Source organism: Tachyglossus aculeatus, chromosome 21 (genome assembly GCF_015852505.1).
Source record: "Tachyglossus aculeatus isolate mTacAcu1 chromosome 21, mTacAcu1.pri, whole genome shotgun sequence".
NCBI lineage: Eukaryota > Metazoa > Chordata > Mammalia > Monotremata > Tachyglossidae > Tachyglossus > Tachyglossus aculeatus.
Genome location: NC_052086.1, coordinates 11608682 through 11680770, shown reverse-complemented (window position 1 = coordinate 11680770; position 72089 = coordinate 11608682). Strand labels below are relative to the sequence as shown.

General features: G+C 45.9%; 1 protein-coding gene across 4 annotated transcripts; it reads left to right on the top strand.

The window, feature by feature from the left end:
• Positions 1-12928: 12928 nt before the first annotated feature.
• On the top strand, positions 12929-71706 carry LOC119941889 (zinc finger protein 436-like). Of its 4 annotated transcripts, XM_038762419.1 has the most exons (6): positions 12929-13056; positions 30661-30805; positions 51814-51920; positions 66894-67214; positions 69041-69167; positions 69357-71706. In XM_038762419.1, the coding sequence occupies exons 4-6, from the start codon at positions 67020-67022 to the stop codon at positions 70772-70774; spliced, it is 1740 nt and encodes a 579-aa protein (XP_038618347.1). In that variant the 5' UTR covers positions 12929-13056; positions 30661-30805; positions 51814-51920; positions 66894-67019; the 3' UTR covers positions 70775-71706. The 4 variants fall into 4 exon arrangements, with proteins under 4 accessions (XP_038618347.1, XP_038618348.1, XP_038618351.1 ...); XM_038762420.1 differs by lacking the exon at positions 51814-51920; XM_038762423.1 differs by lacking the exon at positions 51814-51920 and having other exon boundaries at positions 30658-30805.
• The last annotated feature ends 383 nt before the right edge of the window (positions 71707-72089 follow it).

Genomic DNA, 72089 nt, shown 5'->3' with positions numbered 1-72089 from the left:
GTCCCTACCCGACAACGGGCTCACGGTCTAGAAGGGGGGGAGACAGGCAACGAAACAAAAAATGTGGATGGGGGTCAAGTCATCAGAATAAATTTGGATGTGAAGCTAGCTGCATCTACCGTGGTGCTTAGGACAGTGTACAGAGTGCATGTATATGTATATATGTTTGTACATATTTATTACTCTATTTATTTATTTATTTTACTTGTACCTATCTATTCTATTTATTTTATTTTGTTAGTATGTTTGGTTTTGTTCTCTGTCTCCCCCTTTTAGACTGTGAGCCCGCTGTTGGGTAGGGGACTGTCTCTATATGTTGCCAATTTGTACTTCCCAAGCGCTTAGTACAGTGCTCTGCACACAGTAAGCGCTCAATATGATTGATGATGAAGTACCTGTATATATACACCTGCATATATGTATATATGTTCGTACATATTTATTACTCTATTTATTTTACTTGCACATATCTACTCTATTTATTTTATTTTGTTAGTATGTTTGATTTTGTTCTCTGTCTCCCCCTTTTAGACTGTGAGCCCGCTGTTGGGTAGGGGACTGTCTCTATATGTTGCCAATTTGTACTTCCCAAGCGCTTAGTACAGTGCTCTGCACACAGTAAGCGCTCAATAAATACGATTGATGATGATGATGAAGTACCTGTATATATACACCTGCATATATGTATATATGTTCGTACATATTTATTACTCTATTTATTTTACTTGCACATATCTATTCTATTTATTTTATTTTGTATGTTTGGTTTTGTTCTCCGTCTCCCCCTTTTAGACTGTGAGCCCGCTGTTGGGTAGGGGACTGTCTCTATATGTTGCCGATTTGTACTTCCCAAGCGCTTAGTACAGTGCTCTGCACATAGTAAGTGCTCAATAAATACGATTGATGATGATGATGATGATGTTTGTACATATTTATTACTCTATTTTACTTGCACATATCTATTCTATTTATTTTATTTTGTTAGCATGTTTGGTTTTGTTCGCTGTCTCCCCCTTTTAGACTGTGAGCCCACTGTTGGGTAGGGACTGTCTCTAGATGTTGCCAACTTGGACTTCCCAAGTGCTTAGTACAGTGCTCTGCACATAGTAAGCGCTCAATAAATACGATTGATGATGATGATGATGCACTGCGTAAGTGCTTAGCAGATACCACAAAACGGCTTGGCCCATAATAAATGCTCATTAGATGCCACTGATTGACTGGAGACCTATTTTCTAATCCCAACTGGGGTGCTTGCGTGACCCTGGACAAGTCATTTCACTTCTCCCCTCCCTCGGCTCCCTTATAATAATGACGGCATTTACTAAGCGCTTACTACGTGCAAAGCGCTGTTCTAAGCGCTGGAGCACTAAACGGGAGCCCAGTGTGGGTCAGGGACCGTGTCGGATCACCACGGAAACCCCCCAAAATTCCTAAGTTTCTCCCAACTCGGGATCCCAGATCCTCCCCGCCCGCCGTGTGATTCCTACCTCTTCTCCAACGTCGTCTTCCGGAGTGGCTTCCTTGTTCTCCGGCTTGCTCCCATATCCCGCTACAAGGAAGAGAGAATGGAAAGGTCAGCTATTCCTTGTGGATATTCTGTGTTGCCAATTTGTACTTCCCAAGCGCTTAGTACAGTGCTCTGCACATAGTAAGCGCTCAATAAATACGATTGATGATGATGATGATGATGGAAGAAAGGCAGAGGGGGAAGCTCATCTAAGACAAGAAGATACGGCTGTGGCATTTCTGGAAAAACCTCGGGAAACTCGTCCGGAACAAGGAGATACGGGTCGGGCATTTTCTGGAGAACTCTTGAAACGTGGAGAGAAGCCAAAAATTAAGAAAGCGCTTAGTACAGTGCTCTGCACACAGGAAGCGCTCAATAAATACGATTGATGATGAAGGTAAGGAAGTAAGTCCCCTTTTAGACTGTGAGCCCAATGTTGGGTAGGGACCGTCTCTATATGTTGCCAATTTGTACTTGCCAAGCGCTTAGTACAGTGCTCTGCACATAGTAAGCGCTCAATAAATATGATTGATTGATTGATTGATTAAGGAAGCAGATCTCTGCGGGGGGGAATGGTATAAAGAAGAGTGGAAAAACCCTTTACGGACGGTGGGAACGGTGGGAAAGAGAGGCCGGCCAACGGGGGCCGAGCCAAAGTGGTGCCGAAACGTTTGGCGGTTGGAGGTCAATCAATGAATCGATCGTATTTATTGAGCGCTTCCTGTGTGCAGAGCACTGTACTAAGCGCTTGGGAAGTCCAAGTTGGCAACATACATTCATTCATTTGTATTCTATGATTAATAATTAATCGTATTAATATTATGTAATAATATATTATTATAATAATATATGATAATATTAATGTTAATCGTATTTATAAAATATAGAGACGGTCCCTACCCATCATCATCATCAATCGTATTTATTGAGCGCTTCCTGTGTGCAGGGCACTGGACTAAGCGCTTGGGAAGTCCAAGTTGGCAACATATAGAGACGGCCCCTACCCAACATCATCATCAATCGTATTGAGCGCTTACTGTGTGCAGAGCACTGCACTAAGCGCTTGGGAAGTCCAAGTTGGCAACATATAGAGACGGTCCCTCCCCAACATCATCATCATCATCAATCGTATTTATTGAGCGCTTACTGTGTGCAGAGCACTGCACTAAGCGCTTGAGTTGGCAACATCTAGAGACAGTCCCTACCCAACAGCGGGCTCACAGTCTACCAAGGGGGAAGGTCATGGGTTCTAATTCCGGCTCCGCCACTGACCAAAATAGGGATGAAGACTGGGAGCCCCGCGTGGGCCCACCTGATGACCTTGTATCCCCCCAACGCTTAGAGCAGTGCTTGGCACCTAGTAAGCGCTTAACCAATGCCATCATTCATTCAATCGTATTTATTGAGCGCTTACTGTGTGCAGAGCACTGTACTAAGCGCTTGGGAGCAGTGGGACCATCATGATTATTATAAAATGGGGATGAAGACTGGGAACCCCGCGTGGGCCCACCTGATGACCTTGTATCCCCCAACGCTTAGAGCAGTGCTTAGCCCCTAGTAAGCGCTTAACCAATGCCATCATTCATTCATTCAATCGCATTTATTGAGCGCTTACTGTGTGCAGAGCACTGTACTAAGTGCTTGGGAGCAGTGGGACCATCATGATTATTATAAAACGGGGATGAAGACTGGGAGCCCCATGTGGGACCATCTGAAGACCTGGTATCTACCGCAGCGCTTAGAGCAGTGCTTGGCACCTAGTAAGCGCTTAACCAACGCCATCGTGATTATTATAAAATGGGGATTAAGACTGGGAGCCCCGCGTGGGACAACCTGATCACCTTGTATCCCTCCCCGGCGCTTAGAACAGTGCTTCGCACGTAGTAAGCGCTTAAGAAACGCCAACATTATTATTATAAATACGGATGAATGAATGAATGAATCTGGAAAATGGGGAGGAAGACCGTGAGCCCCCCGTGGGACAACCGGATCACCTTAGCACCTCCCCAGCGCTTAGAACAGTGCTTTGCACCTAGTAAGCGCTTAATAAATGCCATCATTATTATTATTATAAATACGGATGAATGAATGAATGAATCTGGAAAATGGGGATGAAGACTGTGAGCCCCCCCGTGGGACAACCTCATCACCCTGTCACCTCCCCAGCGCTTAGAACAGTGTTCTGCACATAGTAAGTGCTTAATAAATGCCATTATCAACATTATTATTATTCTCTTGGCCTCAGTTCCCTCAGCTGTAAAATGGGGGTGAAGACTGTGAGCCCCCCCGTGGGACAACCTCTTCACCTTGTAACCTCCCCGGCGCTTAGAACAGTGCTTTGCACCTAGTAAGTGCTTAATAAATGGCATCATTATTATTATAATAAATACGATTGAATGGATGAATGAATCTGGAAAATGGGGATGAAGACTGTGAGCCCCCCGTGGGACAACCAGATCACCTTGTCACCTCCCCGGCGCTTAAACAGTGCTTTGCACAGAGTAGGCACTTAATAAATGCCATCATTATTATTATACTAAATACGACTGAATGAATGAACGAATCTAGAAAATGGGGATGAAGACTGTGAGCCCCCCGTGCGACAACCTCATCACCTTGTAACGTCCCCGGCGCTTAGAACAGTGCTTTGCACATAGTAAGCGCTTAATAAATGCCACCATTATTGTTATTATTCTCTGGGCCTCAGTTCCCTCAGCTGCAAAATGGGGGTGGAGACTGTGAGCCCCCCGTGGGACAACCTGATCATCTTGTAACGTCCCCAGCGCTTAGCACATAATAAGCCCTTAATAAACGCCATTATCATTATTATCATCATTCTCTGGGCCTCAGTTCCCTCAGCTGTAAAATGGGGGTGGAGACTGTGAGCCCCCCCCCCCCCCCCCATGGGACAACGTGATCACCTTGTAACCTCCCCGGTGCTTAGAACAGTGCTTTGCACAGAGTAAGCGCTTAATAAATGCCATCATTATTATTATAATAAATACAATTGAATGAATCTGGAAAATGGGGATGAAGACTGTGAGCCCCACGCAGGACAACTGGATCACCTTATAACCTCCCCGGCACTTAGAGCAGTGCTTTGCACATAGTAAGTGCTTAATAAATGCCATCATTATTATTATAATAAATACGATTAAAGGAATGAATGAATGAATCTGTAAAATGGGGATGAAGACCGTGAGCCCCCCGTGGGACAAACTCATCACCCTGTAACCTCCCCAGCGCTTAGAACAGTGCTTTGCACCTAGTAAGCGCTTAATAAATGCCGTCATTATCACTATTATCATTCTCTGGGCCTCGGTTCCCCCACCTGCAAAATGGGGGTGAAGACTGTGAGCCCTCCTTGGGACAACCTTATCACCTTGTAACCTCCCCAGCGCTTAGAACAGTGCTTTGCACATAGTAAGCGCTTAGTAAATGTCATCATTACTATTACAATAAATACGATTGAATGAATGAATGAACGAATCTGGAAAATGGGGATGAAGACTGTGAGCCCCCCGTGGGACAACCTCATCACCTGGTCACCTCCAGAGCGCTTAGAACAGTGCTTTGCACAGAGTAAGTGCTTAATAAATGCCATCATTATTATTATTATAAATATACGGATGAATTAATGAATCTGTAAAATGGTGATGAAGACTGTGAGCCCCCCGGGGGAACAACCGGATCACCCTGTCACCTCCCCAGCGCTTAGAACAGTGCTTTGCATGTAGTAAGCGCTTAATAAATGCCATTATTATTATTATTATCCTCTGGGCCTCAGTTCCCTCAGCTGTAAAATGGGGCTGAAGACTGTGAGCCCCCCGTGGGACAACCTTATCACCCTGCAACGTCCCCAGCAATTAGAACAGTGCTTTGCACCTAGTAAGCGCCTAATAAATGCCATCATTATTATTATAATAAATACGATTGAACGAATGAATGAATCCGGAAAATGGGGATGAAGACTGTGGGCCCCCCGCGGGACAACCGGATCACCTTGTCACCTCCCCAGCGCTTAGAACAGGGCTTTGCACCTAGTAAGCGCTTAATAAATGCCGTCATTATTATAAATACGGATTAATGAACGAATGAATCTGTAAAATGGGGATGAAGGCCGTGAGCCCCCCGTGGGACAACCTCATCACCTCTGGCACCTCCCCAGCGCTTAGAACAGTGCTTAGCACGTAGTAAGCGCTTAGCAAATGCCATCAATATTATTATCATTATAAATACGGATGAATGAATGAATCTGGAAAATGGGGCTGAAGACCGTGGGCCCCACGTTAACCGGATCACCCCGTATCCCCCCCAGTGCTTAAAACAGTGCTTGGCACATAATGAGCGCTTAATAAAAGCCATTATCATTATTATTATTATTCTCGGGGCCTCAGTTCCCTCAGCTGGAAAATGGGGGTGAAGACTGTGAGCCCCCGCCTTGGGACAACCTGATCACCTTGTAACCTCCCCGGCGCTTAGAACAGTGCTTTGCACATAGTAAGCGCTTCATAAATGCCATCATTATTATAAATACGGATGAATGAATGAATGAATCTGGAAAATGGGGATGAAGACCGTGGGACAACCTCATCACCTTGTAACGTCCCCTGAGCTTAGAACAGTGCTTTGCACATAGTAAGCGCTTAATAAAAGCCGTCATTATTCTTCTTCTCTGGGCCTCAGTTCCCTCAGCTGTAAAATGGGGGTGAAGACTGGGAGCCCCCCGTGGGACAACCTCATCACCTTGGCACCTCCCCGGCGCTTAGAACAGGGCTTTGCACCTAGTAAGCGCTTAATAAATACCATCATTATTATAAATACGAATGAATGAATGAATCTGTAAAATGGGGCTGAAGACTGTGAGCCCTCCGTAGGACAACCGGATCACCTTGGCACCTCCCCAGCGCTTAGAACAGTGCTTTACACATAATAAGCGCTTAATAAATGCCATCATTATTATTATAATACGGTTGAATGAATAAACGAATGCATCTGTAAAATGGGGCTGAAGACTGTGAGCCCTCCGTGGGACAGCCTCATCACCTTGTAACCTCCTCGGCGCTTAGAACAGTGCTTTGCACATAGTAAGCGCTTAATAAATGCCATCATTATTATTATAAATACGGATGAATGAATTAATCTGGAAAATGGGGATGAAGGCCGTGAGCCCCCCGTGGGGCAACCGGATCACCCTGTCACCTCCCCAGCGCTTAGATCAGTGCTTTGCACATTGTAAGCGCTTAATACCGTCATTATTAAAAATACGAATGAATGAATGAATGAATCTGTAAAATGGGGCTGAAGACCGTGAGCCCGCCGTAGGACAACCTCATCACCTTGCAACCTCCCCAGCGCTTAGAACAGGGCTTGGCACCGAGTAAGCGCTTGATAAATGCCGCCATTATCATTCTTCTTCTTCTCTGGGCCTCAGTTCCCTCAGCTGTAAAATGGGGGTGAAGACTGGGAGCCCCCCGTGGGGCCTCCTCATCACCTTGAAACTTCCCCAGCGCTTAGAAAAGTGCTTTGCACAACGTAAGCGCTTAATAAACGCCATTATTATTATTATTATAAATGCCGATGAATGAATGAATCTGGAAAATGGTATTACAAATACGGACGAATGAATGAATCTGGAAAATGGGGCTGAAGACCGGGAGCCCCCCGTGGGACCACCTCATCACCTTGCAACCTCCCCAGCGCTTTGAACAGTGCTTTGCACATAGTAAGCGCTTAATAAACGCCATCATTATTATTCTCTGGGCCTCGGTTCCCTCGGCTGTAAAATGGGGATGAAGGCCGTGAGCCCCCCGTGGGACCACCTCATCACCCTGTAACCTCCCCGGCGCTTACAACAGTGTTTTGCACCTAGTAAGCGCTTAATAAATGCCATCATCATTATCATTATAAATACCCATAAATGAATAAATCTGGAAAATGATATTATAAACGCGGATGAATGAATGAATCTGGAAAACGGGGGTGAAGGCCGGGAGCCCCCCGTGGGACCAACGGATCACCTTGGCACCTCCCCAGCGCTTAGAACAGTGCTCGGCACATAGTAAGCGCTTAATAAATACCATTATCGTTATTATTCTCTGGGCCTCAGTTCCCTCACCCCAGCGCTTACAGCAGGGCTTTGCACACAGAAAGCGCTTAATAAACGCCATCATTATTCTGCTCTGGGCCTCAGTTCCCTCAGCTGTAAAATGGGGGTGAAGACTGTGAGGCCCCCCGTGGGACAACAGGATCACCTTGTCGCCTCCCCAGCGCTTAGAGCAGTGCTTTGCACCTAGTAAGCGCTTAATAAATGCCGTCATTATTATTATTATAAATGCCGATGAATGAATGAATCGGGAAAATGGGATTATGAATACGGATGAATGAATGAATCTGGAAAATGGGGCTGAAGGCCGGGAGCCCCCCGTGGGACCAACGGATCACCTTGTCACCTCCCCAGCGCTTAGAGCAGGGCTTTGCACATAGAAAGCGCTTAATAAACGCCATCATTATTATTTTCTGGGCCTCAGTTCCCTCAGCTGTAAAATGGGGGTCAAGACCGGGAGCCCCCCGTGGGACAACAGGATCACCTTGTCACCTCCCCAGCGCTTAGAGCAGGGCTTTGCACATAGAAAGCGCTTAATAAACGCCATCATTATTATTTTCTGGGCCTCAGTTCCCTCAGCTGTAAAATGGGGCTGAAGACTGGGAGCCCCCCGTGGGACAACCGGATCACCTAGGCACCTCCCCAGCGCTTAGAACAGTGCTTTGCACATAGAAAGCGCTTAATAAACGCCATCATTATTATTTTCTGGGCCTCAGTTCCCTCAGCTGTAAAATGGGGGTGAACACTGTGAGCCCCCCGTGGGACAACAGATCACCCTATAACCTCCCCAGCGCTTAGAACAATGCTTTGCACCTAGTAAGCGGTTAATAAATGCCATCATTATTATTATTATAAATACCGATGAATAAATGAATCTGGAAAATGGGGCTGAAGACCGTGAGCCCCCCGTGGGACAACCTCATCACCTTGTAACCTCCCCAGCGCTTAGAACAGTGCTTTGCACCTAGTAAACGCTTAATAAATGCCATCATTATTATTATTATCATTATAACAACAAATACGGGTGAACGAACCTGGAAAATGGTATTATAAATACGGATGAATGAATGAATCTGGAAAATGGGGATGAAGGCCGTGAGCCCCCCGTGCGACCACCTGATCACCTCGTCACCTCCCCAGCACTTACAACGGGGCTTTGCACATAATAAGCGCTTAATAAAAACCATTATCATCATTATTATTATTCTCTGGGCCTCAGTTCCCTCAGCTGTAAAATGGGGGTGAAGACTGGGAGCCCCCCGTGGGACAACCGGATCACCCTGGCACCTCCCCAGCGCTTAGAACAGGGCTTTGCACATAGAAAGCGCCTAATAAACGCCATCATTATTCTTCTCTGGGCCTCAGTTCCCTCAGCTGTAAAATGGGGGTGAACACTGGGAGCCCCCCGTGGGACAACCTCATCACCTTGGCACCTCCCCGGCGCTTAGAACAGTGCTTTGCACCTAGTAAGCGCTTAATAAATGCCATCATTATTATTATTATAAATACCGATGACTGAATGAGTCTGGAAAATGATATTATAAATGCGGATGAATGAATGAATCTGGAAAATGGGGATGAAGGCCGTGAGCCCCCCGTGGGGCCTCATCACCCTGTAACCTCCCCAGCGCTTAGAACAGGGCTTTGCACCTAGAAAGCGCTTAATAAATACCTTATCAGTATTATTTTCTGGGCCTCAGTAACCTCATCTGTAAAATGGGGGTGAAGACTGTGAGCCCCCCGTGGGAAAACCTGATCACCTTGAAACCTCCCCGGCGCTTAGAACAGTGCTTTGCCCCTAGTAGGCGCTTAATAAATGCCATCATTATTATTACTACTCTAAATACCGACGAATGACTGAGTGAATCTGGAAAATGGTATTATAAATACGGATGAATGAATGAATCTGGAAAATGGGGGTGAAGACTGTGAGCCCCCCGTGAGGCAACCTCATCACCTTGTAACCTCCCCAGCGCTTAGAACAGGGCTTGGCACCTAGAAAGCGCTTAATAAATACCACTATCGTTATTATTTTCTGGGCCTCAGTGACCTCATCTGTAAAATGGGGGTGAAGACTGTGAGCCCGCCTTGGGCCAACGTGATCACCTTGTAACCTCCCCGGCTCTTAGAACAGTGCTTGGCACCTAGTAAGCGCTTAAAAAATGCCATCATTATTATTATTATCATTATAACAACAAATACGGGTGAACGAAAATGGTATTACAAATACGGATGAGTGAATGAATCTGGAAAATGGGGCTGAAGGCCGTGAGCCCCCCGTGCGACCACCTGATCACCTCGTCACCTCCCCAGCGCTTAGAACGGGGCTTTGCACATAATAAGCGCTTAATAAAAACCATTATCATTATTATTCTTCTTCTCTGGGCCTCAGTTCCCTCAGCTGTAAAATGGGGGTGAAGACTGGGAGCCCCCCGTGGGACAACCAGATCACCATGGCACCTCCCCAGCGCTTAGAACAGGGCTTTTCACATAGAAAGCGCCTAATAAACGCCATCATTATTCTTCTCTGGGCCTCAGTTCCCTCAGCTGTAAAATGGGGGTGAAGACTGGGAGCCCCCCGTGGGACAACCGGATCACCTTGGCACCTCCCCAGCGCTTAGAACAGGGCTTTGCACATAGAAAGCGCCTAATAAACGCTATCATTATTATTTTCTGGGCCTCAGTTCCCTCAGCTGTAAAATGGGGGTGAAGACTGGGAGCCCCCCGTGGGACAACCTCATCACCTTGGCACCTCCCCGGCGCTTAGAACAGGGCTTTGCACCTAGTAAGCGCTTAATAAATGCCATCATTATTATTATTATAAATACCGATGACTGAATGAGTCTGGAAAATGATATTATAAATGCGGATGAATGAATGAATCTGGAAAATGGGGATGAAGGCCGTGAGCCCCCCGTGGGACAACCTCATCACCTTGTAACCTCCCCGGCGCTTAGAACAGTGCTTTGCACATAGTAAGCGCTTAAGAAAAACCATTGTCATTATTATTATTATTCTCTGGGCCTCAGTTCCCTCGCCTGGGAAATGGGGGTGAACACTGTGAGCCCCCCGTGGGCCAACCGGATTACCTTGGCGCCTCCCCAGCGCTTAGAACAGTGCTTGGCACCTAGTAAGCGCTTAATAAATGCCATCATTACTATTACTACTCTAAATACCGACGAGTGGATGAGTGAATCTGGAAAATGGTATTACAAATACGGATTAATGAACGAATGAATCTGGAAAATGGGGGTGAAGACCGTGAGCCCCCCGTGGGACAACAGATCACCCTATAACCTCCAAAGCGCTTAGAACAGTGCTTGGCACCTAGTAAGCGCTTAATAAATGCCATCATTATTATTACTACTCTAAATACCGACGAATGGATGAGTGAATCTGGAAAATGGTATTATAAATACGGATTAATGAACGAATGAATCTGGAAAATGGGGGTGAAGACCGTGAGCCCCCCGTGGGACAACAGATCACCCTATAACCTCCAAAGCGCTTAGAACAGTGCTTGGCACCTAGTAAGCGCTTAATAAATGCCATCATTATTATTACTACTCTAAATACCGACGAATGGATGAGTGAATCCGGAAAATGGTATTATAAATACGGATTAATGAACGAATGAATCTGGAAAATGGGGGTGAAGACCGTGAGCCCCCCGTGGGACAACAGATCACCCTATAACCTCCAAAGCGCTTAGAACAGGGCTTTGCACCTAATAAGCGCTTAATAAATGCCGTCATTATCATTATTATAAATGCCGATGAGTGAATGAATCTGGAAAATGGGATTACGAATCCGGATGAATGAATGAATCTGGAAAATGGGGCTGAAGGCCGGGAGCCCCCCGTGCGACCACCTGATCACCTCGTCACCTCCCCAGCGCTTACAACGGGGCTTTGCACGTAGTAAGCGCTTAATAAATGCCATCATCATCATCATCATCATTATTAATGATACTAATAATCAATAGAATTGAGAACGAAGGCCCTTCCCCTGAGGCTCGGGGGGGGGTGTTCGTGGGACAACTGATCACCTTGTAACCTCCCCGGCGCTTAGAACAGGGCCGGGCACATAGTAAGCGTTTAATAAATGCCCCCATCATCATCATTGTTATTATTAGTATTATTATTAATAATAATCAATAGGATTGAGCCCGAAGGGCCGTTCCCGACTCACCACTCCAGGGGGCGCCCCCCGGGCAGAGCCCGGCCCCCGCGGGCCCGGCCTTCCTCCGCGCCAGGGCGGCCACGCGGCCACACAAAAGGCAGGGACGCGGACCCCCGGCCCGCCGCACTTCCGGCGCCCCTCTAGGCCGCCGTCTCGGTGGTCGGCGGGCCCCGCGCGGCGGCGCCGCTGATGGCGGCGGCGGCGGCGGACGACGACGACGAGCCCGGCCGCGGCCCCTCCTGCGGGGGCGAGCGGGGCCGGCGACCCGTCGAAGGGGACTAATGGCTCCCCGCGTCCCTCTTCCTCCCTTTGTGACGTCACGGCGCGGGCCCGCCCTCGCGCCCCGCGGCCAATCGGAGGGCGCGCCGGGCCCGCCCTCGCGCCCCGCGGCCAATCGGAGGGCGCGCCGGGCCCGCCCTCGCGCCGCGCGGCCAATCGGAGGGCGCGGCGGGCCCGCCCTCGCGTCGCGCGGCCAATTGGAGGGCGTGCCCGTCCCGTCCTCACCCCTCGCGGCCAATCGGAGGGCGCGTCGGGCCCTCCCTCGCGCCCCGCGGCCAATCGGAAGGCGCGCTGGTCCCGCCCTCGCGCCCCGCGGCCAATCGGAGGGCGTGCCCGTCCCGTCCTCACGCCTCGCGGCCAATCGGAGGGCGCGTCGGGCCCGCCCTCACGCCCCGCGGCCAATCGAAAAGCGCGCTGGTCCCGCCCTCACGCCCCGCGGCCAATCGAAAAGCGCGCTGGTCCCGCCCTCACGCCGCGCGGCCAATCGAAAAGCGCGCTGGTCCCGCCCTCACGCCCCGCGGCCAATCGGAAGGCGCGCCGGGCCCGCCCTCACGCCCCGCGGCCAATCGGAAGGCGCGCCGGGCCCGCCCTCGCGCCCCGCGGCCAATCGGAGGGCGCGGCCAATCGGCAGACGCGCCCGTCCCGCGGCCAATCGGAGGGCGCGCCGGCGGGGCGCGCGCTCTCAGCGCGCGCGGTGATTGGCTGGATTCCTCCCCTCACCCGGCGTCGGCCCGCTCGCCCCTCCCCCCTCGAGCGTCCGAGCGGGAGGGGCCAAGATGTCGTTGTCCTCCGCCCGCCCGCCCCCTCCCCCCCCCCCCGTTGGGCCTCCGAGCGGGAGGGGCCAAGATGTCGTTCTCCTGACTAAAAAGGGACGGGAAACGGAGCCCGGGAGCCCCGGGGGGCTTCGCCCGGAGCTTCCCAGCGGGCCGACCCCCGGCGATCACCCGTTGGAGCCCCGTCAGCATGCCCGCGAGGACAGGTAATGGCGGGAAGGGAAGGGGGCTCGGGCCCCCCCCAACCCCGGGGACGGAAAAAGGTCACTTCATGGCTCCCTGGCCCGGCCCGTCCCGTCCCGCTGTCTTTCCTGACCAATGAGGCCGCGCTGCGGCGGGGCGGGGCGGGGCGGGGGAGGAGGAGGAGGAGGAGAAGAAGAATCGCAAACTCTCGCGATAACGGCCCGAGCTCGCGGAGGCTGAGATGTGCGCGCTCGCGCACGCGCTCTCACTCCCCCCTCTCCCTCCCCCCTCCCCTCCCCCCTCCCCTCTCCCCTCCCCTCCCCTCCCCTCCCCTCCCCTCCCCTCCCTCTCCCCCCTCCTCCCTCTCCCCCCTCCTCCCCTCCCCTCCCCTCCCCCCTCTTCCCCCCTCCTCCCCCCTCTTCCCCCCTCCTCCCCCCTCTTCCCCCTCCCTCCCTCCTCCCTCCCCCCTCCTCCCTCCCTCCTCTTCCCCCCTCCTCCCTACCTCCCTCCCTCCCCCCTCACCCCTCCTTCCCCCTCCTCCTCCCTCCCCCCTCCTCCCTCTCCCTCTCCTCCCTCCCCTCCCCTCCCCTCCCCTCCCTCCTCCCTCCCCTCCCTCTCCCCCCTCTCCCTCTCCTCCCTCCCCCCTCCCCCCTCCCTCCCCCCCCTCCCCCCTCCCTCCCCCCTCCCTCCCCCCTCCTCCCTCTCCCTCTCCTCCCTCCCCCCTCCTCCCCCCTCCCCACTCCTCCCTCCCCCCTCCTTCCCCCTTCCTCCCTCTCCCTCCTCCTTCCTCCCTCCCCCTCCTCCTCCCTCCCCCCTGCTCCCCTCCCTCCCTCCCTCCCCCTCCTCCTCCCTTCCCCCCTGCTCCCCCTCCTCCCTCCCTCCCCTCCTCCTCCCCCTCCCTCCCCTCCTCTTCCCCTGCTCCCCCTCCTCCCTCCCTCCCTCCCCTCCTCCTCCCCCCTCCCCCTCCCTCCCCCCTCCTCCTCTCTCTCCCCCCTCCTCCCTCCCCCTCCTCCTCCCTCCCCCCTGCTCCTCCTCCTCCCCCTCCCCCTCCCTCCCCCCTGCTCCTCCTCCTCCCCCCTCCTCCTCTCTCTCCCCCCTCCTCCCTCCCCCTCCTCCTCCCTCCCCCCCGCTCCTCCTCCTCCCCCCTCCCTCCCCCCTCCTCCTCCCTCCCCCCTGCTCCTCCTCCTCCCCTCCCCTCCTCCTCCCTCCCCCCTGCTCCTCCTCCCCCTCGTCCTCCCTCCCCCTCCTCCTCCCTGAGCATGGGGGTAGATGCAAGGGGATCAGGTTGTCCCACGTGGGGCTCACAGTCTTCATCCCCATTTTACAGATGAGGGAATAATAATAATAATGATGGCATTTATTAAGCCATTATCCCGGCTCCGCCATTTGTCAGCTGGGTGACTTGGGGCAAGTCACTTCGCTTCTCTGGGCCTCAGTTCCCCCATCTGGAAAACGGGGATGAAGACTGGGAGCCCCCCGTGGGACAACCCGATCACCTTGTAACCTCCCCAGCGCTTTGTACAGTGCTTTGCACAGAGTAAGCGCTTAACAGATACCATCATTACTATTATTATGGGTTCAAATCCCGGCTCCGCCAGCTTGTACTTCCCAAGCGCTTAGTGCAGTGCTCTGCACACAGTAAGCGCTCAATGAATAGGAATGAATGAATGAATGAATCCCCATTTTCCAGATGAGGGAGCTGAGGTCCAGAGAAGTGACTCACAACTTCTCTGGGCCTCAGTTTCCTCATCTGTCAAATGGGGATGAAGACTGGGAGCCCCCCCGTGGGACAACCTGATCACCTTGTCACCTCCCCAGCGCTTAGAACAGTACTTGGCACATAGTAAGCGCTTAACAAATACAATCATTATTTCTGTTACCTTGCGTCTGTTACCTTTTACCTATTGCATCTATTACTACTACCTTAGAAAAGCAGCATGGCTCAATGGAAAGAGCCCGGGCTTTGGAGTCAGAGGTCGTGGGTTCAAATCCCGGCTCCGCCACTTGTCAGCTGTGGGACTTTGGGCAAGTCACGTCACTTCTCTGGGCCTCAGTTCCCTCATCTGGAAAATGGGGGTGGAGACTGTGAGCCCCACGGGGGACAACCTGATCACCTTGTAACCTCCCCAGCGCTTAGCACAGTACTTGGCACATAGTAAGCGCTTAACAAATGCCATCATTGTCACTATTACCTTGCATAGAGAAGCAGCGTGGCTCAATGGAAAGAGCCCGGGCTTTGGAGTCGGAGGTCATGGGTTCAAATCCTGCTCCACCACTTGTCAGCTGGGTGACTTTGGGCAAGGCACTTCCCTTCTCTGGGCCTCAGTTACCTCATCTGGAAAATGGGGATTTTTAAGACTGGTAGCCCCCGCCATGGGACAGCCTGATCACCTTGTAACCTCCCCAGCGCTTAGAACAGTGCTTGGCACATAGTAAGCGCTTAATAAATGCCATCATTATTATCAATTACCTTTTACCTATTGCATCTATTCCTACTACCTTAGAAAAGCAGTGTGGCTCAGTGGGAAAAGCCCGGGCTTTGGAGTCAGAGGTCATGGGTTCAAATCCCGGCTCCGCCAATTTGTCAGCTGTGTGACTTTGGGCAAGGCACTTCCCTTCTCTGGGCCTCAGTTCCCTCATCTGGAAAATGGGGATTAAGACTGTGAGCCCCCGGAGGGACAACCTGATCACCTTGTAACCTCCCCAGCGCTTAGGACAGTGCTTTGCACATAGCGCTTAATAAATGCCATCATTATTACTATTATTATTATTCTCTGGGCCTCAGTTCCCTCATCTGGAAAGTGGGGATTAAGACTGGGAGCCCCCCGAGGGACAACCTGATCACCTTGTAACCTCCCCAGCGCTTAGAACAGTGCTTGGCACATAGTAAGCGCTTAATAAATGCCATCGTTATTGCTATTATTATTCTTCTCTGGGCCTCAGTTCCCTCATCTGGAAAGTGGGGATTAAGACTGGGAGCCCCCCGAGGGACAACCTGATCACCTTGTAAGCTCCCCAGCGCTTAGAACAGTGCTTGGCACATAGTAAGTGCTTAATAAATGCCATCGTTATTGCTATTATTATTCTTCTCTGGGCCTCAGTTCCCTCATCTGGAAAGTGGGGATTAAGACTGGGAGCCCCCCAAGGGACAACCTGATCACCTTGTAACCTCCCCAGCGCTTAGGACAGTGCTTGGCACATAGTAAGTGCTTAATAAATGCCATTATATAAAAAAAAAACACTTCCCACACTAAGCCCCTCCTTTCCTCTTCCCCCATTCCCTTCTCCATCTCCTTGACTTGCTCCCTTTGTTCTTTTCCCCCTCCCAGCCCCGCAGCACTTACGCACATCACTGTACTTTATTTATATAGATAAATAAACTTTATTTATCAATAAAGTATTATATACTTTATTGATAAATAAACTTTATTTATCAATAAAGTATTATATACTTTATTTATATACACCCTCTAGACTGTAAATTCATTGTGGGCATTGAATGGGTCTGTTTATTGTTGTACTCTACTCTCATCATCATCATCATCATCATCAGTCGTATTTATTGAGCACTTACTGTGCTTCGTACAGCGTTCTGCCCACAGTGAATGCTAATAGAGAAGCAGCGTGGCTCAGCGGAAAGAGCCCGGGCTTTGGAGTCCGAGGGCATGGGTTCAAATCCCCGTCTCTGCCACTTGTCAATCAATCGTATTTATTGAGCGCTTACTGTGTGCAGAGCACTGTACTAAGCGCCTGGGAAGTCCAAGTTGGCAACGTATAGAGACGGTCCTTACCCAACAGCGGGCTCACAGTCTAGAAGGGGGAGACAGACAACAAAACAAAACATATTAACAAAATAAAATAAACAGAAAAAATACGGAATGCATCACGGATTTGCTGTGTGACTTTGGGCAAGGCAATTCACTTCTCTGGGCCTAAATTATTTATCTATCTATTTTTATTTATTTATTTATTTATTTATTATTTTGTTTATTTGTTGTTTTATTTATTTATTATTTTATTTAAATTCATTTAGATAAATTTATTTATTTTTACCTAAATTTATTTATTTGTTTATTTTGCTTGTGCATATCTATTCTGTTTATTTTATTTTGTTAGTGTGCTTGGTTTTGTTCTCTGTCTCCCCCTTTTAGACTGTGAACCCACTGTTGGGTTGGGACCGTCCCTATATGTTGCCAACTTGGACTTCCCAAGCGCTTAGTCCAGTGCCCTGCACACAGTAAGCGCTCAATAAATACGATTGATTGGTTGATCGATTGGGCCTCAGTTCCCTCGTCTGGAAAATGGGGATCAATCAATCAATCAATCGTATTTATTGAGCGCTTACTATGTGCAGAGCACTGGACTGAGCGCTTGGGAAGTACAAATTGGCATCACATAGAGACAGTCCCCACCCAACAGTGGGCTCACAGTCTAAAAGGGGGAGACAGAGAACAGAACCAAACATACCAACAAAATAAAATAAGTAGGATAGAAATGTACAAGTAAAATAAATAAATAAATAAGATTTATTTTGGGGGTGAAAATTTGGGGATGAAGACTGGGAGCCCCCCGAGGGACAACCTGATCACCTTGTAACCTCCCCAGCACTTAGACCAGTGCTTTGCACAGAGTAAGCGCTTAATAACTGCTATTATTATTATTATTATTGTTCAGTACGATTGAATGACTGCATAGGACCGGAGAATAATAATAATAATGGCATTTATTAGGCGCTTACTATGTGCAAAGCGCTGTTCTGAGCGCTGAGGAGAATGTTCAGGGCAAGGAGTGTGAAACAACAACCCCTGATCCCTCAACAAAACCGTGATTCCTCAAGAATGAAACATTCCCTTTGGAAACTTCTCATCCTAGTTTGCCCGTCTGTTTCCGGGAGAACAGTTTAACCCGCCGAGGAAAATAGATGCGGCTCCTCTTCGGGATGCAACGGTTGGTGTTAGCGGGAATTATGCATACGTTGGATTACTATAATTGTCCTGGAAGCGGCAAAAAAAGAAAAAGTTGGCCGTGTAAACATAAATTCTTTATTAAAAAAAAAGCCCGGAGGAAGGACCGGATTTTAAAAAAGCGAGATTTTGGCAATTTTGGGCCCAATTGCTATTTCCTATAAATGGCTAAATTGTTAAAGGATTTAAGCGCTCCATAAATACGATTGATGATGATTGACGATGATCAAATTAACCGCTCGACACCAACCTCTCTGCCGAACTCACTTCTCTCGCTCCGCTGTCCCTGTGGATCACGTCCACGGTCTTCTTAGGGAAGCAGCGTGGTTCAGGGGGAAGAGCCCGGGCTCTGGAGTCAGAGGTCATGGGTTCGAATCCCGGCTCCGCCACATGTCCGCTGCGTGACCTCGGGCAAGCCACTTCACTTCTCTGAGCCTCAAACTCATCTGTAAAATGGGGATGAAGACTGTGAGCCCCACATAGGACAACCTGATCACCTTGTATCCCCCCCCATAGCGCTTAGAACAGTGCTCCGCACATAGTAAGCGCTTAACAATGTCATTATTATTATTATTATTATTATTATTATTATTATTATTATTATTTCGATTTTCTGCAATAAGGTTTTGGCCGGTCCGGGAGCGTAGCAGTGAGACGATCCTGAGACTAGCTGTGTGAAGACTGAATTATTTTCTCCAAATAGTGTGTGATCTTAAGCAGTTCACTTAATCTCTGTTCTTATTTGGCTATCCGTGAGAGCCTACTCCCGGGCTTTGGAGTCAGAGGTCCTGGGTTCAAATCCCGGCTCCGCCCCTTATCAGCTGTGTGACCTTGGGCAAGTCACTTCACTTCTCTGAGCCTCAGTTCCCTCATCTGTAAAATGAGGATTAAGACTGTGAGCCCCACATGGGACAACTTGATCCCATTGTATCCCCCCAGCGCTTAGAACAGTGCTTTGCACATAGTAAGCGCTTAACAAATGCCATTATTATTATTATTATTATTATTATTTATTAAGCGCTTACTATGTGCAAAGCACTGTTCTAAGGGCTGAAATAATGATGGCATTTATTAAGCGTTTACTATGTGCAAAGCACTGCTCTAAGCGCTGGAATAATGAGGGCATTTATTAAGCGCTTACTATGTGCAAAGCACTGTTCGAAGCGCTGAAATAATGATGGCATTAGAGAAGCAGCGTGGCTCAGTGGAAAGAGCCCGGGCTTTGGAGTCAAAGGTCACGGGTTCGAATCCCAGCTCCGCCACATGTCTGCTGTGTGACCTCGGGCAAGTCACTTCACTTCTCTGAGCCTCAGTTCCCTCATCTGTAAAATGAGGATGAAGACTGTGAGCCCCACGTGGGACAACTTGATCCCACTGTATCCCCCCAGCGCTCAGAACAGTGCTTGGCACATAGTAAGCGCTTAACAAATGCCATCATTATTATTATTATTATTATTTATTAAACGCTTAAAGCACTGTTCGAAGCGCTGAAATGATGAGGGCATTTGTTAAACGCTTACTATGTGCAAACACTGTTCTAAGTGCTGGGGAGGTTTCAAGGTGATCAGGTTGTCCCACGGGGGGCTCCCGGTCTTAACCCCCATTTCCCAGATGAGGGAACTGAGGCCTGGAGGAGTGAAGTGACTTTCCCAGAGTCACCCAGCTGACAAGTGGCCGAGCCGGGATTCGAACCCATGACCTCTGACCTCCGACTCCAAAGCCCGGGCTCTTTTCCGCTGAGCCCCGCCGCCTCTCTAAGCACTTACTACGTGGCAGCCAGTGTCGTAAGCGCCGGGGTGGATCCAAGCAAAGCAGGTTGGGCAGAGTCCCTGACCCACTTGGGCCTCACCGTCTTAATCCCCATTTTGCGGATGAGGTCACTGAGGCTCAGGGAAGTGAAGTGACTGGCCCAAGGTCACCCAGCAGACGACTGGCAGAGCTGGGATTAGAACCCAGGGCCTTCAACTCTGCTTCCCACGACCACTGCTTGCTCAGAAACACTTGAACAACAAGATTAATAATTGTTGTTAAATTGTTAAGTGCTCATTATGCCCCAAGCACTGTTCTAAGTGAACCCACATGGGGTTCACACTCTTAATCTCCAGTTGACCGATTAGGTAAAGGAGGCCCAGAGCAGTTGAGCGACTTGCACGAGGTCACATAGCAGACATATGGTGGAGTCAGAATTAGAACCCAGGTCCTCCTCACTCTCAGGTCCGTGCTGTATCCCCTAAGCCACTATTCTTCTCAAGTCCACAAGCCTAGTACGCATCCTTAATATCACATCGGAAGCACAGTTCATAGGGACCGGCTCTGTATGTTGCCAGCTTGGACTTCCCAAGCGCTTAGTGCAGTGCTCTGCACACAGTAAGCGTTCAAGAAAAACGATCGATTGATTGATTGGTCCCCCTGCCTGACCTCCTTCCCTTCCCCACAGCACCCGTACATACGTATACGTGTTTGTACGGATTTATTACTCTATTTCACTTGTACATATCTATTCTATTTATTTGATTTTGTTGATAGGTTTGGTTTTGTTCTCTGTCTCCCCCTTCTAGACTGTGAGCCCACTGTTGGGTAGGGACTGTCTCTATATGTTACCAACTTGTTCTTCCCAAGCGCTTAGTACAGTGCTCTGCATACAAGCGCTCAATAAATACAATTGATTGATTGATTGATTCTGACTCCCAAGCCCGGCCTCTCTCCTCTAGGCCTCGCTGCCCGGAGGTCCTGATGACGCCTCAAACTCAACATGATGAAAAGGAAATGAAAATAATCTTTTCTCCTCCGCGCATTCCTCTCCTTAATGATGGCATTTAATGATGGCATTTATTAATAAATTCTTAGCGCTTAGAACAATGCCTTGCACATAGTAAGCGCTTAATAAATGCCATCATTATTAAGCGCCGGGGAGGTTACAAGGTGATGAGGTTGTCCCCCGGGGGGGCTCCCAGTCTTCATCCCCATTTTCCAGATGAGGGAACTGAGACCCAGAGAAGTGAAGCGACTTGCCCCGAGTCCCACAGCTGACAAGTGGCGGAGCCGGGATTGGAACCCATGACCTCGGACTCCAAAGCCCGGGCTCTTTCCATTGAGCCACGCTGCTTCTCCTTAACTTTCAATCAATCAGTCGTATTTATTGTTCCAAGTTGGCAACACATAGAGGTGGTCATTCATTCATTCATTCAATCGTATGTAGTGAGCGCTTACTGTGTGCAGAGCACTGTACTAAGCGCTTGGGAAGTCCAAGTCGGCAACACATAGAGACGGCCCCTACCCAACAGTCTAAAAAGGGGAGACAGAGAACAAAACCAAACATACTAACAAAATTAAATAAATAGATATGGACAAGGAAGATAAATATAGAGAAGCAGCGTGGCTCAGTGGAAAGAGCCCGGGCTTGGGAGTCAGAGGTCACGGGTTCGAATCCCGACTCTGCCACATGTCTGCTGTGTGACCTTGGGCAAGTCACTTCACTTCTCGGAGCCTCAGTTGCCTCATCTGTAAAATGGGGATGATGACTGTGAGCCCCCCGGGGGACAACTTGATCACCTTGTAACCTCCCCAGTGCTTAGAACAGTGCTTTGCACATAGTAAGGGCTTAATAAATGCCATCATTATTATTACTATTATAAATAAATGGAGTAATAAATATGTACAAACATATATACATATATACAGGTGCCGTGGGGAAGGGAAGGGTTCATGTCTCAGTCAACAACACCGTCATTCTCCCTGTCCCAGAAGCTCCAAACCTCGGCATCACCCTCAAATCTTCCCTACCGTTCAACTCTCACGTTCAGCGGAAAAGAGCCCGGGCTTTGGAGTCCGAGGTCCTGGGTTCAAATCCCGGCACCGCCCGTTGTCAGCTGGGTGACTTTGGGCGAGTCACTTCAATCAATCAATCAATCAATCGTATTTATTGAGCGCTTACTGTGTGCCGAGCACTGGACTAAGCGCTTGGGAAGTCCAAGTTGGCAACATCTAGAGACGGTCCCTACCCAACAGCGGGCTCCCGGTCTAGAAGGGGGAGACGGACAACAAAACCAAACATATTAACAAAATAAAATAAATAGAATAGATGTGTACAAGTAAAATAAATAGAGTAATAAATATGTACAAACATATATACAGGTGCTGTGGGGAAGGGAAGGGTTCATGTCTCAGTCAACAACACCGTCATTCCCCCTATCCCAGAAGCCCCAAACCTTGGCATCACCCTCAAACCTTCCCTACCATTCAACTCTCACGTTCAGCGGAAAAGAGCCCGGGCTTTGGAGTCCGAGGTCCTGGGTTCAAATCCCGGCTCCGCCCGTTGTCAGCTGGGTGACTTTGGGCAAGCCACAGAGTCCGAGGCCATGGGTTCAGATCCCGGCTCCGCCCGTTGTCAGCTGGGTGACTTTGGGCAAGCCACAGAGTCCGAGGTCATGGGTTCAGATCCCGGTTCCGCCCGTTGTCAGCTGGGTGACTTTGGGCGAGTCACTTCAATCAATCAATCAATCAATCATATTTATTGAGCACTTACTGTGTGCAGAGCACTGGACTAAGCGCTTGGGAAGTCCAAGTTGGCAACATCTAGAGACGGTCCCTACCCAACAGCGGGCTCCCGGTCTAGAAGGGGGACACGGACAACAAAACCAAACATATTAACAAAATAAAATAAATAGAATAGATGTGTACAAGTAAAATAAATAAATAGAGTAATAAATATGTGCAAACATATATACATATATACAGGTGCTGTGGGGAAGGGAAGGGTTCATGTTTCAGTCAACAACACCGTCTCCCGTTCAGTGGACCGAGCCCGGGCTTTGGAGTCCGAGGTCCTGGGTTCAAATCCCGGCTCCGCCCGTTGTCAGCTGGGTGACTTTGGGCAAGCCACGGAGTCCGAGGCCATGGGTTCAGATCCCGTCTCCGCCCGTTGTCAGCTGGGTGACTTTGGGCAAGTCCAATCCATCCATCAATCAGTCGTATTTATTGAGCGCTTGCTGTGTGCAGAGCACTGTACTAAGCGCTTGGGAAGGACAAGTGGGCAACATTATAGAGACGGTCCCGACCCAACAGTGGGCTCACAGTCGAGAAGGGGGAGACGGACAACAAAACCAAACATATTAACAAAATAAAATAAATAGAATAGATATGTACAAGTAAGATAAATAAATAAATAGAGTAATAAATATGTACAAACATATATACAGGTGCTGTGGGGAAGGGAAGTGTTCATGTTTCAGTCAACAACACCGTCTCACGTTCAGTGGACCGAGCCCGGGCTTTGGAGTCCGAGGTCCTGGGTTCAAATCCTGGCTCCGCCCGTTGTCAGCTGGGTGACTTTGGGCAAGCCACGGAGTCCGAGGCCATGGGTTCAGATCCCGTCTCCGCCCGTTGTCAGCTGGGTGACTTTGGGCAAGTCCAATCCATCCATCAATCAGTCGTATTTATTGAGCGCTTGCTGTGTGCAGAGCACTGTACTAAGCGCTTGGGAAGGACAAGTGGGCAACATTATAGAGACGGTCCCGACCCAACAGTGGGCTCACAGTCGAGAAGGGGGAGACGGACAACAAAACCAAACATATTAACAAAATAAAATAAATAGAATAGATATGTACAAGTAAGATAAATAAATAAATAGAGTAATAAATATGTACAAACATATATACAGGTGCTGTGGGGAAGGGAAGTGTTCATGTTTCAGTCAACAACACCGTCTCACGTTCAGTGGACCGAGCCCGGGCTTTGGAGTCCGAGGTCCTGGGTTCAAATCCCGGCTCCGCCCGTTGTCAGCTGGGTGACTTTGGGCAAGCCACGGAGTCCGAGGCCATGGGTTCAGATCCCGGCTCCGCCCGTTGTCAGCTGGGTGACTTTGGGCAAGTCCAATCCATCAATCAATCAGTCGTATTTATTGAGCGCTTGCTGTGTGCAGAGCACTGTACTAAGCGCTTGGGAAGGACAAGTGGGCAACATTATAGAGACGGTCCCGACCCAACAGCGGGCTCCCAGTCGAGAAGGGGGAGACGGAGAACAAAACCAAACAGATTCACAAAACAATTTCACTTCTCTGGGCCTCATCTGTGAAATGGGGATGAAGACCGTGAGCCCCCCGCCGTGGGACAACCTGATCACCTTGTAACTCCCCGGCGCTTAGAACAGCGCGTTGCACATAGTAAGCGCTTAACAAATGCCATCGTCATCATTATTATTATTATTCAGTTGACTGCCAAATCCTGCCGGTTTTTCCTGCACAAAATCTCCCGGATCCGCCTCTTCCTGGTACGGGCTGTGGCCTTGCCCTGGCTAGATTATTGCATCGGTCTCCACGCTGTTCTCCCAGCCATCCCGCGCCCTCTCCGCTCTAAAATCCGCGCCGCCGCGCAGATCGTCTTCCCGAAGCGTCGTCTGATCCGCATTTCCCCCCTCTTCCAATCTCTCCGCTGGCTCTTTCCCTTTGTCCCTTCCCAACAGTCAAAACCTCCTTAAAGTGGACAGCAAGTTCCCACGTTTGATCAATCAATCAATCAATCGTATTTATTGAGCACTTACTGTGTGCAGAGCACTCACAGATCGTCTTCCCGAAGCGTCGTCTGATCCGCATTTCCCCCCTCTTCCAATCTCTCCGCTGGCTCCCTCCCTCTGTCCCTTCCCAGCAGTCGAAACCTCCTTAAAATGGACAGCAAGGTCCCCCGTTCGATCAGTCAATCAATCAATCGTATTTATTGAGCACTTACTGTGTGCAGAGCACTCACAGATCGTCTTCCCGAAGCGTCGTCTGATCCGCATTTCTCCCCTCTTCCAATCTCTCCGCTGGCTCCCTCCCTCTGTCCCTTCCCAGCAGTCGAAACCTCCTGAAAATGGACAGCAAGGTCCCCCGTTTGATCTATCAATCAATCAATCAATCAATCAATCGTATTTATTGAGCACTTACTGTGTGCAGAGCACTCACAGATTGTCTTCCCAAAGCGTTGTCTGATCCGCATTTCTCCCCTCTTCCAATCTCTCCGCTGGCTCTCTCCCTCTGTCCCTTCCCGGCAGTTAAAACCTCCTTAAAATGGACAGCAAGGTCCCCTGTTTGATCAATCAATCAATCAATCGTACTTATTGAGCACTTACTGTGTGCAGAGCACTCACAGATCGTCTTCCCGAAGCGTCGTCTCATCCGCATTTCTCCCCTCTTCCAATCTCTCAGCTGGCTCCCTCCCTCTGTCCCTTCCCAGCAGTCAAAACCTCCTGAAAATGGACAGCAAGGTCCCCCGTTTGATCAATCAATCAATCAATCAATCGTATTTATTGAGCACTTACTGTGTGCAGAGCACTCACAGATCGTCTTCCCGAAGCGTCGTCTGATCCGCATTTCCCCCCTCTTCCAATCTCTCCGCTGGCTCCCTCCCTCTGTCCCTTCCCAGCAGTCGAAACCTCCTGAAAATGGACAGCAAGGTCCCCTGTTTGATCAATCAATCAATCAATCGTATTTATTGAGCACTTACTGTGTGCAGAGCACTCACAGATCGTCTTCCCGAAGCGTCGTCTGATACGCATTTCTCCCCTCTTCCAATCTCTCCGCTGGCTCTCTCCCTCTGTCCCTTCCCAGCAGTCAAAACCTCCTTAAAACGGACAGCAAGTTCCCACGTTTGATCTATCAATCAATCAATCGTATTTATTGAGCACTTACTGTGTGCAGAGCACTCACAGATCGTCTTCCCGAAGCGTCGTCTGATCCGCATTTCTCCCCTCTTCCAGTCTCTCCGCTGGCTCCCTCCCTCTGTCCCTTCCCGGCAGTTAAAACCTCCTTAAAATGGACAGCAAGGTCCCCTGTTTGATCAATCAATCAATCAATCGTACTTATTGAGCACTTACTGTGTGCAGAGCACTCACAGATCGTCTTCCGGAAGTGTCGCCTGATCCGCATTTCTCCCCTTTTCCAATCTCCCCGCTGGCTCCCTCCCTCTGTCCCTTCCCAGCAGTCGAAACCTCCTGAAAATGGACAGCAAGGTCCCCTATTTGATCTATCAATCAGTCAATCAATCAATCAATCGTATTTATTGAGCACTTACTGTGTGCAGAGCACTCACAGATCGTCTTCCCGAAGCGTCGTCTGATCCGCATTTCTCCCCTCTTCCAATCTCTCCGCTGGCTCCCTCCCTCTGTCCCTTCCCGGCAGTTAAAACCTCCTTAAAATGGACAGCAAGGTCCCCTGTTTGATCAATCAATCAATCAATCGTACTTATTGAGCACTTACTGTGTGCAGAGCACTCACAGATGGTCTTCCCGAAGCGTCGTCTCATCCGCATTTCTCCCCTCTTCCAATCGCTCCGCTGGCTCCCTCCCTCTGTCCCTTCCCAGCAGTCAAAACCTCCTGAAAATGGACAGCAAGGTCCCCCGTTTGATCAATCAATCAATCAATCAATCGTATTTATTGAGCACTTACTGTGTGCAGAGCACTCACAGATCGTCTTCCCGAAGCGTCGTCTGATCCACGTTTCTCCCCTTTTCCAATCTCTCCGCTGGCTCCCTCCCTCTGTCCCTTCCCAGCAGTTAAAACTTCCTTAAAATTGACAGGAAGGTCCCCCGTTTGATCTATCAATCAGTCAATCAATCAATCAATCATGTTTATTGAGCGCTTACTGTGTGCAGAGCACTGGACTAAGCGCTTGGGAAGTCCAAGTTGGCAACATATATAGTCCCTATCAATCAATCAGTCGTATTTATTGAGCGCTTACTGTGTGCAGAGCACTGGACTAAGCGCTTGGGAAGTACAAGCTGGCAACATATAGAGACGGTCCCTACCCAACAGTGGGCTTACAGTCTAGAAGGGGAAGACAGACAACAAAACAAAACATACTAACAAAATAAAATAAATAGAATAGATAGGTACAAGTAAAATAAATCAATAAATATGTACAAACATATATACATATATGCAGGTGCTGTGGGGAAGGGAAGAAGGTAAGATGCGGGGGATCTATCTGCTGTATATATGTATATATGTTTGTACATATTTATTACTCTACTATCTATTATAGATAGTATTATTTATCTATTTTATTTATTTTATTTTGTTAGTATGTTTGGTTTTGTATTTATCTATCTATTTACTATCTATTTATTATAGATAGCATTATTTATCTATTCTATTTATTTTATTTTGTTAGTATGTTTGGTTTTGTATTTATCTATCTATCTATTTACTGTCTATTATAGATAGTATTATTTAGCTATTCTATTTATTTTATTTTGTTAGTAAGTTTGGTTTTGTATCTATATCTATTTACTATCTATTTATTATAGACAGTATTATTTAGCTATTCTATTTATTTTATTTTGTTAGTCTGTTTGGTTTTGTATTTATCTATCTATTTACTATCTATTTATTATAGATAGTATTTATCTATTCTGTTTATTTTATTTTGTTAGTATGTTTGGTTTTGTATTTATCTATCTTTTTATTTACTATCTATTTATTATAGATAGTATTATTTATCTATTCTATTTTATTTTGTTAGTTTGTTTGGTTTTGTATTTCTCTATCTATCTTTCTATTTACTATCTATTTATTATAGATAGTATTATTTATCTATTCTATTTATTTTATTTTGTTGGTGTGTTTGGTTTTGTCCTCTGTCTCCCCCTTCTAGACTGTGAGCCCGCTGTTGGGTAGGGACCGTCTCTAGATGTTGCCAACTTGGACTTCCCAGGCGCTTAGTACAGCGCTCTGCACACAGTAAGCGCTCAATAAATACGATTGATTGATTGATTGATTCTCCCACCATTCCCCCACCTCTTGAGCCATCTTTCTAGTTATACCTCAGGGGTGATTCTCCCAGTTCCGTCCCTCTGCTCAAACTGTTTCCCCATCTTGGAGCTCCCTATCTCAGTGAGATACTTCCCAAGCGCTTAGTCCAGTGCTCTGCCCACAGTAAGCGCTCAATAAATACGATTGAATGAATGAATCAATCAATCAATCGTATTTATTGAGCGCTTACTGTGGGCAGAGCACTGGACTAAGCGCTTGGGAAGTCCAAGTTGGGGACATCTAGAGACGGTCCCTACCCAACAGTGGGCTCACAGTCTAGAAGGGGGAGACAGAGAACAAAACCAAACATACTAACAAAATCAAATAAATAGAATAGATATGTACAAGTAAAATAAATAATGAATGAATGAATGAATGAATGAGATCTTTACTGTCAAATCACCCTTTCCAACAAGCTTTTCTGGATGAATTTCCCGGCACCCTGCACCAAATTATCCCTTCAGCCAACTCGAGCACTTACAAAGTTATTTGCACCCTCCTTCAGCGTATTTTATTTTTCGACAGCATCGTAAAGACTTTTTTAACGATAGCCTTCCCTATTAGAGTGTCGGCTCTCTGCGGCTCAAGGAACAGATTCCCGTCTGATTCTGTATTTCCCAAACACCCTGCGCCAAATTATCCCTTCAGCCAACTCGAGCACTTACAAAGTTATTTGCACCCTCCTTCAGCGTATTTTATTTTTCAACAGCATCGTTAAGACCTTTTTAATGATAGCCTTCCCTATTAGAGTGTCGGCTCTCTGCGGCTCAAGGAACAGATTCCCGTCTGATTCCATATTTCCCAAACACCCTACGCCAAATTAACCCTTCAGCCAACTCGAGCACTTACAAAGTTATTTGCACCCTCCTTCAGCGTATTTTATTTTTCGACAGCATCGTTGAGACCTTTTTAATGATAGCCTTCCCTATTAGAGTGTCGGCTCTCTGCGGCTCAAGGAACAGATTCCCGTCTGATTCCATATTTCCCAAGCACCCTGTGTCAAATTATCCCGTCAGCCAACTCGAGCACTTACAAAGTTATTTGCACCCTCCTTCAGCGTATTTTATTTTTCGACAGCATCATAAATATCTTTTTAACGATAGCCTTTCCTATTAGAGTGTCAGCTCTCTGCGGCTCAAGGAACAGATTCCTGTCTGATTCCGTATTTCCCAAACACCCTGTGCCAAATTATCCCTTCAGCCAACTCGAGCACTTACGAAGTTATTTGCACCCTCCTTCAGCGTATTTTATTTTTCGACAGCATCGTAAAGACCTTTTTAATGATAGCCTTCCCTATTAGAATGTCAGCTCTCTGCGGCTCAAGGAACAGATTCCCGTCTGATTCCATATTTCCCAAACACCCTGCGCCAAATTATCCCTTTAGCCAACTCGAGCACTTACAAGGTTATTTGCACCCTCCTTGGCACTCCTGTTCTCTCAGCATATTTTATTTTTCGTATTTTTATTTTTAACGATAGCCTTCCCTATCAGAGTGTCGGCTCTCTGCGGCTCAAGGAACAGATTCCCGTCTGATTCCGTATTTCCCAAACACCCTGCGCCAAATTATCCCTTTAGCCAACTCGAGCACTTACAAGGTTATTAGCACCCTCCTTGGCACTCCTGTTCTCTCAGCATATTTTATTTTTCGTATTTTTATTTTTAATGATAGCCTTCCCTATCAGAGTGTCGGCTCTCTGCGGCTCAAGGAACAGATTCCCGTCTGATTCCGTATTTCGCAAGCACCCTGCGCCAAATCATCCCTTCAGCCAACTCGAGCACTTACAAGGTTATTTGCACCCTCCTTGGCACTCCTGTTCTCTCAGCATATTTATTTTTCGTATTTTTATTTTTAACGATAGCCTTCCCTATCAGAGTGACAGCTCTCTGCGGCTCAAGGAACAGATTCCCGTCCGATTCCGTATTTCCCAAGCACCCTGCGCCAAATCATCCCTTCAGCCAACTTGAGCACTTACAAGGTTACTTGCACCCTCCTTGGCACTCCTGTTCTCTCAGCATATTTTATTTTTCGTATTTTTTATTTTATTTTTCGTATTTTTATTTTTAACGATAGCCTTCCTATTAGAGTGTCAGCTCTCTGTGGCTCAAGGAACAGATTCCCGTCTGATTCCGTATTTCCCAAGCACCCTGCGCCAAATTATCCCTTCAGCCAACTCGAGCACTTACAAAGTTTTTTGCACCCTCCTTGGCACTCCTGTTCTCTTAGCATATTGTATTTTTCGTATTTTTTATTTTATTTTTCATATTTTTAATGATAGCCTTCCCTATCAAGTGTCAGCTCTCTGCGGCTCAAGGAACAGATTCCCGTCTGATTCCATATTTCCCAAGCACCCTGCGCCAAATCATCCCTTCAGCCAACTCGAGCACTTACAAGGTTATTTGCACCCTCCTTGGCACTGCTGTCCTCTCAGCATATTTTATTTTTCATATTTTTTATTGTATTTTTTGTATTTTTATTTTTAACGATAGCCTTCCCTATCAGAGTGTCAGCTGTCTGCGGCTCAAGGAAAAGATTCCCGTCCGATTCCGTATTTCCCAAGCACCCTTCGCCAAATTATCCCTTCAACCAACTCAAGCACTTACAAAGTTATTTGCACCCTCCTCGGCACTCCTGTTCTCTCAGCATATTTATTTTTCATATTTTTATTTTTAACGATAGCCTTCCCTATTAGAGTGTCAGCTCTCTGCGGCTCAAGGAACAGATTCCTGCCTGATTCCGTATTTCCCAAGCACCCTGCGCCAAATCATCCCTTCAGCCAACTCAAGCACTTACAAGGTTATTTACACCCTCCTTGTCTCTCAGCATATTTTATTTTTCGTATTTTTGATTGTATTTTTCGTATTTTTATTTTTAACGCTAGCCTTCCCTATCGGAGCGTCGGCTCTCTGCGGCCCAAAGAACAGATTCCCGTCCGATCCCGTATTTCCCAGGGCCCCAGCACAGGGCACCGCCCCGGATGGGAATTTCGTAGAGGCTGCTGCGTCTACTACAGTTCCACTTGGAAGGTAGGAAAATCTAGTGGGAAAAGCCGGGGGCTGGGTGTCAGGACATCTGGGTTTTCATACCGCTGGCCTGCTGTGTGATTTGGGGCAAGTTACGTCAACTCTCTGGGGCTCAGTTTCCACCTCGGTAAAATTCATTCATTCATTCATTCGTATTTACTGAGCGCTTACTGTGTGCGGAGCACTGTACTAAGCGCTTGGGAAGGCCAAGCTGGCAGCATAGAGAGACGGTCCCTACCCCACAACGGGCTCACGGTGTAGAAGGGGGAGATGGCGGTGAGGTAGATCGTGGGGGACGGGGGCCGTGTCCGATCCGATAACCTTGCCCCGGCGCTTAACGCTCCGTAAGTACTTAATAAATCAATCAATCGTATTTATTGAGCGCTTACTGTGTGCAGAGCACTGTACTAAGCGCTTAATAATAAATAAATAATAATAAATGCTTAAGTATTATTTCCAGTTAGCTAATATCATCATCATCAATCGTATTTATTGAGCGCTTACTGTGTGACTAAGCGCTTGGGAAGTACAAATTGGCAACATCTAGAGACGGTCCCTACCCAACAGTGGGCTCACAGTCTAAAAGGGGGAGACAAAGCCAAACATACTACCAAATAAAATCATCATCATCAATCATATTTATTGAGCGCTTACTGTGTGCAGAGCACTGTACTAAGCGCTTGGGAACTACAAATTGGCAACCTATAGAGACGGTCCCTACCCAACAGTGGGCTCCCAGTCTAAAAGGGGGAGACAAAACCAAACATACTACCAAATAAAATCATCATCATCAATCGTATTTATTGAGCGCTTACTGTGTGCAGAGCACTGGACTAAGCGCTTGGGAAGTACAAATTGGCAACATCTAGAGACGGGCCCTACCCAACAGTGGGCTCACAGGCTAAAAGGGGGAGACAAAACCAAACATACTACAAAAGAAAATAGAATAGATATGTACAAGTAAAATAAATATGAGACATTAAGGTCGGGCACAGGGGACTGAATTCCCGAAACCGCTTCCTATGCCAGTTCGAAAAACTTCCCAGTCCCCGGGGTGATTTTCTGCCGGCGCTGCGCTGATTCACGATCTTTTCTTTATAAATATTTCTGCACAGAAGTCGAGTGAAATAAACCGTCCTGAGAACACAGCACATCCTGTACTAAATGTTTTCATTCCTGAAATGCCCCGTCTGCTGCTCTCCTCAAAGTCAGGCCCGTCGTTCATTCATTCATTCATTCATTCAATCAATCGGATTTATTGAGCGCTTACCGTGTGCAGAGCACTGGACTAAGCACTTGGGAAGTACGACATTCCCACCGGCCACCTTCCCCTGGTCCATCATCTACCTGATTCCCTTCGAACATACGTACCGCCCCTCTTTGAATTTCCAAAAGCGACCGTTCTCCGGCACGGTGATTCTGAGATCATCTGGTTTTTGGGGGAGGTTTAAAAACCCTATTTATTAAAGCGTTTACTAAACATGCCATTCATTCATTCATTCAGTCGTATTTATTGAGCGCTTACTGTGAGAAGAGCGTAAGTACCCCTTCTCCTCTTTGAATTTCCAAAAGCGACCGTTCTCCGGCACGGTGATTCTGAAATCATTTGGTTTTGGGGGGTGGTTTAAAAATCCTATTTATTAAAGCGTTTACTAAACATGCCATTTATTCATTCATTCAGTCAGTCATATTTATTGAGCGCTTACTGTGTGCAGAGCATACGTCCCGCCTCTCCTCTTTGAATTCCCAAAAGCGACCGTTCTCCGGCACGGTGATTCTGAAATCATCTGGTTTGGGGGGTGGTTTAAAAATCCTATTTATTAAAGCATTTACTAAACATGCCATTCATTCATTCATTCATTCAGTCGTATTTATTGAGTGCTTACTGTGTGTAGAGCATACGCACCGCCTCTCCTCTTTGAATTTCCGAAAGCGACCGTTCTCCGGCACGGTGATTCTGAAATTATCTGGTTTTGGAGGGCGGTTTAAAAATCCTATTTATTAAAGCATTTACTAAACATGCCATTCATTCATTCATTCAGTCGTATTTATTGAGCACTTACTGTGTGCAGAGCATACGTCCCGCCTCTCCTCTTTGAATTTCCAAAAGCGACCGTTCTTCGGCACGGTGATTCTGAAATCATCTGGTTTTGGGGGGCGGTTTAAAAATCCTATTTATTAAAGTGTTTACTAAACGTGCCATTCATTCATTCATTCAATCGTATTTATTAAGCGCTTACTGTGTGCAGAGCATACGTCCCGCCTCTCCTCTTTGAATTTCCAAAAGCGACCGTTCTCCGGCACGGTGATTCTGAAATCATCTGGTTTCGTGGGGTGGTTTAAAAATCCTATTTATTAAAGCGTTTACTAAACATGCCATTTATTCATTCATTCAGTCAGTCATATTTATTGAGCGCTTACTGTGTGCAGAGCATACGTCCCGCCTCTCCTCTTTGAATTCCCAAAAGCGACCGTTCTTCGGCACGGTGATTCTGAAATCATCTGGTTTGGGGGGTGGTTTAAAAATCCTATTTATTAAAGCATTTACTAAACATGCCATTCATTCATTCATTCATTCAGTCGTATTTATTGAGTGCTTACTGTGTGTAGAGCATACGCACCGCCTCTCCTCTTTGAATTTCCAAAAGCGACCGTTCTCCGGCATGGTGATTCTGAAATTATCTGGTTTTGGAGGGCGGTTTAAAAATCCTATTTATTAAAGCGTTTACTAAACGTGCCATTCATTCATTCAATCATATTTATTGAGCGCTTACTGTGTGCAGAGCACTGTACTAAGCGCTTGGGAAGTACAAGACATTTCCCCCTTCCACCGACCACCTTCCCCTGATCCATCATCTACCCGATTCCCTTCGAACATACGTACCGCCCCTCTTTGAATTTCCAAAAGCGACCGTTCTCCGGCACGGTGATTCTGAAATCATCTGGTTTTGGGGGGCAGTTTAAAAATCCTATTTATTAAAGCGTTTAGTAAACGTGTCATTCATTCATTCATTCAATCGTATTTATTGAGCGCTCACTGTGTGCAGAGCATACATACCACCTCTCCTCTTTGAATTTCCAAAAGCAACCGTTCTCCAGCACAGTGACTCTGAAATCATCTGGTTTTGGGGGGCGGTTTAAAAATCCTATTTATTAAAGCGTTTACTAAACGTGCCATTCATTCATTCATTCAATCGTATTTATTGAGCGCTTACTGTGTGCAGAGCATACGTCCCGCCTCTCCTCTTTGAATTTCCAAAAGCGACGTTCTCCAACACGGTTATTCTGAGATCATCTGGTTTTGGGGGGCGGTTTAAAAATCCTATTTATTAAAGCGTTTAGTAAACGTGTCATTCATTCATTCATTCAATCGTATTTATTGAGCGCTTACTGTGTGCAGAGCATACATACCACCTCTCCTCTTTGACTTTCCAAAAGCGACCGTTTTCCGGCACGGTGATTTTGAAATCATCAGGTTTTGGGGCGCGGTTTAAAAATCCTATTTATTAAAGCGTTTACTAAACGTGCCATTCATTCATTCATTCAGTCGTATTTATTGAGCGCTTACTGTGTGCAGAGCATACGTACCGCCTCCCCTCTTTGAATTTCCAAAAGTGACAGTTCTCCGGCACGGTGATTCTGAAATCATCTGGTTTTGGGGGGCGGTTTAAAAATCCTATTTATTAAAGCGTTTAGTAAACGTGCCATTCATTCATTCATTCAATCGTATTTATTAAGCGCTTACTGTGTGCAGAGCATACGCACCGCCTCTCCTCTTTGAATTTCCAAAAGCGACCGTTCTCCGGCACGGTGACTCTGAAATCATCTGGTTTTGGGGGATGGTTTAAAAATCCTATTTATTAAAGCGTTTAGTAAATGTGCCATTCATTCATTCAATCGTATTTATTGAGCGCTTACTGTGTGCAGAGCATACGTACCGCCTCTCCTCTTTGAATTTCCAAAAGCGACCGTTCTTCGGCACGGAGAAAAGAATAAATAGAATAAATAAATAGAATAGAATAAATAAATAGAATAAATATGTACAAGTAAAATAGAGTAATAATAAATATGTACAAACATATATACAGGTTTAGTACGGTGGTGCCCGCCACTGTACTAAGCGCCAAGGTAGCTGCAAGGTAACAGGTTGAACACAATCCCCGTCCCACGCGAGACTCACAGGAGGGAGGAGGATTTAATCCTCATTTTACAGAGGAGGTAACTGAGGCACCAAGAAGGGAAGTGACTGGCCCAAGGTCACCCGGCAGGCAGGCGGAGGAGCTGGGATTGGAACCCAGATCCTCCGGCTCCCGGGATCGAGCTCTTTCCACTAGGCCACCCTGCTTGGCTGTGGGAAAACAGCTGATGTTTATTACTCTATTTTATTTCAATCAATCAATCCATCGTATTTATTGAGCGCTTACTGTGTGCAGAGCGCTGTACTAAGCGCTTGGGAAGTCCAAGTTGGCAACATATAGAGACAGTCCCTACCCAACAGCGGGCTCACAGTCGAGAAGGGGGAGACCGAGAATAAAAGAAAACATGTTAACAAAATTCATTCATTCAATCGTATTTATTGAGCGCTTGCCGTGTGCAGAGCGCTGTACTAAGCGCTTGGGAAGTCCAAGTCGGCAACATCTAGAGACGGGCCGTACCCACCAGCGGGCTCACAGTCTAGAAGGGGGAGACAGACAACAAAACCAAACATACTAACAAAATAAAATAAATAGAATAGATAAATAATACTATCTATAATAAATAGATAGTAAATAAATAGATAGATAGATAGATACAAAACCAAACATGCTAACAAAATAAAATAAATAGAATAGATAAATAATACTATCTATAATAAATAGATAGTAAATAAATAGGGTAATAAATATGTACAAACATATATACATATTTGTACATATTTATTCTATTTATTTTAGAGTCTTCTAGACTGTGAGCCCACTGTAGGGTAGAGACCGTCTCTAGATGTTGCCCACTTGGACTTCCCAAGCGCTTAGTACAGTGTTCTTCACACAGTAAGCACTCAATAAATATGATTGAATGAATGAATTTTGTTAACATGTTTTCTTTTTTTCTTGGTCTCCCCCTTCTAGACTGTGAGCCCGCTGTTGGGTAGGGACCGACTCGAGATGTTGCCAACTTGGACTTCCCAAGCGCTTAGTCCAGTGCTCTGCACGCAGTAAGCGCTCAATAAATACGATTGAATGAATGAATGAATGAATTTTGTTAATATGTTTTGTTTTGTTCTCGGTCTCCCCCTTCTAGACTGTGAGCCTGCTTCTGGGGAGGGACCGTCTCTCTATGTTGCCAACTTGGACTTCCCAAATGCTTAGTCCAGTGCTAGGCACACAGTAAGCGCCCAATAAATACGATTGAAAGGAATGAATGAATGAATAAATACGATTGAATGAATGAATGAATGAATTTTGTTAATATGTTTTGTTGCCTGTCTCCCCCTTCTAGACTGTGAGCCCACTGTTGGGTAGGGACCGTCTCTAGATGTTGCCAACTTGGACTTCCCAAGCGCTTAGTACAGTGCTCTGCACAGAGTAAGCGCCCAATAAGGACGGTTGATTGATTGATTGATTGTTGGGCTGCCTTTAAAAGCATAATGGGATGAGATGCTCAAGCGGTGTATCTGTCTCAGACAACAAACGACTCCCATTTGTTGCCAACTTGTCCTTCCCAAGCGCTTAGTCCAGTGCTGTGCACACAGTAAGCGCTCAATAAATACGATCGATTTGGAATATGACACCCGGGTTGGCCGTCTCCCCCATCTAGACTGTGAGCCCGCTGTTGGGGAGGGACCGTCTCGAGATGTTGCCGACTTGGACTTGCCAAGCGCTTAGTCCAGTGCTCTGCACACAGGAAGCGCTCAATAAATGCGATTGATTGATTTTAGTAAGCGCTCAATAAATACGATTGAACGAACGAATCTTCTGCCGGAGAAGGGTAGGGTGTTTGAGCGCCCTTGCAGTCTCACTTCGGAATCTCGATGATGAAATCTCTTAAGGAGCTGGGCGTGCCCGCCCCGATTCGAAGCCCGGCCTTTTAATTACTTTTTTTAAGCCCAAATTACTAGTTAAGCTCATGTTATAATCACCCTGAGCATGAAAGGACAAAACAGTTTAACTGCCAAGCTATAATTTGACACATAGAGATATAAAGCCAGTGAGACAACTGCCTCGGGGCGCCCCATCACGGGGGCAGCGGCAGTTAAAATTTTGAAAGCGCCCGCCCACCCGTATGAGCCGAGACCTGGGGGGGAAACTGAGGAATCTGGAGTCGGGGCTCCGACAGCCTTCTGACTGACAGCATTGCGATACTCCGTCGCGTAATGGCGCCACGATGAATGACGTCATTAGGATACTCGGTCGCGTAATGGCGCCACGATGAATAACGTCATTATGATCCTCCATCGCGTAATGGCGCCACGATGGGTGGCGTCATTACGATACTCCATCGCGTAATGACGCCACGATGAGTGACATCATTATGATACTCCATCGCATAATGGCGCCACGATGAATGGCGTCATTACGACACTCGATCGTGTAATGGCGCCACGATGAATGACGTCATTACAGTACTTCATCACGTAATGGCGCCACGATGAATGACGTCATTGGGATACTCCATCGTGTAATGGTGCCACGATGGGTGGTGTCATTACGATACTCCATCGCGTAATGGCGCCACAGTGAATGACATCGTTATGATACTCCGTCGCGTAATGGCACCATGATGAATGACGTCATTACGATACTCCATCGTGTAATGGCGCCACGGTGAATGACATCATTACGATACTCCATCGCTTAATGGCGCCACGATGAATGACGTCCTTACGATACTCCGTCGTGTAATGGCGCCACGATGAATGACATCGTTATGATACTCCATAGTGTAATGGCGCCATGGTAAATGACATCATTTTGATACTCCATCGCGTAATGGTGCCACGATAAATGACGTCATTACGATACTCCGTCGCGTAATGGCGCCATGATGAATGATGCCATTATGATACTCCATCGTGTAATGGCACCACGATGAATGACGTCATTACGATACGCCATTGCATAATGGCGCCATGATGAATGACGTCACTATGGTACTCCGTCACGTAATGGCGCCACGATGAATGACATCATCACGATACTCCGTCGCGTAATGGCGCCACGGTGAATGACGTCATTACGATACTCCGTTGCGTAATGGCGCCACGATGCATGACATTATTATGATACGCCATCGCGTAATCGCACCAAGATGAGTGACATCATTATGATACGCCATCGCGTAATGGCGCCAAGATGAGTGACGTCATTATGATACTCCATCGCGTAATGGCGCCACGATGAATGACGTCAGTATGATACTCCATCGCATAATGGTGCCACGATGAATGACATCATTACGATACTCCATTGCGTAATGGCGCCATGATGAGTGACGTCATTACGATACTCCATCGCGTAATGGTGCCACAATGAGTGACATCATTATGATACTCCATCGCGTAATGGCGCCACGATGAATGACCTCAATATGACACTCCATCGCTTAATGGCACCATGATGAATGGCGCACAGTCTAGAAGGGGGAGACAGACAACAAAACAAAACATATTAACGAAATAAAATAAATAGAATAAACATGTACAAATAAAATAGAGTAATAAATACGTACAAACATATATACAGGTGCTGTGAGGAGGGGAAGGAGATAAGCGGGGGGGATGGACTTGGACTCCCCAAGCGCTTGGTGCAGTACTCTGCACACAGTAAGCGCTCAATAAATACGATTGAATGAATGAATGAATGAATTTTGTTAATACGTTTTGTTCTCGGTCTCCCCCTTCTAGACGGTGAGCCCGCTGTTGGGTTAGGCGTTTCATAATGACGTATCATAATGACGTCATTCATCGTCATTCATCGTCTCCGTATGTTGCCAACTTGGACTTCCCAAGCGCTTAGTCCAGTGCTCTGCACCCAGTAAGCGCTCAATAAATACGATTGAATGAATGAATGAATGAATGAATGGGGAGGGAGAGAGGAAGGAGGGAGCTCAGTGTGGGAAGGCCTGCCATTAAAATCCGGACCCTGCGTTTGCTCCCAGGCTAACTCCTGTAATGATAATAATAATAATGATGGTAATAAGCGCTTACTCTGTGCCAAGCACTCGTGCTAAATACTGGGGTAGGTAGAAAATAATCAGATTGGACCCTGTCCCGGCCCCGCACGGAACTCGGCTGGACCATAATTGTTTGCCCACTGACGCTTCGCAGGCCGAGAAAATGGCTATTTTATTAAAGGCTCCGGTGACTACAGCAAGCTACAGTGCTCAGTAATAATAATAATGGCATTTATTAAGCACTGACGATGTGCAGAGCACTGTACTAAGCGCTGGGGAGGTTACAAGGTGATCAGGTGGTTTCATGGGGGGCTCACAGCCTTCACTGAGAAGCAGCGTGGCTCAGTGGGAAAGAGCCCGGGCTTTGGAGTCGGAGGGCATGGGTTCAAATCCCGGCTCCGCCAATTGCCAGCTGGGTGACTTTGGGCAAGTCACTTCACTTCTCTGGGCCTCAGTTACCTCATCTGGAAAATGGGGATTAAGACTGTGAGCCCCCCGTGGGACAACCTGATCACCTTGGAACCTCCCCAGTGCTTAGAACGGTGCTTTGCACATAGTAAGCGCTTAATAAATGCCATTATTATTATTATTATTATTATTATTATTATCCCCAATCCCCATTAGTGCTAGCTCCTTCTCTGCCAACTTGGACTTCCCAAGTGCTTAGTCCAGTGCTCTGCACACAGTAAGCGCTCAATAAATGCGATTGACTGAATGAATGAATGAATTAATGAACATATAGAGACGTTCCCTACCCAAAAGCCTGTGTATATATGTATTTACTACTCTATTTATTTTACTTGTACATATCTATTCTATTTATTTTATTTTGTTAATATGTTTGGTTTTGTTCTCTGTCTCCCCCTTGGTAGACTGTGAGCCCACTGTTGGGTAGGGACCGTCTAGATGTTGCCAACTTGCCCTTCCCAAGCGCTTAGTCCAGTGCTCTGCACACAGTAAGCGCTCAATAAATACGATTGAATGAATGAATGAATGAATGAATGAACATATAGAGACAGTCCCTACCCAACAGTCTGTATATATGTATATACCTGTATATATGTATATATGTTTGAACGTATTTACTACTCTATTAATTTGTTTTACTTGTACATATTTATCCTGTTCATTTTATTTTGTTAATATGTTTGGTTTTGTCCTCTGTCTCCCCCTTCTAGACTGTGAGCCCGCTGTTGGGTAGGGGCCGTCTCTAGATGTTGCCAACTTGTACTTCCCAAGCGCTTAGTACAGTGCTCTGCACACAGTAAGCGCTCAATAAATACGATTGAATGAATGAATGAATATATAGAGACGGTCCCTACCCAACAGCCTGTATATATGTATATATGTTTGTACGTATTTGCTCATCTATTTATTTTACTTGTACATATTTATTCTATTCATTTTATTTTGTTAATATGTTTTGTTTTGTTCTCTGTCTCCCCCTTCTAGACTGTGAGCCCGCTGTTGGGTAGGGACCGCCTCTGTATGCTGCCAACTCGGACTTCCCAAGCGCTTAGTACAGTGCTCTGCACACAGTAAGCGCTCAATAAACCCGATTGAATGAATGAATTTTGTTAATATGTTTTGTTTTGTTGTCTGTCTCCCCCTTCTAGACTGTGAGCCCGCTGTTGGGTAGGGACCGTCTCTAAATGTTGCCAACTTGTCCTTCCGAAGCGCTTAGCCCAGTGCTCTGCACACAGTAAGCGCTCAATAAATACGATTGAATGAACGAATGACTACCCTCCCCTGAAACTGGAAGGCGTTTCACCAATTTACCCAGCGATATCTCCAGTCGGGAGTCGTCTAAGGGTCTGCCAAAGGGCTGGGAGAGGGATGGAAAACCCTAGTTGATATTGATTCAAGGGGAAACCGCAGCTCGGTGTTGAATTTTCCCAGGCGTGGCGAACCTGGAATGTATTTTGCTATCAAACTGAGCAGTCTGGAGGAACAGGTTCCCTTCTGTGTCACTCCCAAGTTGGGGTGGAGTTCCCGGCAGTCGGAATGCATCTCCGGCTGGAGGCCGAGACGTAGTATTCATTCATTCATTCATTCAATTGTATTTATTGAGCGCTTACTGTGTGCAGAGCACTGTTCTAAGCTCTTGGGAAGTCCAAGTTGGCAACATATACAGTCCCTACCCAACAGCGGGCTCACAGTCTAGAAGGGGGAGACAGACAACAAAACACATTAACAAAATAAAATAAATAGAATAAATATTTACAGGTAAAATAAATAAATAAATGGAGTAATAAATACATACAAACTTATGTACATATATACAGGTGCTGTGGGGAGGGGAATCAATCAATCAATCGTAGTATGTATTTGTGTTGTGCCTTTTGGGGGAACAGAAATCAAAGAGGGGGGACGGCGAAGGCCCGGCGATGTGTCTTTTGGGGGAACAGAACCCGAAGAAGAAGAAGGCCCGGTGGTGTGTCTTTTTGGGGAACAGAAACCAAAGAGGGGGGATGAAGAATCAATCAATCGTATTTATTGAGCGCTTACTGTGTGCAGAGCACTGTACTAAGCGCTTGGGAAGTCCAAGTCGGCAACATGTAGAGACGGTCCCTACCCAACAGTGGGCTCACAGTCTAGAAGGGGGAGACAGAGAACAAAACCAAACATATTAACAGAATAAAATAAATAGAATAGATAGGTACAAGTAAAATAAATAAATAAATAGAGTAATAAATATGTACAAACATATCTACATATATACAGGTGCTGTGGGGAAGGGAAGGAGGTAAGACGGGGGATGGAGAGGGGGATGAGGGAGAGAGGAAGGAGGGGGCTCAGTCTGGGAAGGCCTCCTGGAGGAGGTGAGCTCTCAGTAGGGCAAGAAGAAGAAGGCCCAGTGATGTGTCTTTTTGGGGAACAGAACCCGAAGAAGAAGAAGGCCCGGTGATGTGTCTTTTTGGGGAATAGAAACCAAAGAGGGGGGACGAAGAAGGCCCGGTGATGTGTCTTTTGGGGGAACAGAACCCAGAGAAGAAGAAGGCCCGGTGATGTGTCTTTTTGGGGAACAGAACCCGAAGAAGAAGAAGAAGGCCCGGTGATGTGTCTTTTTGGGGAACAGAACCCGAAGAAGAAGAAGAAGGCCCGGTGATGTGTCTTTTTGGGGAACAGAACCCGAAGAAGAAGAAAAAGGCCCGGTGATGTGTCTTTTGGGGGAACAGAACCCGAAGAAGAAGAAGGCCCGGTGATGTATCTTTTTGGGGAACAGAACCCGAAGAAGAAGAAGGCCCGGTGATGTGTCTTTTTGGGGAACAGAACCCGAAGAAGAAGAAGGCCCGGTGATGTGTCCTTTTGGGGAACAGAACCCAAAGAAGAAGAAGGCCCGGTGATGTGTCTTTTTGGGGAACAGAACCCGAAGAAGAAGAAGGCCCGGTGATGTGTCCTTTTGCGGAACAGAACCTGAAGAAGAAGAAGGCCTGGTGATGTGTCTTTTTGGGGAACAGAACCCGAAGAAGAAGAAGAAGGCCCGGTGATATGTCTTTTTGGGGAACAGAACCCGAAGAAGAAGAAGGCCCGGTGATGTGTCTTTTTGGAGAACAGAACCCGAAGAAGAAGAAGGCCCGGTGATGTGTCTTTTTGGGGACCAGAACCCGAAGAAGAAGAAGGCCCGGTGATGTGTCCTTTTGGGGAACAGAACCCGAAGAAGAAGAAGGCCCGGTGATGTGTCCTTTTGGGGAACAGAACCCGAAGAAGAAGAAGGCCCGGTGATGTGTCTTTTTGGGGAACAGAACCTGAAGAAGAAGAAGGCCCAGTGATGTGTCTTTTTGGGGAACAGAACCCGAAGAAGAAGAAGAAGGCCTGGTGATGTGTCTTTTTGGGGACCAGAACCCGAAGAAGAAGAAGGCCCAGTGATGTGTCCTTTTGGGGAACAGAACCCGAAGAAGAAGAAGGCCCGGTGATGTGTCTTTTGGGGGAACAGAACCCGAAGAAGAAGAAGAAGGCCCGGTGATGTGTCATTTTGGGGAACAGAACCCGAAGAAGAAGAAGGCCTGGTGATGTATCTTTTTGGGGAACAGAACCTGAAGAAGAAGAAGGCCTGGTGATGTGTCTTTTTGGGGACCAGAACCCGAAGAAGAAGGCCCGGTGATGTGTCTTTTTGGGGAACAGAACCCGAAGAAGAAGAAGGCCCGGTGATGTGTCTTTTTGGGGAACAGAACCCAGAGAAGAAGAGGAAGGCCTGGTGATGTGTCTTTTTGGGGACCAGAACCCGAAGAAGAAGAAGGCCCAGTGATGTGTCCTTTTGGGGAACAGAACCCAAAGAAGAAGAAGGCCCGGTGATGTGTCCTTTTGGGGAACAGAACCCGAAGAAGAAGAAGGCCCGGTGATGTGTCTTTTTGGGGAACAGAACCCGAAGAAGAAGAAGGCCCGGTGATGTGTCTTTTTGGGGACCAGAACCCAAAGAAGAAGAAGAAGGCCCGGTGATGTGTCTTTTTGGGGAACAGAACCCGAAGAAGAAGAAGGCCCGGTGATGGTCGCTGTCTCCCCGCCTGTTGTCAGGCCTTCTGGAGCAGTCTAACGACTGTGATGATCTTGAGAAAACACCACCAACTGAACGTGTACCTTGGTTCTTCTTTCTCCATATTGATGCAACTCCATCCCGTCGACGTGCACATACCTGAGCTCTGAGCTCTGAAGCGATAGCTCGAGATTGACCTCCTGGGGTGGAGAATTGGGTTTATTCGTTCAATCGTATTTATTGAGCGCTCACTGTGTGCAGAGCACTGGACTAAGGGCCTGGGAAGTCCAAGTTGGCAACATCTAGAGACGGTCCCTACCCGACAGCGGGGTCACAGTCTAGAAGGGGGAGACAGGCAACAAAACAAAACGTATTAACAAAATAAAATAAATAGAATAGATATGTACAAATAAAATAAAGAAATAAATTGAGTAATAAATCTGTACAAACATATATACAGGTGCTGTGGGGAGGGGGAGGAGGTAAGGCGGGGGGGATGGGGAGAGCACTGTACTAAGCACTTGGGAAGTCCAAGTCCCTACACAACAGCGGGCTCACAGTCTAGAAGGGGGAGACAGACAACAAAACAAAACATATCAACAAAATAAAATAAACAGGATAAATATGTACAAATAAAATAAAGAAATAGAGTAATAAATCCGTACAAACATATATACAGGTGCTGTGGGGAGGGGAAGGAGGTAAGGCCAGGGGGGATGGGGAGGGGGAGAGGAAGGGAGAGGAAATACGCCACATGTCTGCTGTGTGACCTTGGGCAAGTCACTTCACTTCTCTGGGCCTCAGTTCCCTCATCTGTAAAATGGGGATGAAGACTGTGAGCCGCCCCGTGGGACAACCTGATCACCTTATAACCTCCCCAGCGCTTAGAACAGTGCTTTGCACATAGTAAGCGCTAAATAAATGCCATTATTATTATTACAATTGATTGATCGATCGATTGATTGTTTTACCTTAATTCACTGCTCCTAACAAGGGCCTGCGCGTAAAGCGGCTGTAATTGCTCTGCTGAGAAGCAGCGTGGATTAATGGAAAGAGCACAGGCCCTGGGTTCCGTTCCTGCCTCTGCCAACTGCTTGCTGTGTGACCTTGGTCAGGTCATTTCTAATTGTGTCTCAGCTACCTCCCTGTGGGGTCAAATCCTCCTCCCTGCAATTTGGACTGTGACCCCCCCGCTTCAAGGCAACCTGAGAAACCCCAGCGCTTAGAACAGCGTTTAACCGCCAGTCAATTGACTTCATTTCTAATTGTGTCTCAAATCCTCCTCCCTGCAATTTAGACTGTGACCTTCAAGGCAACCTGCTAAACTTGATAATAATAATAATAATAATAATAATAATGAGGGCATTTGTTAAGCGCTTACTATGTGCACAGCACTGTTCTAAGCGCTGGGGGGAATACAAGGTGATCAAGTGTGCCAGCGCTTAGAACAGCGTTTAACCCCCCGTCAATTGACTTCATTTCTAATTGTGTCTCAAATCCTCCTCCCTGCAATTTAGACTGTGACCTTCAAGGCAACCTGCTAAACTTGATAATAATAATAATAATAATAATAATAATAATAATAATGATGGCATTTGTTAAGCGCTTACTATGTGCACAGCACTGTTCTAAGCGCTGGGGGGAATACAAGGTGATCAAGTGTGCCAGCGCTTAGAACAGCGTTTAACCCCCAGTCAATTCACTTCATTTCTAATTGTGTCTCAAATCCTCCTCCCTGCAATTTAGACTGTGACCACCCCCTTCAAGGCAACCTGCTAAACTTGATAATAATAATAATAATAATAATAATAATAATAATGGCATTTGTTAAGCGCTTACTATGTGCACAGCACTGTTCTAAGCGCTGGGGGGAATACAAGGTGATCAAGTGTGCCAGTGCTTAGAACAGCGTTTAACCCCCCCGTCAATTCACTTCATTTCTAATTGTGTCTCAAATCCTCCCTGCAATTTAGACTGTGACCGCCCCCCCTTCAAGGCAACCTGCTAAACTTGATAAACCCCAGCGCTTAGAATAATCAATCAATCAATCAATCGTATTTATTGAGCGCTTACTGTGTGCAGAGCACTGGACTAAGTGCTTGGGAAGTACAAGTCGGCAACATAGAGACAGTCCCTACCCAACTGTGGGCCCACAGTCTAAAAGTCTCACAGTCTCCATTTTTCCCCAGAAGAAATGATAATAATAATAATAATAATGGCATTTATTAAGCGCTTACTATGTGCAAAGCACTGTTCTAAGCGCTGGGGGTGATACAAGAACAGTGTTTAACCCCCAGTCAATTCACTTCATTTCTAATCGTGTCTCAAATCCCCCTCCCTGCAATTTAGACAGTGACCCCCCCTTCAAGGCAACCTGCTAAACTTGATAAACCCCAGCGCTTAGAATAATCAATCAATCAATCAATCGTATTTATTGAGCGCTTACTGTGTGCAGAGCACTGGACTAAGCGCTTGGGAAGTACAAGTCGGCAATGTATAGAGACAGTCCCTACCCAACAGTGGGCTCACAGTCTAAAAGGCTCACAGTCTCCATTTTTCCCCAGAAGAAATAATAATAATAATAATAATAATAATAATAATAATGGCATTTATTAAGCGCTTACTATGTGCAAAGCACTGTTCTAAGCGCTGGGGGGGATACAAGAACAGTGTTTAACCCCCAGTCAATTCACTTCATTTCTAATCGTGTCTCAAATCCCCCTCCCTGCAATTTAGACAGTGACCCCCCCTTCAAGGCAACCTGCTAAACTTGATAAACCCCAGCGCTTAGAACAATCAATCAATCAATCAATCGTATTTATTGAGCACTTACTGTGTGCAGAGCACTGGACTAAGCGCTTGGGAAGTACAAGTCGGCAATGTATAGAGACAGTCCCTACCCAACAGTGGGCTCACAGTCTAAAAGGCTCACAGTCTCCATTTTTCCCCAGAAGAAATAATAATAATAATAATAATAATAATAATAATAATGGCATTTATTAAGCGCTTACTATGTGCAAAGCACTGTTCTAAGCGCTGGGGGGATACAAGAACAGTGTTTAACCCACAGTCAATTGACTTCATTTCTAATTGTGTCTCAAATCCTCCTCCCTGCAATTTAGACTGTGACCTTCAAGGCAACCTGCTAAACTTGATAAACCCCAGCGCTTAGAACAATCAATCAATCAATCAATCAATCAATCGTATTTATTGAGCGCTTACTGTGTGCAGAGCACTGGACTAAGCGCTTGGGAAGTACAAGTCGGCAACATAGAGACAGTCCCTACCCAACAGTGGGCTCACAGTCTCCATTTTTCCCCAGAAGAAGTAATAATAAAATAATAATAATAATGATGGCATTTATTAAGCGCTTACTATGTGCAAAGCACTGTTCTAAGCGCTGGGGGGGATACAAGAACAGTGTTTAACCCCCAGTCAATTGACTTCATTTCTAATTGTGTCTCAAATCCCCCTCCCTGCAATTTAGACTGTGACCTCCCCCCTTCAAGGCAACCTTCTAAACTTGATAAACCCCAGCGCTTAGAACAATCAATCAATCCATCAATCAATCGTATTTATTGAGCGCTTACTGCGTGCAGAGCACTGTACTAAGCGCTTGGGAAGTACAAGTCGGCAACATATAGAGACAGTCCCTACCCAACAGTGGGCTCACAGTCTAAAAGTCTCACAGTCTCTATTTTTCCCCAGAAGAAATAATAATAATAATAATAATAATGATGGCATTTGTTAAGTGCTTACTATGTGCAAAGCACTGTTCTAAGCGCTGGGGAGGTTACAAGACCAGGGTTTAACCCCCAGTCAATTCACTTCATTTCTAATTGGGTCTCAAATCCCCCTCCCTGCAATTTAGACTGTGACCCCCGCCACTTCAAGGCAACCTGCTAAACTTGATAAACCCCAGCGCTTAGAACAGTGTTTAACCCCCAGTCAATCCATCAGTCGTATTTATTGAGTGCTTACTGTGTGCAGAGCACTGTACTAAGCGCTTGGGAAGTACACATTGGCAACATATAGAGACAGTCCCTACCTAACAGTGGGCTCACAGTCTAAGAGGGGGAGACAGGGAACAAAACCAAGCTTACTAACAAAATAAAATAAATAGAATAGATATGTACAAGCAAAATAAATAAATAAATAGAGTAATAAATATGTACAAACATATATACAGGTGCTGTGGGGAAGGGAAGGAGGTAAGATGGGGGGATGGAGAGGGGGACGAGTCCCTAGCCAACAGTGGGCTCACAGTCTAAAAGGGGGAGACAGAGAACAAAACCAAGCATACTAACAAAATAAAATAAATAGACTAGATATGTACAAGTAAAACAAATAAATAAATAGAGTAATAAATAAATAAATAGAATAATAATAAATAGAGTAATAACAAATAGAGTAATAATAAATAAAAGGGGGAGACAGAGAACAAAACCAAGCATACTAACAAAATAAAATAAATAGAATAGATGTGTACAAGCAAAATAAATAAATAAATAGAGTAATAAATCTGTACAAACATATATCCATATATACAGGTGCTATGGGGAAGGGAAGGAGGTAAGACGGGGGGGATGGAGAGGGGGACGAGTCCCCTACCCAACAGTGGGCTCCCAGTCTAAAAGGGGGAGACAGAGAACAAAACCAAGCATACTAACAAAATAAAATAAATAGAATAGATATGTACAAGTAAAATAAATAAATAGAGTAGTAAATATGTACAAACATATATACAGGTGCTGTGGGTGAAGGGAAGGAGGGGGGTGGAGAGGGGGACGAGTCCCCTACACAACAGCGGGCTCCCAGTCTAAAAGGGGGAGACAGAGAACAAAACCAAGCATACTAACAAAATAAAATAAATAGAATAGATATGTACAAGGAAAATAAATAAATAAATGGAGTAATAAATATGTACAAACATATATACATATATACAGGTGCTGTGGGGAAGGGAAGGAGCGGGGATGGAGAGGTGGATGAGTCCCTAGCCAACAGTGGGCTCACAGTCTAAAAGGGGGAGACAGAGAACAAAACCAAGCATACTAACAAAATAAAATAAATAGAATAGATATGTACAAGCAAAATAAATAAATAAATGAATAGAGTAATAAATATGTACAAACATATATACAGGTGCTGTGGGGAAGGGAAGGAGGCAAGATGGGGGGCATGGAGAGGGGGACGAGTCCCTAGCCAACAGCGGGCTCCCAGTCTAAAAGGGGGAGACAGAGAACAAAACCAAGCATACTAACAAAGTAAAATAAATAGAATAGATATGCACAAATAAAACAAATAAATACAGTAATAATAAAATAAATAAATAGAGTGATAAATAAATAAATAGAATAATAATAAATAAATACAGTAATAATAAATAAAAGGGGGAGACAGAGAACAAAACCAAGCATACTAACAAAATAAAATAAATAGAATAGATATGTACAAGTAAAATAAATAAATAGAGTAATCAATCTGTACAAACATATATCCACATATTCAGGTGCTGTGGGGAAGGGAAGGAGGTAAGACGGGGGGGGATGGAGAGGGAGACGAGTCCCCTACCCAACAGCGGGCTCACAGTGTAAAAGGGGGAGACAGACAACAAAACCAAGCATACTAACAAAATAAAATAAATAGAATAGATATGTACAAGCAAAGTAAATAAATAAATAAATGGAGTAATAAATATGTACAAACATATATACAGGTGCTGTGGGGAAGGGAAGGAGGTAAGATGGGGGGCATGGAGAGGGGGACGAGTCCCTACCCAACAATGGGCTCACAGTCTAACAGGGGGAGACAGAGAACAAAACCAAGCATACTAACAAAATAAAATAAATAGAATAGATATGTACAAGCAAAATAAATAAATAAATAGAGTAATAAATATGTACAAACATATATACAGGTGCTGTGGGGAAGGGAAGGAGGTAAGATGGGGGGATGGAGAGGGGGACGAGTCCCTAGCCAACAGTGGGCTCACAGTCTAAAAGGGGGAGACAGAGAACAAAACCAAGCATACTAACAAAATAAAATAAATAGACTAGATATGTACAAGTAAAACAAATAAATAAATAGAGTAATAAATAAATAAATAGAATAATAATAAATAGAGTAATAACAAATAGAGTAATAATAAATAAAAGGGGGAGACAGAGAACAAAACCAAGCATACTAACAAAATAAAATAAATAGAATAGATGTGTACAAGCAAAATAAATAAATAAATAGAGTAATAAATCTGTACAAACATATATCCATATATACAGGTGCTGTGGGGAAGGGAAGGAGGTAAGACGGGGGGGATGGAGAGGGGGACGAGTCCCCTACCCAACAGTGGGCTCCCAGTCTAAAAGGGGGAGACAGAGAACAAAACCAAGCATACTAACAAAATAAAATAAATAGAATAGATATGTACAAGGAAAATAAATAAATAGAGTAGTAAATATGTACAAACATATATACAGGTGCTGTGGGTGAAGGGAAGGAGGGGGGTGGAGAGGGGGACGAGTCCCCTACACAACAGCGGGCTCCCAGTCTAAAAGGGGGAGACAGAGAACAAAACCAAGCATACTAACAAAATAAAATAAATAGAATAGATATGTACAAGGAAAATAAATAAATAAATGGAGTAATAAATATGTACAAACATATATACATATATACAGGTGCTGTGGGGAAGGGAAGGAGCGGGGATGGAGAGGTGGATGAGTCCCTAGCCAACAGTGGGCTCACAGTCTAAAAGGGGGAGACAGAGAACAAAACCAAGCATACTAACAAAATAAAATAAATAGAATAGATATGTACAAGCAAAATAAATAAATAAATGAATAGAGTAATAAATATGTACAAACATATATACAGGTGCTGTGGGGAAGGGAAGGAGGCAAGATGGGGGGCGTGGAGAGGGGGACGAGTCCCTAGCCAACAGCGGGCTCCCAGTCTAAAAGGGGGAGACAGAGAACAAAACCAAGCATACTAACAAAGTAAAATAAATAGAATAGATATGCACAAATAAAACAAATAAATACAGTAATAATAAAATAAATAAATAGAGTGATAAATAAATAAATAGAATAATAATAAATAAATACAGTAATAATAAATAAAAGGGGGAGACAGAGAACAAAACCAAGCATACTAACAAAATAAAATAAATAGAATAGATATGTACAAGTAAAATAAATAAATAGAGTAATCAATCTGTACAAACATATATCCACATATTCAGGTGCTGTGGGGAAGGGAAGGAGGTAAGACGGGGGGGATGGAGAGGGAGACGAGTCCCCTACCCAACAGCGGGCTCACAGTGTAAAAGGGGGAGACAGACAACAAAACCAAGCATACTAACAAAATAAAATAAATAGAATAGATATGTACAAGCAAAGTAAATAAATAAATAAATGGAGTAATAAATATGTACAAACATATATACAGGTGCTGTGGGGAAGGGAAGGAGGTAAGATGGGGGGCATGGAGAGGGGGACGAGTCCCTACCCAACAATGGGCTCACAGTCTAACAGGGGGAGACAGAGAACAAAACCAAGCATACTAACAAAATAAAATAAATAGAATAGATATGCACAAACAAAATAGAGTAATAATAAAATAAACAAATAAATAGAGTAATAATAAAATAGAGTAATAATAAAATAAATAAATAAATAAATAGAGTAATAAATAAATAAATAGATTAATAATGAATAGAGTAATAATAAATAGAGTAATAAATAAATAAATAGAGTAATAATAAATAAATAGAGTAGTAAATAAATAAATAGAGTAATAGTCAATTCACTTCATTTCTAATTGTGTCTAAGCTACCTCCCTGTGGGGTCAAATCCTCCTCCCTGCAATAATAAATAGAGTAATAGTCAATTCACTTCATTTCTAATTGTGTCTCAGCTACCTCCCTGTGGGGTCAAATCCTCCTCCCTGCAATTTGAACTGTGACCTCCCCACTTCAAGGCAACCCCAGCGCTTAGAACAGCGTTTAACCCACATTAAACACTTAAAATCCACCTCCAAACGCCGTTTTAAAAAAGAGAATTCCTTCCTGGCACCATCTCTAGCAACAGTCTAGCTTTTCTAGTGACAGAATCACCATTCGGAGTGGGCTTGTGAGGCAGCGTGACACCATCATCCATCGTATTTATTGAGCGCTTACTGGGTGCAGAGCACTGTACTAAGCGCTTGGGAAGTCCAAGTTGGCAACCTATAGAGACTGTCCCTACCCAACAGTGGGCTCACAGTCTAAAAGGGAGGAGACAGGGAACAAAACCCAACATACTAACAAAATAAAAGAAATAGAAAATAGACACCAAACGTCGTCCTGCCGGAATGTGAATTTTTCACTGGATGTTTCTGGGTTTAGCTTGGTGGCGGATTAAAGGAGCATTCGGCCTGCGAAAAATCCGGATAAAAACGTGATGCCGCGTTGGAAGGAATGGGCGAGAACACACGCGGCGCATTGGGCGTGAGGTAAATAATTGCCAGTTTGCAAATCTTCCTTAATTGCAAGCCCACGAGCGTCCTATTATGATAATACTTGGGGGTGCGTAGATGTATCTATTCTATTTATTTTATTTTGTTAGTACGTTTGGTTTTGTTCTCTGTCTCCCCCTTTTAGACTGGGAGCCCACTGTTGGGTAGGGACTGTCTCTATAGGTTGCCAATTTGGACTTCCCAAGCGCTTAGTACAGTGCTCTGCACATAGTAAGCGCTCAATAAATACGATTGATGATGATGATGATGTAGTCATTCATTCCTCACCGTGTATCTGCGTCGCTTTTAATTCTGCACTTATTCCTACCGAGCTTCATTTTTTCTTTAACGGTATTAAGTGTTTCCTGCGCGCCAGGCACTGTAATAATAATAATAATAATAATAATGATGATGGCATTTGTTAAGCGCTTGCTACGTGCAAAGCACTGTTCTAAGCGCTGGGGGGGATACAAGGTGATCAGGTTGTCCCACGTGGGGCTCCCAGTCATCATCCCCATTTTACAGATGAGGCCACTGAGGCTCAGAGAAGTGAGGTGACTTGCCCAAGGTCACACAGCAACGGCGGTGGATACAGACTAACCGGGTTGGACTCAGTTCCTGCGTAGGCCTCAGAGTCTTCATCCCCGTTTTAGAGATGAGAGGAGCAGCGGGGCTCTGTGGAGTCAGAGTCAGAGGTCATGGGTTCGAATCCCGGCTCCTGACAGGGGGTTCCCGGGGGCAGAGAATCCGCCAACTGCCAGCTGTGTCACTTAATAATAATAATAATAATGGCATTTATTAAGCGCTTACTATGTGCAAAGCACTGTTCTAAGCGCTGCGGAAGTTACAAGGTGATCAGGTTGTCCCACGGGGGGGCTCACAGTCTTCATCCCCATTTTACAGATGAGGGAACTGAGGCCCAGAGAAGTGAAGTGACTTGCCCAAAGTCACACAGCTGGCAATTGGCAGAGCCGGGATTCGAACCCATGAATTCTGACTCCAAAGCCCGGGCTCTTCCCACTGGGCCACGCTGCTTCAACTCCACTTCACTTCTCCGGGCCTCAGTTGCCTCATCTGTCAAATGGGGCTGGAGACTGGGAGCGCCCCATGGGACAACCTGATCACCTTGTCACCTCCCCAGCGCTTAGAACAGGGCTTTGCACCTAGTAAGCGCTTAATAAATACCATTATTATTATTATTATTATTGACCGTTCTACTTATAAATGTGTTCAGGTTTATCTCCTCCATCAATCAATCAATCAGTCGTATTTATTGAGCGCTTACTGTGTGCAGAGCACTGTACTAAGCGCTGGGGAAGTCCAAGCTGGCAACATCTAGAGACGGTCCCTACCCGACAGCGGGCTCACAGTCTAGAAGGGGGAGACAGAGGACAAAACCAAACATATTAACAAAATAAAATAGAATAGATATGTCCCATCTCTGCCAACAATCAATCAATCAATCGTGTTTATTGGGCGCTTACTGTGTGCAGAGCACTGTACTAAGCGCTGGGGAAGTCCAAGTCGGCAACATCTAGAGACGGGCCCTACCCACCAGCGGGCTCACAGTCTAGAAGGGGGAGACAGACAACAAAACCAAACATATTAACAAAATAAAATAGAATAGATAAGTCCCATCTCTGCCAACAATCAATCAATCAATCAATCGTGTTTATTGGGCGCTTACTGTGTGCAGAGCACTGTACTAAGCGCTGGGGAAGTCCAAGTCGGCAACATCTAGAGACGGTCCCTACCCACCAGCAGGCTCACAGTCTAGAAGGGGGAGACAGAGGACAAAACCAAACATACTAGCAAAATAAAATAAATAGAATCGATATGTACATCGTAAGCGCTTAATAAATGCCATCGTTATTATTATCGTGTACTTTTTCTTCGAAATTAAAGTCGCCGACGTCCGGCCCCGCAGCCACGACGCAAGATGGAGGCACCTTGGCCATTTTGTCACCTTCCTTCGCTGCTGTTGGGAGGTGGGAGGCTTTTTCACACTAATTAAGATCCCGGGTGCCTCTCCCTAGTGGATCGGCCGGTTTTCCCGGAACGAAGACCGGAGCCAACACCGAATCATCCCAAGTGTTTAGCCGACTTTTCCGTGTGTATATAAAGAGCTTGGAGACGTTCCCGGCCTATTTCAGTCCCCTCTGCCCCCACCCCGAGGCCTCGCAGAAATGGGCCTTCGAAGCGTCAGCGTCCCAGCTGCCGCGTCAGCAGGTCAGCCTGTTGGCTGCTAACGTAATAATAATAATGATAATAATAATAATAATAATAAAGATGGCATTTATGAAGCGCTTACTATGTGCAAAGCCCTGTTCTAAGCGCTGGGGAGGTGACAAGGCACTCGGGGTGTCCCACGGGGGGCTCACAGTCTTCATCCCCATTTTCCAGATGAGGCCCAGAGAATAATAATAATAATAATGATGATGGCATTTATTAAGCGCTTACTATGTGCAAAGCACTGTAACTTAATACTGGTAATAATAATAATAATAACGAGGGCATTTGTTAAGCGCTTACTATGTGCAAAGCACTGTTCTAAGCGCTGGGGAGGTGACAAGGCCATCAGGTTGGCCCACGGGGGGCTCACAGTCTTAATCCCCATTTTCCAGATGAGGCCTAGAGAAGTGAAGTGACTTAATAATAATAATAATAATAATGATGGCATTTGTTAAGCGCTTACTATGTGCATAATAATAATAATAATGGCATTTATTAAGCGCTTACTATGTGCAAAGCACTGTTCTAAGCGCTGGGGAGGTGACAAGGCCATCAGGTTGGCCCACGGGGGATTTACAGTCTTAATCCCCATTTTCCAGGTGAGGCCCAGAGAAGTGAAGTGACTTAATAATGATAATAATAATAATAATAATAATGACATTTATGAAGAGCTTACTATGTGCAAAGCCCTGTTGGAAGCGCTGGGGAGGTGACAAGGCCATCAGGTTGTCCCACGGGGGGCTCACAGTCTTCATCCCCATTTTCCAGGTGAGGCCCAGAGAAGTGAAGTGACTTAATAATAATAATAATAATAATAATAATAATAATAATAGCATTTGTTAAGCGCTTACTATGTGCATAATAATAATAATAATGGCATTTATTAAGCACTTACTATGTGCAAAGCCCTGTTCGAAGCGCTGGGGAGGTGACAAGGGGCTCAGGTTGGCCCACGGGGGATTTACAGTCTTAATCCCCATTTTCCAGGTGAGGCCCAGAGAAGTGAAGTGACTTAATAATGATAATGATAATAATAATAATAATAGTAATAATAATGGCATTTATGAAGCGCTTACTATGTGCAAAGCACTGTTCTAAGCGCTGGGGAGGTGACAAGGCCATCAGGTTGTCCCACGGGGGGCTCACAGTCTTCATCCCCATTTTCCAGGTGAGGCCCAGAGAAGTGAAGTGACTTAATAATGATAATAATAATAATAATAATAATAATAATAATAATGAGGGCATTTGTTAAGCGCTTACTATGTGCAAAGCCCTGTTCTAAGCGCTGGGGAGGCGACAAGGCGCTCAGGTTGTCCCACGGGGGGCTCACAGTCTTCATCCCCATTTTCCAGATGAGGCCCAGAGAAGTGAAGTGACTTGCCCAAAGTCACCCAGCTGACAAGTGGCGCAGCCAGGATTTGAACCCAGGACCTCTGACTCCAAAGCCCGGGCTCTTTCCACTGAGCCACGCTGCTTCTAAACCAACATGGTTGGTTTTGTTCTCCGTCTCCCCCGTCTAGACTGTGAGCCCACTGTCGGGTGGGGACCGTCTCTAGATGTTGCCAACTTGGACTTCCCAAGCGCTCAGTCCAGTGCTCTGCACACAGTAAGCGCTCAATAAATACGATTGAATGAATGAATGAATGAATAAATACAATTGATTGAATGAATGGATAACTAAATACGATTGAATGAATGAACGAATTTTGTTACTATATTTTGTTTTGTTCCCTGTCTCCCCCTTCTAGACCGTGAGCCCGCTGTTGGGTAGGGACCGTCTCTAGATGTTGCCAACTTGGACTTCCCAAGCGCTTAGTACAGTGCTCTGCACACAGGAAGCGCTCAATAAATACGAATGAATGAATGAATGAATAAATGCAACTGATTGAATGAATGGATAACTAAATATGATTGAATGAGTGAATGAATTTTGTGACTATGTTTTGTTTTGTTGTCCGTCTCCCCCTTCTAGACCGTGAGCCCGCCGTTGGGTAGGGACCGTCTCTCTATGTTGCCAACTTGGACTTCCCAAGCGCTTAGTCCGGTGCTCTGCACACAGGAAGCGCTCAATAAATACGAATGAATGAATGAATGAATAAATGCAACTGATTGAATGAATGGATAACTAAATACGATTGAATGAGTGAATGAATTTTGTGACTATGTTTTGTTTTGTTGTCCGTCTCCCCCTTCTAGACCGTGAGCCCGCCGTCGGGTAGGGACTGTCTCTATATGTTGCCAACTTGGACTTCCCAAGCGCTCAGTCCAGTGCTCTGCACACAGTAAGCGCTCAATAAATACGATTGAATGAATGAATGAATGAATAAATACAACTGATTGAATGAATGGATAACTAAATACGATTGAATGAGTGAATGAATTTTGTGACTATATTTTGTTTTGTTGTCTGTCTCCCCCTTCTAGACTGTAAGCCCGCTGTTGGGTAGGGACCGTCTCTAGATGTTGCCAACTTGGACTTCCCAAGCGCTTAGTCCAGTGCTCTGCACACAGTAAGCGCTCAATAAATATGATTGATTGAATGAATGAATGAATAAATACAATTGAATGAATGGATAACTAAATACGATTGAATGAATGAATGAATTTTGTTACTATGTTTTGTTTAATTCTCTGTCTCCCCCTTCTAGACTGTGAGCCCGCAGTTGGGTAGGGACCGTCTCTAGATGTTGCCAACTTGGACTTCCCAAGCGCTTAGTCCAGTGCTCTGCACACAGTAAGCGCTCAATAAAGACGATTGGAGGAATGAATATTATTCTATTTTGGGTTTTGCTCTTGTTGGCCTTGGCTTTATTCATCTCTTGTTCTTGGCCCTTGGATTTGTGCGCTTTACCCGCCCCTCCCTCAGCCCTGCAGCGTCCCAAATGCCATCATTATGATCATTTTTATTGTTATTATTATAGTTAGCGCTCAGTAAATACAACCGACAGATGTTAGGGCCCCGGCTGCGATTACTACACCCTGATGAAGGAGATAGGGCCTTTACTCATAGGGGAGGGGGCCGACGCGCAGTGGTTTCACCTTCGGGTGCTTACTGGTTGAGATCAGGCCTTCTGAGATAATAATAATAATAATAATAGTAATAATAATAATAATAATAATGATAACGTTGGCATTTATTAAGCACTTACTATGTGCAAAATAGTAATAATAATAATAATAATGATGGCATTTATTAAGCACTTACTTTGTGCAAAATAGTAATAATAATAATAACAACGTTGGCATTTATTAAGCGCTTACTATGTGCAAAATAGTAATAATAATAATAATAATGATGGCATTTATTAAGCGCTTACTATGTGCAAAATAGTAATAATAATAATAATAATAATAACGTTGGCATTTATTAAGCGCTTACTATGTGCAAAATAGTAATAATAATAATAATTATTATTATGGCATTTATTAAGCACTTACTATGTGCAAAATAGTAATAATAATAATAATAATAATAACGTTGGCATTTATTAAGCGCTTACTATGTGCAAAATAGTAATAATAATAATAATAGTAATGATGGCATTTATTAAGCACTTACTATGTGCAAAATAGTAATAATAATAATAATAATGATGGCATTTATTAAGCGCTTACTATGTGCAAAATAGTAATAATAATAATAATAACGTTGGCATTTATTAAGCGCTTACTATGTGCAAAATAGTAATAATAATAATAATAATAGTAATGATGGCATTTATTAAGCACTTACTATGTGCAAAATAGTAATAATAATAATTATTATTATGGCATTTATTAAGCACTTACTATGTGCAAAATAGTAATAATAATAATAATAATAATAACGTTGGCATTTATTAAGCGCTTACTATGTGCAAAATAGTAATAATAATAATAATAGTAATGATGGCATTTATTAAGCACTTACTATGTGCAAAATAGTAATAATAATAATAATAATGATGGCATTTATTAAGCGCTTACTATGTGCAAAATAGTAATAATAATAATAATAACGTTGGCATTTATTAAGCGCTTACTATGTGCAAAATAGCAATAATAATAATAATAGTAATGATGGCATTTATTAAGCACTTACTATGTGCAAAATAGTAATAATAATAATAATAATAATAACGGCATTTATTAAGCACTTACTATGTGCAAAATAATAATAATAATAATGATGGCATTTATTAAGCGCTTACTATGTGCAAAATAGTAATAATAATAATAATAATAACAACGTTGGCATTTATTAAGCGCTTACTATGTGCAAAATAGTAATAATAATAATAATAATAATAATGATGGCATTTATTAAGCACTTACTATGTGCAAAATAGTAATAATAATTATAATAACGGCATTTATTAAGCACTTACTATGTGCAAAATAGTAATAATAATAATAATAATGATGGCATTTATTAAGCGCTTACTATGTGCAAAATAGTAATAATAATAATAATAATGATGGCATTTAATAAGCGCTTACTATGTGCAAAATAGTAATAATAATAATAATAGTAATGATGGCATTTATTATGCACTTACTATGTGCAAAATAGTAATAGTAAGAATAATAAGAATAATAATAACGTTGGCATTTATTAAGCGCTTACTATGTGCAAAATAGTAATAATAATAATAATAATGATGGCATTTATTAAGCGCTTACTATGTGCAAAATAGCAATAATAATAATAATAATGATGGCATTTGTTAAGCGCTTACTCTGTGCAAAGCCCTGTTCTAAGCGCTGGGGAGGATACAGGGTGATGAGGTTGTCCCACGTGGGGCTCCCAGTCTTCATCCCCATTTTCCAGATGAGGTCACTGAGGCTCCGAGAAGGGAAGTGACTTGCCCGAGGTCACGCAGCAGACACGGGGCAGAGCCGGGATTCGAACCCATGACCTCTGACTCCAAAGCCCGGGCTCTTTCCACTGAGCCAGGCCCCGGGGTAGAAGGGGCCACTGCTGTGCCCCCCTGAAACAACCGCCTGCATAAAGCCAGGCTGCGACAAGCGTTGTGTTTCATTCAGTCGTATTTATTGAGCGCTTACTGTGTGCAGAGCGCTGTACTAAGCGCTTGGGAGTCCAAGTTGGCAACATCTAGACACGGTCCCCACCCACCAGCGGGCTCACAGTCTAGAAGGGGGAGACGGACAGCAAAACCAACCATAGTAACAAAATAAAATAAATAGAATAGTACGTGTGCACAAGTAAAATAAATAGAGTAATAAATCTGTATAAACATATGTACAGGTTTGTTGTTGTAGTGTTCTTTCCCAAGCGCTTAGTACAGTGCTCTGCATTCATTCAGTCAGTCAGTCATGTTTATTGAGCGCTTACTGTGTGCAGAGCGCTGTACTAAGCGCTTGGGAAGTCCAAGTCGGCCACATCTAGAGACGGGCCCTACCCGACAGCGGGCTCACAGTGTAGAAGGGGGAGACAGGCGACAAAACCAAACATATTAACAAAATAAAATAAATAGGATAAATATGTACCAATAAATACAACCTGATCACCTTGTAACCTCCCCAGCGCTCAGAACAGTGCTTTGCACGTAGTAAGCGCTTAATAAATGCCATCATTATTATTATTATTGTCACTGTTTGTTCATTCATTCATTCAGTTGTATTTATTGAGCGCTTACTGTGTGCAGAGCACTGGACTAAGCGCTTGGGAAGTCCAAGTCGGCAACATCTAGAGACAGGCCCTACCCGACAGCGGGCTCACAGTCGAGAAGGGGGGAGACAGACAACAAAACCAAACATATTAACAAAATAAAATAAATAGGATCAATATGTACCAATAAATACAACCTGATCACCTTGTAACCTCCCCAGCGCTCAGAACAGTGCTTTGCACGTTGTAAGCGCTTAATAAATACCATCATTATTATTATTATTGTCACTGTTTGTTCATTCATTCATTCAGTCGTATTTATTGAGCGCTTACTGTGTGCAGAGCACTGGACTAAGCGCTTGGGAAGTACAAGTTGGCAACATATGGAGACGGTCCCTACCCAACAGCGGGCTCACGGTCTAGAAGGGGGAGACAGACAACAAAACCAAACATATTAACAAAATAAAATAAATAGGATAAATATGTACCAATAAATACAACCTGATCACCTTGTAACCTCCCCAGCGCTTAGAACAGTGCTTTGCACGTTGTAAGCGCTTAATAAATACCATCATTATTATTATTGTCACTGTTTGTTCATTCATTCAGTCAGTCAGTCGTATTTATTGAGCGCTTACTGTGTGCAGGGCACTGTACTAAGCGCTTGGGAAGTCCAAGTCGGCAACACATAGAGACGGGCCCTACCCGACAGCGGGCTTACAGTCTAGAAGGGGGAGACAGGCGACAAAACCAAACATATTAACAGAATAAAATAAATAGGATAAATATGTACCAATAAATACAACCTGATCACCTTGTAACCTCCCCAGCGCTCAGAACAGTGCTTTGCACGTTGTAAGCGCTTAATAAATACCATCATTATTATTATTATTGTCACTGTTTGTTCATTCATTCATTCAGTCGTATTTATTGAGCGCTTACTGTGTGCAGAGCACTGGACTAAGCGCTTGGGAAGTACAAGTTGGCAACATATAGAGGCGGCCCCTACCCGACAGCGGGCTCACAGTCTAGAAGGGGGAGACAGGCGACAAAACCAAACATATTAACAAAATAAAATAAATAGGATAAATATGTACAAATAAATACAACCTACTCACCTTGTAACCTCCCCAGCGCTTAGAACAGTGCTTTGCATGTAGTGAGCGCTTAATAAATACCATCACTATTATTATTATTGTCACTGTTTGTTCATTCATTCATTCAATCGTATTTATTGAGCGCTTACTGTGTGCAGAGCACTGGACTAAGCGCTTGGGAAGTACAAGTTGGCAACATATAGAGGCGGCCCCTACCCGACAGCGGGCTCACAGTTGAGAAGGGGGAGACAGACAACAAAACCAAACATATTAACAAAATAAAATAAATAGGATCAATATGTACAAATAAATACAACCTACTCACCTTGTAACCTCCCCAGCGCTTAGAACAGTGCTTTGCACGTAGTGAGCGCTTAATAAATACCATCACTATTATTATTATTGTCACTGTTTGTTCATTCATTCATTCATTCATTCAGTCGTCTTTATTGAGCGCTTACTGTGTGCAGAGCACTGTACTAAGCGCTTGGGAAGTCCAAGTTGGCAACATATAGAGACGGTCCCTTCCCAAAAGCAGGCTCACAGTCTAGAAGGGGGAGACAGAGAACAAAACAAAACATATTCACAAAATAAAATAAATAGGATAAATCTGTACCAATAAATACAACCTGATCACCTTGTAACCTCCCCAGCGCTCAGAACAGTGCTTTGCACGTTGTAAGCGCTTAATAAATACCATCATTATTATTATTATTGTCACTGTTCATTCATTCAGTCAGTCGTATTTATCATCATCATCATCATCAATCGTATTTATTGAGCGCTTACTGTGTGCAGAGCACTGTACTAAGCGCTTGGGAAGTACAAATTGGCAACATATACAGTCCCTACCCTTATTGAGCGCTTACTGTGTGCAGAGCACTGTCCTAAGCGCTTGGGAAGTCCAAGACGGCAACATCTAGAGACGGTCCCTACCCGACAGTGGGCTCCCAGTGAAAATAAAATAAAATAAAAATAAAAATACAAGATTGGAGTGCCACTTGGCTGCACCCTGAAGCCCGGGGGGTGGTTGATGTGGAGATCAAAAGCAAGCGATCCCTTGGGCACAATGCTTGGCACAAAGAAAGCATTTAATAGACGCCTTCATTATTAGGTGCGTACAGATGAAAAGCCAGACAGGCCGGCGCCCTGCGGTGAGGACAGGCGCTGGCTGGGTGCAGGGCACTGTACTGAGCGCTTGGGATTAAAACGGGGAGCCCCCACCATGGGACAGCCTGATCACCTTGTGACCTCCCCAGTGCTTGGGACGGTGCTTTCCACTGAGCCACGAAAGTAGATCGGAAACCCAGCAAGGAGAGGTTTTGATGATGCTGATGGCATTTATTAAGCGCTTACTATGTGCAAAGCACTGTTCTAAGCGCTGGGGAGGTTACAAGGTGACCAGGCTGTCCCACGGGGGGGCTCCCAGTCTTCATCCCCATTTTACAGATGAGGGAATAATAATAATGGCATTTATTAAGCGCTTACTATGTGCAAAGCACTGTTCTAAGCGCTGGGGGGGATACAAGGTGATCAGCCTGTCCCACGGGGGGCTCACAGTCTTCATCCCCATTTTAAAGATGAGGGAATAATAATAATGGCATTTATTAAGCGCTTACTATGTGCAAAGCACTGTTCTGAGCGCTGGGGAGATTACAAGGTGATGAGGTTGGCCCACGGGGGGCTCACAGGCTTCATCCCCATTTTACAGATGAGGTAAATGAGGCTCAGAGAATAATAATAATAATAGTGATGGCATTTGTTAAGCGCTTACTATCTGCAAAGGACTGTTCTAAGCGTTGGGGAGGTTACAAGATGACCAGGCTGTCCCACGGGGGGGCTCCCAGTCTTCATCCCCATTTTAAAGATGAGGGAATAATAATAATGGCATTTATTAAGCGCTTACTATGTGCAAAGCACTGTTCTGAGCGCTGGGGAGATTACAAGGTGATGAGGTTGGCCCACGGGGGGCTCCCAGGCTTCATCCCCATTTTACAGATGAGGTAAATGAGGCTCAGAGAATAATAATAATAATAGTGATGGCATTTGTTAAGCGCTTACTCTGTGCAAAGCACCGTTCTAAGCGCTGGGGAGGTTACAAGGTGATCAGGTTGTCCCACGGGGGGCTCACAGAGAATAATAATAATAATAATAATAATGGCATTTGTTAAGCACTTACTATGTGCAAAGCACTTTTCTAAGCTCTGGGGAGGTTACAAGGTGATCGGGCTGTCCCACGGGGGGCTCCCAGTCTTCATCCCCATTTTACAGATGAGGGAATAATAATAATGGCATTTATTAAGCGCTTACTATGTGCAAAGCACTGTTCTAAGCGCTGGGGAGGTTACAAGGTGATCAGGCTGTCCCACGGGGGGCTCACAGTCTTCATCCCCATTTTCCAGATGAGGGAACTGAGGCCCGGAGAAGTGAAGTGACTCGCCCAAAGTCACCCAGCTGACAAGTGGGGGAGCCGGAATTTGAACCCACGACCTCGGACTCCAAAGCCCGGGCCCTTCCCACTGAGCCATGCTGCTTCTCTTCCACCGGGTTTTCTGGTGGGAGACTTGCCTGCCATTCTCCAAGGCCACTGACACACAGTTAATAATGATGATGATGGCATTTATTAAGCGCTTACTAGGTGCAAAGCACTGTTCTAAGCGCTGGATGAGGAGGATGATGATGATGGTGGTATTTGTGAAGCGCTTACTATGTGCCAAGCACCGTTCTGAGCGTGGGGGTAGATGCAAGGGAATCAGGTTGTCCCACGTGGGGCTCACAGTCTTAATCCCCATTTAACAGATGAGGGAATAATAATAATAATGGCATTTATTAAGCCATTATCCCGGCTCCGCCATTTGTCAGCTGTGTGACTTTGGGCAAGTCACTTCGCTTCTCTGGGCCTCAGTTACCTCATCTGTCAAATGGGGATGAAGACTGTGAGCCCCACGTGGGACAACCTGATCACCTTGTAACCTCCCCAGCGCTTAGAACAGTGCTTTGCACATAGTAAGCACTTAACAAACACCATCATTATTATTATTATGGGTTCAAATCCCGGCTCCGCCAGCTTGTACTTCCCAAGCGCTTAATGCAGTGCTCTGCCACAGTAAGCGCTCAGTGAATAGGAATGAATGAATGAATGAATCCCCATTTTCCAGATGAGGGAACTGAGGCCCAGAGAAGTGACTCACAACTTCTCCGGGCCTCAGTTCCCTCATCTGGAAAATGGGGATGAAGACTGGGAGCCCCCCCATGGGGCAACCTGATCACCTTGCCACCTCCCCAGCGCTTAGAACAGTGCCTTGCACATAGTAAGCGCTTGATAAATGCCATCATCATCATCATCCATTAATGATGCCTCACACTGGCCTCATTTGAAGCGCTTAATAAATTGCCATCATCATCATCCATCACATTGGCCTCATTTTATGGAAACAAAAGGCTCTTTCTCTGTGCAGCTTCAAGTATTAAGAGTTCCCCCAGATGTTCTGATTTTACAGAACATTCATGTTAATCGATCGGTCGTATTTATTGAGCGCTTACCGTGTGCAGAGCACTGGACTAAGCGCTTGGGAACATATAGAGACGGTCCCTACCTGACAGCGGACCACCTGATCACCTTGTCACCTCCCCAGCGCTTGCACCTAGTAAGAGCTTAATAAATGCCATCATTATTATTAATTCATTCATTCATTCAATCGTATTTATTGAGCGCTTCCTGTGGGCAGAGCACTGGACTAAGCGCTGGGGAAGTACAAATTGTCAACCTATAGAGACAGCCCCTACCCAACGATGGGCTCACAGTCTAGAAAGGGGAGACAGACAACAGAGGATTGTGTTTTTATTATTTATCAATAATAAAATAATTAGTAATAATAGACAACAGAGGATTGTGTTTTATTATTTATCAATAATAAAATAATTAATAATAATAATAATAATAGTAATGGTTTTTGTTAAGCGCTTACTACGTGCCAAGCACTGGACTAAGCGCTTGGGAACATATAGAGACGGTCCCTACCCAACAGCGGACCACCTGATCACCGTGTCACCTCCCCAGCGCTTAGTACAGTGCTCCGCACTTAGTAAGCGCTTAATAAATGCCATCATTATTATTATTCATTCATTCATTCAATCGTATTTATTGAGCGCTTCCTTTGGGCAGAGCACTGGACTAAGCGCTGGGGAAGTACAAATCGTCAACCTATAGAGACGGCCCCTGCCCAACCACAGTCTAGAAAGGGGAGACAGACAACAGAGGATTGTGTTTTTATTATTTATCAATAATAAAACAATTAGTAGTAATAGACAGACAACAGAGGATTGTGTTTTATTATTTATCAATAATAAAATAATTAATAATAATAATAATAATAGTAATGGTTTTTGTTAAGCGCTTACTACGTGCCAAGCACTGGACTAAGCGCTTGGGAACATATAGAGACGGTCCCTGCCCAACAGCGGACCACCTGATCACCGTGTCACCTCCCCAGCGCTTAGTACAGTGCTCCGCACTTAGTAAGCGCTTAATAAATGCCATCATTATTATTATTCATTCATTCATTCAGTCGTATTTATTGAGCGCTTCCTATGGGCAGAGCACTGGACTAAGCGCTGGGGAAGTACAAATCGTCAACCTATAGAGACGGCCCCTGCCCAACCACAGTCTAGAAAGGGGAGACAGACAACAGAGGATTGTGTTTTTATTATTTATCAATAAGAAAACAATTAGTAATAATAGACAGACAACAGAGGATTGTGTTTTATTATTCCTTCCCCTTCCTTCCTCTCCCCCTCGTCCCCCTCTCCATCCCCCCCATCTTACCTCCTTCCCTTCCCCACAGCACCTGTATAGATAGATATATGTTTGTACAGATTTTTTTTTACTCTATTTATTTATTTTATTTGTACATATCTATTCTATTTATTTTATTTTGTTAGTATGTTCAGTTTTGTTCTCTGTCTCCCCCTTTTAGACCGTGAGCCCACTGTTGGGTCGGGACTGTCTCTAGATGTTGCCAATTTGTACTTCCCAAGCGCTTAGCACAGTGCTCTGCACATAGTAAGCGCTCAATAAATACGATTGATGATGATGATTGATGATAAAATAATTAGTAATACTGTCTCTCTATGTTGCCAATTTGTACTTCCCAAGCGCTTAGTACAGGGCTCTGCACATAGTAAGCGCTCAATAAATACGATTGATGATGATGATTGATGATAAAATAATTAGTAATAATAGACAACAGAGGATTGTGCTTTATTATTTATCAATAATAAAATAATTAATAATAATAATAGTAATAGTAATGGTTTTTGTTAAGCGCTTACTACGTGCCAAGCACTGGGGTAGATATTAGGTAGCCACGTGGGGCTCACAATCTTCACGCCCATTTTACACCTCCTCCAGGAGGCCTTCCCAGACTGAGCCCCTTCCTTCCTCTCCCCCTCGTCCCCCTCTCCATCCCTCCCGCCTTCCCTCCTTCCCTTCCCCACAGCACCTGCATATATGGATATAGGTTCGTACGGATCTATTACTCTATTTTTTTATTTATTATCATCATCATCAATCGTATTTATTGAGCGCTTACTGTGTGCAGAGCACTGGACTAAGCGCTTGGGGAGTCCAAATCGGCAACCTCCAGAGACAGTCCCTACCCAACAGCGGGCTCACAGTCTAAAAGGGGGGAGACAAAACCAAACATACTACAAAATAAAAGAGAATAGATATGTACAAGCAAAATAAATAAATAAATAAATAGAGTAATGATAAATAAATAAATAATGAATGAATAATGATAATGAATAATTATAGTAATGATAATGAATAATGATAATTATCATTATCAAATGAATGATGATAATGAATAATTATATTAATGATAATGAATAATGATAATTATCATTATCAAATGATAATGAATAATGATAATTCATTTACAATGAATAAATAAATAAATATGTACAAGTAAAATAAATAGAGTAATAAATATGTACAAACATATATACATTATTATTATTGATCCGCAGCCCCAGAGCGGCCCACGCCTTGCCCCAAGCCGGAGCGACTCCACCTGCAAAGTGGGGGCCGCGACTACCGATCCGGAGCCCCGTTTCCCGGCCTCGGAAGAGGAGGAATTGTTTCCCGCGGCGACGATGGAGGAAAACTGGGCCCACGGGCCTGATTCCAGTAAGGACGGGGAGATCCACAAGCGCTTCCGCCAATTCTGCGCCCGGCGGATGTCGGGAACGAGCGATGCTCTGGACCGACTCCGGCTTGGGATGAAGGAGACGGAGCGGAGAGAGGACAGCGGAGGAGAGCCGGGAGACACGGATGGACCGGAGCGGCCGGTGAGCGGGGACCCCCGGGCCCGGAATGCCCTCCCTCCCAACACGATGATGATGATGATGATGATGATGGCATTTTAGACTGTGAGCCCACTCTTGGGTAGGGACCGTCTCTATATGTTGCCAATTTGTACTTCCCAAGCGCTTAGTACAGTGCTCTGCACACAGTAAGCGCTCAATAAATACGATTGATGATTTATTAAGCACTTACTATGTGCCAAGCACCGTTCTAAGCGCTGGGGAGGTTGCAAGGTGATGAGGTTGTCCCGCGGGGGGCTCCCAGTCTTCATCCCCATTTTCCAGATGAGGGAACTGAGGCCCAGAGAAGTGAAGTGACTCGCCCAAAGTCACCCAGCTGACAAGTGGCGGAGCTGGGATTTGAACCCATGACCTGTGACTCCAAAGCCCGGGCTCTTTCCACTGAGCCACGCTGCTTCTCTAGCATCCGCCAAACTAGCTCTTTTCAATCAATCATCAATCAATCAATCAATCATATTTATTGAGCGCTTACTGTGTGCAGAGCACTGGACTAAGCACTTGAGAAGTACAAGTTGGCAACATCTAGAGACGGTCCCTACCCAACAGTGGGCTCACAGCCTAGAAGCGCTTACTATGTGCCAAGCACTGTTCTAAGCACTGGGGAGGTTACAAGGTGATGAGGTTGTCCCGCGGGGGGCTCCCAGTCTTCATCCCCATTTTCCAGAGGAGGGAACTGAGGCCCAGAGAAGTGAAGTGACTAGCCCAAAGTCACCCAGCTGATAAGTGGCGGAGCTGGGACTTGAACCCACGACCTCTGACTCCAAAGCCCGGGCTCTTTCCACTGAGCCACGCTGCTTCTCTCACATCCGCCAAACTAGCTCTCTTCAGTCAATCAATCAATCAATCAGTTGTATTTATTGAGCGCTTACTGTGTGCAGAGCACTGGACTAAGCGCTTGGGAAGTACAAGTTAGCAACATATAGAGACGGTCCCTACCCAACAACGGGCTCACAGTCTAAAAGGGGAAGACAGAGAACAAAACCAAACATACTAACAAAATAAAAGAAATAGAATAGATATGTACAAGTAAAATAAATAAATAAATAAATAGAGTAATAAATATGTACAAACATCTATACATATATACAGGTGCTGTGGGGAAGGGAAGGAGGTAAGAAGGGGGGGATGGAGAGGGGGACGAGGGGGAGAGGAAGGAAGGGGCTCAGTGTGGGAAGGCCTCCTGGAGGAGGTGAGCTCTCAGTAGGGCCTTGAAGGGAGGAAGAGAGCGAGCTTGGCGGATGGGCAGAGGGAGGCCATTCCGGGCCCGGGGGAGGACGTGGGCCGGGGGTCGACGGCGGGACGGGCGAGAACCAGGCCCGGTGAGGAGATCAGCGGCGGAGGAGCGGAGGGTGCGGGCTGGGCTGGAGAAGGAGACAAGGGAGGTGAGGTAGGAGGGGGCCAGGGGATGGACAGCCTTGAAGCCCAGGGTGAGGAGTTTCTGCCCGATGCGCAGATTGATTGGTAGCCGCTGGAGATTTTTGAGGAGGGGAGGAACATGCCCAGAGCGTTTCTGGACAAAAATAATCCGGGCAGCAGCGTGAAGTGTGGACTGAAGTGGGGAGAGACACGAGGATGGAAGGTCAGAGGGAAGGCTGATGGTCCAGACGGGAGAGGATGAGACATTGAACCTGTGGGCCCGCTGACTCCTTTTAGACTGTGAGCCTACTGTTGGGTAGGGACCGTCTCTAGATGTTGCCAGCTTGGACTTCCCAAGCGCTTAGTCCAGTGCTCTGCACCCAGTAAGCGCTCAAGAAATACGATTGATTGATTGATTGATTGATTGATTTCAGGGCCCGGTGACATTCAGCGACGTGGCCGTGTCCTTCAGCCGGGAGGAGTGGGAGCATCTGGGCCCCTCTCAGCGCAGCCTGTACTGGGACGTGATGCTGGAGAATTACGGGAACCTCGCCTTCCTGGGTAAGTCGTTCATTCATGCGTTCGATCAGTCATTCAACCGCATTTACTTCCACCAGGTAGACAAGCTAGCAGCTATTACTTAAGAAAGGTCATCCCCGCGATCACCAGCGACTCTAGACGGATGCCGTGTGTTATTTTTTATTCTAGATTGATTTATTCGTTCTAGATTTATTCTACTTTTTATTCCAGGTGGCCGAACCGGAAACGAGGCGGAGGAGCCGATTCCCATAAAACGGGAGATTAGCGAAGAGGCAGATCTGCACCGGGCATTCCCGGCGAGACTCCAACGGGACATCCCCACGACGTCCGCGTCCGGAAGGGCCGTCGCGTTGGAGGGTGGGCTCGAGTTCCCGATCCAGGATAGAGACGGCGAAGGAGTTGCCAGGGAAGCCTCCGGGGAGAGGAGAGTCCGTGAGCGTGAGGAAGCTTCCAGGTGGAGTCCGCATCTCGTTGAGCGTCAGAGAAGTCACGCCGGAGAGAGGCCCCGTCCGTGTCAGGAACGCGGGAAGACGGCCGGCGGGCGCTCGGACCTTAGTATACATCGGAGGGTTCACGCCGGAGGAGAGCTCTTCCAGTGCAGCCGGTGCGGGAAGGAGTTCAGGTGGACCTCCCGCCTCATTGAACATCAGAGAATTCACACCGGAGAGAAACCGTTCAAATGCGGCGGCTGCGGGCAAGCTTTCGGCCGGCCCTCGGACCTCGCTAAGCACCGGAGGATCCACACCGGAGAGAAACCGCACGGATGCCGCGAATGCGGGAGAGCCTTCGCTCAACACTCGGACCTGGTGAAGCATCGGCGAATCCACACCGGAGAGAAGCCCTACCGGTGCCACGAATGCGGGAAGGCCTTCGGTCAGCATTCGACCCTCACCGAACACCGGAGGATCCACACCGGAGAGAAACTCTACGGGTGCAGCGCGTGCGGAAAGGCCTTCAGTCAACACTCGGACCTCGTTAAGCATCAGAGGATCCACACCGGGGAGAAGCCCTATCGGTGTAGCGACTGCGGGAAGTCCTTCAGTCAACATTCAAACCTCAAGACGCACCGGAGGATCCACACGGGAGAGAAACCCTACGGCTGCGCCGCGTGCGGGAAGGCGTTCGGCGTGCGTTCCTCCCTCGTCAGCCATCAGAGGATTCACACGGGCGAGAAGTGCTACGGGTGTAACGAGTGCGGGAAGGCCTTCACCCAGCACTCAGACCTGATGAAACATCGGAGGATCCACACCGGAGAGAAGCCCTACAAGTGCGGTGACTGCGGGAAGGCTTTCAGCCAACACTCCAGCCTCGTCGAACACCACCGGATTCATACCGGAGAGAAGCCGTACCGGTGCCGGGCGTGCGGAAAGGCCTTCAGTCAGCACTCGGACCTCGTGAAACACCAGAGGATCCACACGGGAGAGAAGCCCTACCGATGCGAGGAATGCGGGAAGGCCTTCAGTCAGCGTTCAAACCTCATCACCCATCAGAGAATCCACACCCGGGGAAAACTCGGTAAATTTAACGGCCGCGGTGAAGCGCGCGGGGGTCGCCCGACCGCCGTCGATCACGAGAGGCTCTGTGCTGGAGAGAACGCGCGCGATGACCGCGAGGAAGCCCTTCAGTGACCGCTGCGTCCTTATTAATCAAATTATTCACACTGGAAGGGCTGGAATACTGGAAGGACTGGAATTCACACTGGAAGGAAAACCTACAAACGTGGTTAGTGCCGGAAGGCCTGCGGTCACTTCCCCCGTCTCCGGGCCCGTCGGAGAATTTCGAATCGGGTTCCCTGCACGGAAACCCTCCTCCGTAGACGGTAATCCCCGTGAGGGACAAGAACCGTGTCCCGCGCGCGTCTATCCCGGGGCTTAGAACGGCGCTTGACACATAGCTCGTAACCAATACCATTAAAAAAAAAAAAAATCCGTTCGTGCCGGTTTCTCTAACTCAGCGTACTTTTTCGAGACAACTAAAATGCGATATTCAAGATGAACCCAATATTCCGGTGTCCTTTTTCGAGACAACTAAAATGCGATATTTGAAGGTATTTTACCGAGATTAACCTAATATTCCGGTGACAACTGTGGGACTTTATAGGTGAAGCTCGCCGGAGAGAGGAGTGAGGAAGCAGAGGCGCATCCACTCACCCCTCTCCCAACTCCCATCCGCGCTTTTACGTATCGAGATGTAATTTTGGCGACGCTTTGTCAATACTTTTTCTCAGGGTCCATATCGGACCGTGTTCCGGAGTCTTAGACGATGGTCAGATTTTTTTCCGCCCCGGAAGATACACGCGACAGAGAAGCGGGAAGTTCCTCGAGTCTGTTGGACATTAGGGAGTTCCTACGGAAAAGAAACCAAATGTATGTAACGACCGTGGTCAATCAATCAATCAATCGTATTTATTGAGCGCTTACTGTGTGCAGAGCACTGTACTAAGCGCTTGGGAAGTCCAAGTTGGCAACATGTAGAGACAGGCCCTACCCAACAGCGGGCTCACAGTCTAAAAGGGGGAGAACAAAACCAAACATACTAACGAAATAAAATAAATAGTATAGAATGGTCAGTTCTTCATTCTCTGTCCAGCTCTTTCGGTACATTCATTCATTCATCCAGTCGTATTGATTGAGCGCTTCCTGTGTGCAGAGCACTGTACTAAGCGCTTGGGAAGTCCAAGTTGGCAGCATCGAGAGACGGTCCCTGCCCAACAGCGGGCGCGCCGTCTAGAAGGGGGAGACGGACGACAAAACAAAACATAATAACAAAATAAAATAAATATTCAGTCGTGTTTATTGAACACTTACTGTGTGCTGAGGACTGTACTGAGCGCTTGGGAAGTCCAAGTCGGCAACATCTAGAGACGGTCCCTACCCGACAGCGGGCTCACAGTCTAGAAGGGTGAATACGTAGAAGTAAAATAAATACATGAAAAAAGGCCAT

Coding starts and splice junctions, on each gene's coding strand:
- LOC119941889 (XM_038762422.1), top strand. CDS start 67,020: ATGGAGGAAAACTGGGCCCACGGGCCTGATTCCAGTAAGGACGGGGAG. Junction 67,215..69,040: donor CGGATGGACCGGAGCGGCCG/GTGAGCGGGGAC, acceptor GATTGATTTCAG/GGCCCGGTGACATTCAGCGA. Junction 69,168..69,356: donor CGGGAACCTCGCCTTCCTGG/GTAAGTCGTTCA, acceptor TTTTTATTCCAG/GTGGCCGAACCGGAAACGAG.